This window comes from Brassica napus, chromosome C2 (assembly GCF_020379485.1).
Source record: "Brassica napus cultivar Da-Ae chromosome C2, Da-Ae, whole genome shotgun sequence".
Lineage (NCBI taxonomy): Eukaryota > Viridiplantae > Streptophyta > Magnoliopsida > Brassicales > Brassicaceae > Brassica > Brassica napus.
In genome coordinates this window covers 35,360,589-35,432,677 of record NC_063445.1, presented here as the reverse complement: position 1 = coordinate 35,432,677, position 72,089 = coordinate 35,360,589, and the positions used below count along the sequence as shown (strand labels likewise).

General features: G+C 38.5%; 3 protein-coding genes, 2 non-coding genes and 1 pseudogene across 5 annotated transcripts; 1 reads left to right on the top strand and 5 right to left on the bottom strand.

Annotated features, from left to right (window-relative positions):
* Positions 1-20,765: 20,765 nt before the first annotated feature.
* Positions 20,766-20,872, bottom strand: LOC125582743. Its single transcript, XR_007320197.1, has one exon. It is a non-coding gene; the product is annotated as a small nucleolar RNA R71 (small nucleolar RNA).
* Positions 20,873-22,467: 1,595 nt separating this feature from the next.
* Positions 22,468-29,624, bottom strand: LOC106395329 (probable respiratory burst oxidase homolog protein I). The gene is made up of 14 exons (XM_013835823.3): positions 27,751-29,624; positions 27,513-27,678; positions 27,377-27,425; positions 26,789-26,908; positions 25,832-26,239; positions 25,372-25,758; positions 25,203-25,298; positions 24,996-25,111; positions 24,657-24,824; positions 24,426-24,585; positions 24,134-24,343; positions 23,452-23,580; positions 23,256-23,334; positions 22,468-23,174 (listed from the first exon to the last, which is right to left on the bottom strand). The coding sequence occupies exons 1-14, from the start codon at positions 28,313-28,315 to the stop codon at positions 23,065-23,067; spliced, it is 2,763 nt and encodes a 920-aa protein (XP_013691277.2). The 5' UTR covers positions 28,316-29,624; the 3' UTR covers positions 22,468-23,064.
* Positions 29,625-32,373: 2,749 nt separating this feature from the next.
* On the bottom strand, positions 32,374-33,558 carry LOC125582362. The gene has a single exon (XM_048749028.1). It carries the CDS (start codon positions 33,556-33,558, stop codon positions 32,374-32,376), a length of 1,185 nt encoding a protein of 394 aa, XP_048604985.1.
* Positions 33,559-39,608: 6,050 nt separating this feature from the next.
* LOC106393393 lies at positions 39,609-41,311 on the bottom strand (annotated as a pseudogene).
* Positions 41,312-46,104: 4,793 nt separating this feature from the next.
* On the bottom strand, positions 46,105-46,211 carry LOC125582640. The gene has a single exon (XR_007320097.1). It is a non-coding gene; the product is annotated as a small nucleolar RNA R71 (small nucleolar RNA).
* Positions 46,212-58,471: 12,260 nt separating this feature from the next.
* Positions 58,472-60,509, top strand: LOC106391187 (H/ACA ribonucleoprotein complex subunit 4-like). Its single transcript, XM_013831784.3, has one exon. It carries the CDS (start codon positions 58,583-58,585, stop codon positions 60,284-60,286), a length of 1,704 nt encoding a protein of 567 aa, XP_013687238.1. The 5' UTR covers positions 58,472-58,582; the 3' UTR covers positions 60,287-60,509.
* The last annotated feature ends 11,580 nt before the right edge of the window (positions 60,510-72,089 follow it).

Genomic DNA, 72,089 nt, shown 5'->3' with positions numbered 1-72,089 from the left:
GTTGAGGCCCAAGCTTTAGGTGGTTCTCTAGGTCGAACCGCATCCCACGTCTTCGAAGAGGAGAATCCATTGCAGACAGTTCCATTAATCTTCCATGAGTAGGAGTCTTCCACATCAGTGATTCTCGGTGGAGATACAGAAGTGAGGGCAATGTGTAGTTGCAAAGCGTTATCTGATCTCGGGGATGAGAGGGTCCAAGCGGTGCCGTTGGAGACATCAGAAAGCGTTGCAGTCAAGGGAATCCCGAGTTCTCTAGGTCCATGTTCACCAAAAAGATCAATAAGGCAACCACCTTGCAGCCAGGAGTCAAACCAGAAGCTGAGCAGAAGGCCATTACCGACGTTTCCATGAATGAATTGTGAAGCGAGCGGGCGCAGGCTGAGAAGCGTTTTCCAAGTCCATGAGTCCGCATTGGATTGACTTACAGACCAAAAGCTCTTATCATTAAGATGTTGTCGCTTATGCCAAGCTGCCCATAATGATTCAGAATCAGAGAATAATAACCATATAAATCGAAGACATAGCACTTTGTTCCAAAGAGTATACTTTCGCAGTCCAAGCCCACCCTCCTCTTTAGGTAAGCAGACTGTGTGCCAATTAACCTTAGCCCCTCTGACTACTTCAATTTGCCCAGACCAGAGGAAACGCGAGCACAAGCTTTCAATCTTCTTCACACAGCCCTTAGGGAGCATAAACGTGGAGCACCAAAAGTTTACTGAGCCAGAGATTACGGTTGAAATGAGAAGAAGTCTCCCAGCGTAAGATAGAGTTTTGACTGCCCATCCCCTGAATTTCCTGATGATACTATCCAGCAATGGCTCGTATTCAGAAATTCTCAACTTACGGTGCATCAGCGGCAGGCCGAGGTATCTAATGGGAAGTGCACCTAACGTGAATCCATAGCTAGCTATCGCAGTGGCTTCAGTATGGTTTAGACCGGCGTGAAATAGCTCTGTTTTGTGTCTATTCATGTGTAGACCTGACCAGCTCGCGAAGTCATCCAAGGTTTCGTTGATACCATGAAGGGATGAGCTAGTTCCGTCAAAAAAAATCATCACATCGTCAGCAAACATAAGATGGGAAATATTTAGTTCAGCAGTACCAGGGTGATAGTTAATATATCCACTTTCGAATCTGGAGGTGAGCAAGCGGGTGAAAACCTCCATAGCTAGGACAAACAAATAAGGCGAGAGCGGATCACCCTGGCGCAGGCCTTTTGTGCTTTTGAAGAAACCCGAGCTATTGCCATTGATCGCTATAGTGAATGACGCTGTGGATAGGCACTGACTAATCCAGTTGTTAAAGCGTTGCGGAGCACCTAGAGCTCCCAGAGCAGCCAATAGAAAGTCCCATCGCACCGAATCAAAGGCTTTCCTTAAGTCAATTTTTAACATTGCTCTAGGGCTGATATTTGCTCTATTGTAGCCCTGAATTATTTCTGTTGCAAGGAGGACATTCTCAGATAACAAACGACCAGGCATGAAAGCTGATTGCGAGGGCGAGATGACCTGAGTAAGCATGTCACATAATCTCTTAGTTAGTAGCTTTGCGATGACTTTGTAGACTGTATTGAGGCAAGATATTGGCCTAAACTCTGTTGTTCTACAAGCAGTCGGGATCTTTGGGATTAGGACCAATGTAGTTGAATTCCATTGCTTAAGCATTTGACCGGAAGAGAAGAACTCGGCAACTGCTTCGCATACCTCAGCCCCCACAGTATCCCAACAGCCGGTGAAGAACTCGGCAGAGTATCCATCTGGTCCACAAGTCTTGTTTCTCGGGAGTGAGAAAAAAGCTTCTTTGATTTCTGCGTTGGAGAAGGGCTTCTCAAGAGCTGAACATTGTGCCGAGGAGCATCTGAAAGGGAGTAGTAACTCGATGTCGCTTTGCACAAACATTTGTGGTGAAATCTCGCCGCCAAGAAGATCAGAGAAATAGTCCAAGCATAACTTATGGATATCCTCTTGAGATTCCCATCTGATGTCTTGGTCGTCCAGCAAGAAGTGAATGTGATTAGCTGATTTCCTGAGAGACATGAGACGGTGGTAGAATGGGGTATTGCTGTCGCCCACTTGTAGCCATGTAACTCTTGATCTCTGATAAAGAAAAGACTCTTCTGCTGTTGCCAAAATCTGCCATTTTCTCTGGGCCTCAGCCTCTTGTTCAGCAAGTGAAGGAGTAGGATTTAGGAGCAGCTTGGTTTGGCAGTCCAGGACTAATTCGTGGGCTTCATGAACTCGTTTCTCAAGGTCTGAGAAATTTTCTTTGCTGAAGGTACGGATCACATTCTTTAGGGTCTTTAGCTTTGTTGAGACTCTAAGCATGGCTGATCCCCTGATATTGTAGGAGTACCAATGCAGAGCAATAAGGTTTTGGAAATCCTTATGAGCAAGTAAGAAGTTATAAAGCTTAAAAGGTCTCCTTGATTTCTTTGAATCAGCCTTGAGAATCACCGATAATGAAGAGTGATCAGAGAAGTCTGGTGGGCCGAAACTTGCATAAGCACCAGGGAACAGCGCAGACCACGCGTCATTAATGAGAATTCTATCAAGTTTCTTTGCCACCGGCCTAGTCTTGCTATTGTTCCACCAGGTGAATGCAGCACCACGGAAAGATAAATCAGTGAGCTCGGAATCCAGCAAGCAAGATCTTAAGTCCCTCATTTTTGTGTCTACATTCAGAGAAGTAGGTGATGAGTGTTCCTCCGGGCTAATGATTTGATTTAGGTCGCCAAGTAGAATCCACGGCTTGGTGGAGTTTACCAATGTTGTTGCAACATCTCTCATCTCAGACCATAACAACTTCCTTGACTCCACACAATTTGAAGCATAGACAATGGAAACTACCATACATTGTGGGGAGCTTGGTAGAATGACTTCACAAGTGACCATTTGAAGAGACTTGGAGAGAATTATCACTCTGACACTCGGGTGCCAAAGAATCCAGATTTTCCCCAATTCCGAAAAACTGTAATTATTATCAAAGAGCCAGCCGGGAAGTAACTCGTTGATGAATTTGGACTGCTTCGGCTGCTTAACATGGGTTTCGATCAACCCTCCGAAAAAAGGCTTTGATGCCTTAAACCATTTTTTAAAACCTCTGCGATGGCTATGTACATTGAAACCACGCACGTTCCAACAAAAAATTTCTGTATACATGGATTAAACTTGTTTGGAGCCCTTGCTCCTAGCAGCCTTCTTCTGCCTTTTGGACAGATACTTTATAAAGCCTTTACTGTCTATCAGCTTAGTGTCCGAGTCTTCTGAAGATACATCAGATGAGTCCTCTGCAACTTCAGAAGCTTGGGAGGAGTCTTGATCATCCTGAGAGGTCTGAGAGGTGTTATCCTTGTTAACCTTGTCAGAAACCGATAGGCCACTACCTTCACCCACCAGGGGCGTTGAAGACTTCTCGTTAGGCAATGGGGGTATGGGGCGGGGATTACTTGGCTTCTGAGCTATTTCAGGTTCATCTGAGAGCTTCTCCTTCTGTTTCCAGATTTCAGTAACTAACCTGGCTTTGTTTCTTCTGGAGCCAATTTTCTGTTGAGTGATCGGCTTAGCTCGCTGGCAATTCTCTGATAAATGGGATGTGGAGTTGCAGGTTTTGCAGGTAATGGGGGCCTTTTTGCAACGCTTAAGGCAGTGACCAATTTCCTTGCAAAATTCGCAAATAGGAGGCATCCAAGGGCTCGAGACCAACACTCGGGTTATTTCCCCTGAGTCAAATTGCACATTTACGGCTTCGGGGAGAGGCTCTCTAGGGCCTATAATGGTGAAAACTTTTGCGACTTCAAGGTTGGTCTTTGCCGCAGTTGCTGGGTGAAGAAATTTCGGTTCTCCAACCAAACCAGCTATTCTTTCCAGTCCATCCTCGTTAAAGAATTGGAATGGTACGTTTCTAAGCTCTAACCAGATAGGCGCAGATGAGAGTTCTGGTTTAGTTGGGGTCAGGCCAGGTTCCCAGTTTGCCACAAACATGGTCTGACCTTCAATTTGCCACAACCTTTGATGCAAGACTCTTTTCCTAACCGTTGCATTTGGTATCCGGAAGAGGAAGGCGAATCCATCCATTTTCGATACAGTGATGTCTCGATAGTATTTACTCCAAATTCCATTGACGATATTGTGCAAAGTACCTTGGGAAGGAGGATCCGAGTAGAATTGTCCTATGACAAAGCATTCCCAAGACTTTTGATTCTTCTCAATCACTGAGTTTGGTATTTTGATGCAGGCTTCTCCTGATGGAAGAGTAAAACCCGTTCCTTTCTTTTGGAGTTGCTTCCCAGAGCCTTTAACTATGTCTTTCCACGAGTCCACTTTTGGCTGAGTAGAAATCGGGGTATTGTTTGTAGTTTTCTCTTTAGTTTCGCTTTGCGGAGTTGTTCCTGCAGGGGAATTCTTTAAAACCGGTTCTGGCACGGTTGCAGGGGCATCCTTCACAGAAGCGGTATGAGTTGCAGTAGCAGGAGATGACCTTGCAGAGCTAGTGTCTGTCAAATCAATCTCAAGAGCAGAGCACGAGCGAACTACCAGATCCGAAGTAGCCCACGGAGCTTGGGGGCTAGAGGGACCCATCAGCGGTGGAGGTGGACTAGCAGCGGCGGGCGGCGAGGCGATTGGCTGAGAACCGGGAACGAGAGCTGGGGATTTTGGAGGTGGAACCCTAGATTTCTTGGAAGAGGGCTTTTTAGGTGGGGATTTTTTAGGGGTTTTTTTCTTCCCCATGAGGAGGGGAGGGCCTGAGGAAAGGACCGGAGGAGATTGGCGGCGCCGCGCCTGGCTCCGGCGAAGGAGGTGAAAGAAGCCCACTGTCGCTTTTTCTGTCGCCTAAAGTTTCGTGTCTCCGTCCGCGTTCGGTTGATATCTTTTTACTCAAAATTTTATGGGTTGAACTTTTTATAGTGACTGGGCTCACCCCGAAGGGCCACCTCGCCAGAAATCCCCGTAGGGATTTTTTAGCTAACCCAGTTCCACCCCGCTGTCCCTGAGTATCGAACTGACGACCTCGGGTAGTCGTGTGTGAGAAATGTTCAGTCCTGCCACTAGGCCACCTGACGTTCTCGGTTTTTTTCTTCTTCTAAACAATAGGTTTCAACATAAAACTTTCATGGGTTTTAGATGACAAAAAAAAAAAACAATAAGGTTTGAAATGATTAGGATTTGTATGTCCGCAGTTAGGTTTCTTCAACATGTTGTCAAAGAAAGTGTGTTCAAGTGATATCGAGTATGACGGATCAGCTGGCTCTCCTCGGTATGCCTCTTGTTTCTTTTGTGGAAAGATTTACATTGATTAATGGGTTCTGTTGGAAAGTTTAGGGTACTATGATTTACTTTGATCGCTATAGTAAATTTAAACTATTGCTTTATCCTGAACATTATAGCGATCAATCAAATAATCATAAATGATTGCAATTTTAAAGTGGATACTCTCTGACGGATCTGATTCAATTTACGAGATTTTCCTTACCTCAATGTCGTTTTTTTTTGTCGCTAACCCAAATAAAGGCAACACTGAATTAGTTGCTTTTACTGCAAAGCAACAGACAGAAACCTTTTCTAGAAAGCTCGTTTCATCCACCAAAATTATTAGGGGTTAAAAGTTAAAATTATTAAGATATATACTTTTTTATGTATTATGTATAACATGTTACATGCAGATTAAAGACACCAGTAATTACCTTATCAGCGGGATCCTTAGAATCATCCTCAACAACAACCAAGTTAGCCTCAATGTTAACATTCACTGAATCATCATTTCTTATCTCACCAGGCTCCAAATCATCCGCCTCTGTCAGCATTAGGTTAACATAAAGAAGCGAAGATGAAGATGGTAGCAATAGCATGACACTGTCAGTAGCATGTGATTCTTTGGCATCAGTACCGTCAGAGAACATATTACTATCATTTTAATCTATTTGTTTCTTTTTCTTCAAATGGCTATATTCTATTACTCAAAACACGAGGTGGTCTAGGGAACTAAACCAAAACAGAACAACCAATATAGTACAAGTTCTTGTAAAAGGATCTTGCTATCTTAACTAATGAATCAGACGATACATTTTCAGATCGAGGGAATTAAATAATCGAGAACTCAGTGAATGTACTCTTCAGCTTCAGCAGCCCTTTTAGGTAAGTGGAAAAGTTAGGTCATACTCCATGGTCTTGAACCATAGAGACTAGATCCTTATAATCGGTGCTAAAAACTTGACACGTCGAATGTTCTAGCATGCATTCCATTGCCCATTAAAGGGCCTCAAGCTCCGAGTGAAGTGGTGAAATTCTTCGCAGTTGGTTTCTTGCTCCCACTAGCTGAGTTACTCCTTTGGAATTTGTCCATGTCAATCTGTAATCACTGAAGGGTGTGTCATGTGTCCATGATACATCTATCATACATCGTTCAGAGATTATTTCTTGTTGTGGGCGTTGTGGTTCTGTCGGGTCCTCCTATTTACAATTCGCATCAAATCAAATATGGCATTCTTACTTAGTATGACAGACAGTTTCTAATGGGTCCATGTCTGTTCCTCTAAACAATTTATCATTTATCGTTTTCCAAATGTACTATATGATCCAAGGGTATGTATCATTATCTAGCTCAGGATCTTCAATATCGTTCTTCCACCAGAATAGATAATCCATATTCGTGAAGTGGCTTGCACTAGGGAACGGTACGGGCGGTGTTGGTGTCATGTCCCCGATTCTGGATAGGATCGTCCGGACGGACTGCGGTGCGTGGAAATGCACCAGTATGGTCATATGGCCCAAAGAGAAGCGTGTCATAGCCTGGAAGTAAGGTTAAGGGCATCAGGAAGCTAAGGCATAGCTAATCCAAGAAGGAGACAAGCTCAAAGGAGCTGGACAAGCGAGCTGGTAGCTGGACAAGATCCAGGTGAAGCTCGATGAAGTGAGTGATCAGAATGGATCATGGAAAAACTAAGTCTAGGTCTGGAAATTGACCAAGGGACTTAGAAGGATTGAAGAAGATAAAGGAAACAAGCTGGACACAGTGTATAACAGCTGGGCGATGCAGTAAGCAAGCTCGACCAGCTAGGTGAAGTGTAGTGCAGCTCAGTGTAGCTCACTGAAGAGTGTGTCAGCTCCCTGAGCTAGATGGACTAGCTCACTCAGCTGGGACAGCGGGGGATCAGCTCAACTCAGCTGGACTGAGTGTTCAAGTCATGGGCAGTTGGGCCGGGTCTGGACAGTGACCGGGCCATGTGGGTGACCCGTGTGTGCCGATGGGCTGGTGGGCTCTTGGGATTGAGCCAGGGGCGTGGGCAATCAGTCTGGGCCTTGTTTGGCCTTGTCCAGGAGTGGATTGGCAGTTCCAGGGCGTGTGGTAACTGCCAGAGGCGAAAGGGTGTGATCTGGACCATTGATTTAAATCAATGGCCAGGATTGAAACCGAAAAAGTAATGGTTAAAAAGTAACCACCAAAAAGTAACCACCCCTTCTTCTATAAAAGGCAGGCAAGTCCGTGCCTTTGCAGACACACCAGGGGCTTCCTTCTACACCCTGAAACACAAAGAAAACCAGAGAAAAAGAGAGAGAGAGAGTCGGATTGGTCCATCCAAGATCAAGAGTGGTGTGAAGGCAGCAAAGAGGCAGTTTTGTGGGCAATCACAAGGGGAGTTGAGAACGACCCTTTGATGGTGATTGATCATGGATGATCATGTCCTAGGCTTCCACTGTGTCCTGGGAACACACTCAAATGGTCAGGAGGGAAGGGAGAAGGCCGGACTCCACTCTCAATGGTATGAACAGCCTTAAGGGCAGATGTGTGTAGAAAGGCAGTTTCATGGGCACTGAAGGGGGAAGTGATGGTCGACCCTGTGATGATGTTTGATCATGGATGATCACATCCTGGGCTTCCTCTGTGTCTTGGGAACACACGCAGATAACCAGGAGAGAAGGGAGAAGGCCAGACTCCACTCTTACAGGCCAAGACAGCCTTGAAGGCGGATGCAGTGTAGAAACTGGTTTCATGGAAGTTCCATGGATGGGAAGTTGGTGCGACCCTTGAATAGATCTTATCAATAATGGAGGTATGTGATAGGACAATGATGGAGGCGTGCCCTGGAGGAGCATGGCCGTCCATGATAAGGGAAGGCACATGATCTAATCAGATCATGTATAAGGTAACCGGTTTTATGATTACCTTTTGAATTACAATTCTGTTGACTGTGGAATTGATCATGGCCAAGTATGGGACGTCCTTGAGGAATAAATATATTATGAATGATTATGGTGTAGTCTGTTGGATCAGACTTGATGACACTGAACCATGGCTTGGCCGGTTCAGAAGAACCCTCCATGGCTTGGCCGGTTCAGAAGAACCCTCCATGGCCTTGGTTTGGCAGCTAAGTCCGGATCTCCTACTTCCTGATGGATTTATGGCGATCTGACTTTGGAATCCTCTTAGTGGTGAATTATCATGAATTATCATGGTATTTGGGGATTTTTATCTAATTGATTTCGAGATGGTCAAGGTGGCCGGTGGGGCTGTTCTAGGTCAAGATCTATAGGATCGAGATCGGTTCTTGGAATTCTGACTTGACCATTCTCTTAGTTAAGATTTATCATGAATTATCATGAATCCTAATGAGTTTTTAGGGATTGATTTAGAGATGGTCCCTCGGGCCGGTTTGGTTGATCTTGGCCGAGATCTAGGGGCTGGAGGCCGGTTCTGGGAAATCCGATTGGACCATTCTCTTAGTTATGATTTATCATGAATTGTCATGAATTTTAATTGATTTTTGGATCACATTTGAAATCGGCCAGATTTGGGTTTAATGAGAAAATGATCGGTTAGTTATGGAACCAGCCATGCAATGATAGATCCTTGTGTTAGGTTATCGGATCATATGCTTGTGTATTGTGAAATGTTTGTCACTTATGATTATTGATCATAAGGAATGTTAGTTATCAACCTTGGGTTGGTAAGCTATGTGCAAAGCATTGGCTATGTTTTTGGAGCAGGTTTGCTTGCGGTCGAAATTGCACCTGAGGGCATATTGGGGTCAGATCCTTGTGTTAGGATATCTGATCATATGTTTGTGTGCTGGAACATATTGTCACTTATGATATTGATCATAAGGAATTGCTGGTTATCAACCTTGGTGTTGGTAAGGCAGGCCGTGTGTGATCTGATCATGGGTAAGGATGGACGACCTGATCCTTGGATGATGGATCAAGGTGTCTGATCTGATTGATCAAAGGATGCACCGGTGGTAAGAGCAACACTAATCAGGTTCAGTGGGACATGGTTCCATGACTGATTAGGAAGTGTGAAGACTCATCAGTTCTGAGTCATGTGGGGTGGTTGGTTGATTGACTCAGGATCTGATGGGCATTGTTAGTCCATGAGCTGGACTTGGTATCATAAGTTGATAAGGCAAAAAGGATGTGGGACAGTGCATGAGCCGGTAAGGGCCAGATGCATGTCCTTAGCTGTTTGAAGACTTCTCAAGGGTTACTTATGTCTGTGGGGATGGTTGGCTGAATGACTAAGTACCCAAGAGAAGAGTTTATGAAGGTATAAGGGAGTTGGACGAGTGGACGGGGAGCTGGGCAAGGCTACCTCGCAGCTCGATCAGCTGGTTTATGAGTTCATTCAGCTAGTGTAGCTGGGCCGATGAGCTAACAAGCTCCGTGGATGTGGCAAAGGTATGATCTAGCAATGTTGCATAGATCTAGATAGAATGGTTAAGTAGATATTATTCCGCTGCGTATGTGTTGTATTGATCTAGCTAGGGAATGACTAAGGTAGTCTTGAGCTAGGATCTGAGTTAGCCCTCGCCAATGGGCGATATTTTAAATAAAGGGCAAAATTTTTAGAGGTTCGGTCTGGGTATGGACTGAGCGACGTGAGGCATCGACCGCGGCCTAGTCGGCCGGGATCGGGTCTTACAAGTTGGTATCAGAGCATGCTTGATCCTGTTACGGACAGTGCTCAAAGATGTTGAGTTCCAAACCGAAATTATTTCTGAAAACTGAGATGACTTGGAACCTTAGTTGTGGTGAGCCAAGTGAGAGTTGAGGTAAGTTTGGGTTTCATGCTTGTGAACGGGGAAGTTCCAAGATGAGCCGGCTTAGCCAAGATACACTCTTCCACGGCAAGACCCTGAAAACATAAAGGTTAGTTTATCTAGTTATTTGGGAATAATGGACGGATTGGATGATGGAGCAATGCAAGATCTTTGTATGGACGACCTGGACAAGGGAAGTAACATGGACCAGAGAGTGGCTTAGGTTGAAAGAAACGTGCAGCACTCTCTTGGAGGTAAATGTTATCCCTTGTGGCCGTTCAAAACAAGTGAGCATATGCAATGTTCATGTTAGTCTAAGGGAGACGCTACATGGCTAGTACATGAGTGGGCTTGTGATCAGATGGATCAGCTTGGACTCAGTGTAAGTCAAGGTAGGATTCCTTAAGATTGAATGAATGGAATGGATCAATTCCAAGAGGAATTGGAAACACGATGTTAAGTATCTTAGTATGATGAGGATTGAGGTATACTATAAACACTTTTGTGAATGGTATGGGACGTTCACAAATGTGTGATGCTTTGGAGAATGGTATGGGACATTTTCCAAATGTGTGATCAAACCGAGATCCTACTCATCTAAGTACTTAATGATTGTGGTGATCTTGGATAGGCCGATGCCTATAGATCTGATTGTGGTGATCTTGGATAGGCCGATGCCTATAGATCTGATTGTGGTGATCTTGGATAGGCCGATGCCTATAGATCTGATTGTGGTGATCTTGGATAGGCCGATGCCTATAGATCTGATTGTGGTGATCTTGGATAGGCCGATGCCTATAGATCTGATTGTGGTGATCTTGGATAGGCCGATGCCTATAGATCTGATTGTGGTCCCCCTCAAGCATCATGAAGTGATCTTAGGCATGGACTGGTTGGGAAAGTATCGGGCAACTCTAGATTGTCACCTGGGAAGGGTGCAACTTGAGAACGAGTTTGGACCCCGATTAAGTACCAAGGAATCAAGCCAACCTCTTGTAGTTTGGTGGTTTCAGCAGTCCAATAGAACGGATGCTTGGAAATGGTTGTGAGGCCTTTTGGCTACCATTTACACTGATGAGGTTGTAGGGGCCTGTGACCCAGAGGGTATACCGTTGGTTCGGGAATTTCAGAATGTGTTTGGGGCACTACAGGGCATTCCCCCTGATAGGGCTGACCCATTCATCATTGAATTGGAACCTGGAACGGCCCCATTATCTAAAAGTCCATATAGAATGGCACCAGCTCAGATGGCAGAGCTGAAGAAGCAACTTGAGGAGTTGCTTGAGAAGGGGTTCATATGCCCTAGTGTATTGCCTTGGGGAGCACCAGTTCTTTTTGTGAAACAGAAAGATGGTAGCTTCAGGCTGTGTATTGATTGAGACGGTTGAGTCCCTGAGTGGACCAGAACCGTAATATGATCAAGTCCGGTAAGGGACGAGGATCAGGACACGACCTACTCGGAGATGGACCTATGGTCGGAATGCACGGTCGAGTCCTTGAGTGGACCAGGACCGGAATATGATCACGTCCTAAATGGACCAGGATCGAAATATGACAAAGTCCAGTGATGGACAGAAGTAAAGATAAGGCGGTTAGTCTAGTAGGGACTAAGATCGCAATATGGCCAAGCTGGAAAAGGCTGTGGTCGGTTAAGGGATGATCCAGTACGATTAGGCTGTGATCATGAACCCTTGGTGTCTGTAAGGACATAAGGAAACAAAACAATCTGTTAGGACTTGTGGTACAACAAGCGGCCTAAAGATTGGAACGAGTTCATTAAGACTTGACTGATACATTGAGTGGCTTGGAGATTGGGTAAATCTACTAAGACTCGGGTATGCAGTAAGTTCTTAGGGACTGAAGATGATCTAGTCATGGACTAGGGTCAGAGAGTAAGAGACTTGGTGTCTACTAGGACCCCAACCTGGAGAGTTGGGTCAGTGACACAAGTCATGTCTTTGTATGGGTGCTTGATGGACCACTTGATAAGATTTTGGGTTAAATATCTATCAAGTGGGGGAGACTTGTTGTGTATATGATGACCAGGACGTGGTCAGTGAGAAGGAACAAGGTGGGAGATGCAACAAATTGGTTAGAAAGAACCAATCGAGCATGCTCCATGTTCCGGGTACAAAGGAGTTCGGATGGAACCTTTGTCATGAGACAAGAGGTTAACACCACTGGATTCGAGGACGAATCCTTCGTAAGTGGGGGAGACTTGTCATGTCCCCGATTCTGGATAGGATCGTCCGGACGGACTGCGGTGCGTGGAAATGCACCAGTATGGTCATATGGCCCAAAGACAAGCGTGTCATAGCCTGGAAGTAAGGTTAAGGGCATCAGGAAGCTAAGGCATAGCTAATCCAAGAAGGAGACAAGCTCAAAGGAGCTGGACAAGCGAGCTGGTAGCTGGACAAGATCCAGGTGAAGCTCGATGAAGTGAGTGATCAGAATGGATCATGGGAAAACTAAGTCTAGGTCTGGAAATTGACCAAGGGACTTAGAAGGATTGAAGAAGATAAAGGAAACAAGCTGGACACAGTGTATAACAGCTGGGCGATGCAGTAAGCAAGCTCGACCAGCTAGGTGAAGTGTAGTGCAGCTCAGTGTAGCTCACTGAAGAGTGTGTCAGCTCCCTGAGCTAGATGGACTAGCTCACTCAGCTGGGACAGCGGGGGATAAGCTCAACTCAGCTGGACTGAGTGTTCAAGTCATGGGCAGTTGGGCCGGGTCTGGACAGTGGCCGGGCCATGTGGGTGACCCGTGTGTGCCGATGGGCTGGTGGGCTCTTGGGATTGAGCCAGGGGCGTGGGCAATCAGTCTGGGGCTTGTTTGGCCTTGTCCAGGAGTGGATTGGCAGTTCCAGGGCGTGTGGTAACTGCCAGAGGCGAAAGGGTGTGATCTGGACCATTGATTTAAATCAATGGCCAGGATTGAAACCGAAAAAGTAACCACCAAAAAAGTAACCACCAAAAAGTAACCACCCCTTCTTCTATAAAAGGCAGGCAAGTCCGTGCCTTTGCAGACACACCAGGGGCTTCCTTCTACACCCTGAAACACAAAGAAAACCAGAGAAAAAGAGAGAGAGAGTCGGATTGCTCCATCCAAGATCAAGAGTGGTGTGAAGGCAGCAAAGAGGCAGTTTTGTGGGCAATCACAAGGGGAGTTGAGAACGACCCTTTGATGGTGATTGATCATGGATGATCATGTCCTAGGCTTCCTCTGTGTCCTGGGAACACACTCAAATGGTCAGGAGGGAAGGGAGAAGGCCGGACTCCACTCTCAATGGTATGAACAGCCTTAAGGGCAGATGTGTGTAGAAAGGCAGTTTCATGGGCACTGAAGGGGGAAGTGATGGTCGACCCTGTGATGATGTTTGATCATGGATGATCACATCCTGGGCTTCCTCTGTGTCTTGGGAACACACGCAGATAACCAGGAGAGAAGGGAGAAGGCCAGACTCCACTCTTACAGGCCAAGACAGCCTTGAAGGCGGATGCAGTGTAGAAACTGGTTTCATGGAAGTTCCATGGATGGGAAGTTGGTGCGACCCTTGAATAGATCTTATCAATACTGGAGGTATGTGATAGGACAATGATGGAGGCGTGCCCTGGAGGAGCATGGCCGTCCATGATAAGGGAAGGCACATGATCTAATCAGATCATGTATAAGGTAACCGGTTTTATGATTACCTTTTGAATTACAATTCTGTTGACTGTGGAATTGATCATGGCCAAGTATGGTACGTCCTTGAGGAATATATATATTATGAATGATTATGGTGTAGTCTGTTGGATCAGACTTGATGACACTGAACCATGGCTTGGCCGGTTCAGAAGAACCCTCCATGACCTTGGTTTGGCAGCTAAGTCTGGATCTCCTACTTCCTGATGGATTTATGGCGATCTGACTTTGGAATCCTTTTAGTGGTGAATTATCATGAATTATCATGGTATTTGGGGATTTTTATCTAATTGATTTCGAGATGGTCAAAGTGGCCGGTGGGGCTGTTCTAGGTCAAGATCTATAGGATCGAGATCGGTTCTTGGAATTCTGACTTGACCATTCTCTTAGTTAAGATTTATCATGAATTATCATGAATCCTAATGAGTTTTTAGGGATTGATTTAGAGATGGTCCCTCGGGCCGGTTTGGTTGATCTTGGCCGAGATCTAGGGGATGGAGGCCGGTTCTGGGAAATCCGATTGGACCATTCTCTTAGTTATGATTTATCATGAATTGTCATGAATTTTAATTGATTTTTGGATCACATTTGAAATCGGCCAGATTTGGGTTTAATGAGAAAATGATCGGTTAGTTATGGAACCAGCCATGCAATGATAGATCCTTGTGTTAGGTTATCGGATCATATGCTTGTGTATTGTGAAATGTTTGTCACTTATGATTATTGATCATAAGGAATGTTAGTTATCAACCTTGGGTTGGTAAGCTATGTGCAAAGCATTGGCTATGTTTTTGGAGCAGGTTTGCTTGCGGTCGAAATTGCACCTGAGGGCATATTGGGGTCAGATCCTTGTGTTAGGATATCTGATCATATGTTTGTGTGCTGGAACATATTGTCACTTATGATATTGATCATAAGGAATTGCTGGTTATCAACCTTGGTGTTGGTAAGGCAGGCCGTGTGTGATCTGATCATGGGTAAGGATGGACGACCTGATCCTTGGATGATGGATCAAGGTGTCTGATCTGATTGATCAAAGGATGCACCGGTGGTAAGAGCAACACTAATCAGGTTCAGTGGGACATGGTTCCATGACTGATTAGGAAGTGTGAAGACTCATCAGTTCTGAGTCATGTGGGGTGGTTGGTTGATTGACTCAGGATCTGATGGGCATTGTTAGTCCATGAGCTGGACTTGGTATCATAAGTTGATAAGGCAAAAAGGATGTGGGACAGTGCATGAGCCGGTAAGGGCCAGATGCATGTCCTTAGCTGTTTGAAGACTTCTCAAGGGTTACTTATGTCTGTGGGGATGGTTGGCTGAATGACTAAGTACCCAAGAGAAGAGTTTATGAAGGTATAAGGGAGTTGGACGAGTGGACGGGGAGCTGGGCAAGGCTACCTCGCAGCTCGATCAGCTGGTTTATGAGTTCATTCAGCTAGTGTAGCTGGGTCGATGAGCTAACAAGCTCCGTGGATGTGGCAAAGGTATGATCTAGCAATGTTGCATAGATCTAGATAGAATGGTTAAGTAGATATTATTCCGCTGCGTATGTGTTGTATTGATCTAGCTAGGGAATGACTAAGGTAGTCTTGAGCTAGGATCTGAGTTAGCCCTCGCCAATGGGCGATATTTTAAATAAAGGGCAAAATTTTTAGAGGTTCGGTCTGGGTATGGACTGAGCGACGTGAGGCATCGACCGCGGCTTAGTCGGCCGGGATCGGGTCTTACAGTTGGGGTTGCTGCATGTGCCCATGTGTGTAGAGCTTGGGGACATTCAAAATAGCATGGTTTATAATTTCATCCTCTGCTCCACATCGAGGGCAGTGATTGTCACATCGCATATGACGATGTATCAAATTGCTTGTCATTGCTAGTTGTATATATATATATTGCTTGCCAAATATGATGTTTTTTTTTGGTGGAGCTTGTATCTTCCAATCAAAGGCTTGGAGTTTTGTGATGCTAGGTTCTGCATGTGTCTCCATCGTATCCCTATTGAGCAGGTTCATGGCTACCCAGTATTCTGACTTAACAATATACATCACATTCTTTGTATAGCTCCAACAATATACATCCCGATGGTATCCTTGGATTATGGCCAAAGATTGGATCAATGGAATGTCCTCCGGATTGATATATTTTTCTAGCAACTCGGTGTTCCATCTTCTTGGACTTCCTATTATTAGTTCACTTACATGAAACATTGGGTGTACCACCGGTGCAATAGGCCTTGATGGCCTAGTTGGGATCGTTGGTAGCCAAAGGTCTTCCCAAGTTCTAATCTCATTTTCAGAGTGTACCTTTTGCCTGATTCCTAACGATATTAATGGCTTTGCTGCCATTATGCTCGTCCACCCATATGAGGGGTTAGCAGCCTTGTTTAATCTCAAAGGCGAACTGCATCTGAAATATTTTCCCCTTAACACTATTGCTAGCAAGGAATCCGGGAACTGCACCAATCACCATAGTTGTTTACCTAGTATGGTAAGATTGAATTCATAAATCATCATGAATCCTATCCCACCCTCTTCTCCTGATCGACATAATTCTCCCATTTTACCTAGTGTATACTTATTTTAGGAGGGCTTGAGCTTCACTAAAACTTTACAATGGCACTAGATAGGTTTTCACATGTCTCCAATGATAGAAGCATAGTTGACATTACATAGATAGGTAAAGCCAGTAGGATAGACTTTTATCAATACTTTCTTCCCTCCCTTTGTTAGCCATCGACTTGTCTAGTTGTTAACCCGATTATGCAAGCGTTCTTTTTGGAAAGCAAACAGCTTATTTTTTGAACCGCTGATGTCCTCAGGAATACCAAGATAATTTCTCATTCCCCCATCATTTGTGATACCCGTTGAGTTTTTGAACGCCTCGTTTACCTGTCTAGGTATCATCTTACCAAAGAGTAATGAATATTTCTCAAAGTTGATACACTGGCCAAAAGTTTTTCCATAAGTCCTAAGTTCTTTCATGAATTTATCGCATTCACGGGGTTCCGCCTTATAGAAGAACATGCTATCATCAGCAAAGAGAAGGTGTAATACCGGAGGGCTAGCACGTGAGACGCACATCCCTGTTATCTTACCTTGATTCTCAGCGTGATTAAAATGGATAACGAGTGCTTCTGTACATAAGATAAAGATTAAAGAAGACAAAGGATCTCCTTGACGCAAACTTCTTTTTGGGGTTCTATTTTCCTTAGGTTGGCCATTGAATAGGACGTGGTACTTCACCGATGTTACAAATCACATGATCCATTCAATCCATAAGGCTGAAAACCCATTTTCTTCATGACCGCACTGATAAATTCCCATTCTAGACAATCATAATCTTTTACTCATGTATGTCTTTATTGTCGTACGCCTATTTCTTCCACCGGGATCTATACAAAGAGCATGAAACATCTCATGTGCTATCAATACATTATCAGATATATCTGTCTTCCAGTAACAAAGGCTGATTGGATTTCAGAAATTCGATCCGGTTATACTTTCTTTAATATTTGACAAAAGACTTTCAATATTATCTTGTACCTGACATTGCAAAGACTAATTGGTCGAAACTGAGACATCCCATTTGTTTTTTTTTCTTAGGGATGAGACAAATATTGGCATCGCTGAGTCCATTGGCCATTATTCCATCGAATTTTTGATAAAATAGTGATGTGAGTCCATCAGGTCCATGTACTTTTTCTGGGTTCATTGAAAATAGAACCAACTTAACTTCCCATTCTGAAACAAGGAACATAAGATCCGCATTCAGTCAGTCAGATATAGTTGTCGTGACATTAGCCAGGGCCTCGTCAATCAGTTTTGGATTGGAAGTCGCAAATAAGTCTCTAAAGTAAAAGTAGTAATGGCTACTCATTTTCCTCGTCCTCCGCAAGATTGGATGCAGAATCTAAAAGACATGAAAGAACTTGGTGGTCAAGTCCTCCTCTCTGGGCCAGAAGACTCTTCTCTTCTGTTTCCAAAATCGTTCCTCTGCCATAAGATCCTTTGTTAGTTCTTTCAAAGCTGCTCCTATCTCTTCTGTTGTGGCATCATCATCCGAATAGAGGTTATTCACCTTTGATTTTAGATCTTCGACTAATTTTTCAGCATTTAAGTCTTTCTCTGTTTTCCATTGTCCTAAAGCTTTCCTGCAGCTGGATATATGATCCATTATATTTGCATCAAGAGAGATGTGACATGAGTTCCAGGCATCTAAAATGACTTGTCTTATTTCTTCACTATCCAGCCACCGTTTATCAAATTTGAAAGTTTTTCTTTTCCTTGTTGGTTTGGATAGGATATCTGCAAGTACTGAATGATGGTTCGAGCACCACATACATAAATATTGAACTTTATAGTGTGTATAGGTTATGCTCGTTTTAATATCCTTAATTAGTGGGGGACGTAAAGAACAATGTATGGTTGCATGTCTATTTTTTCCTTCACAATTAGTATGAAGTATCCCCTATATATTAATCATGAAGCATTACAACATGTTTTCGTAGCCACGTGTAATCATTTGGATGATTTTTAGAATCTTTAAAAAAATAAGTTGGTCTATATATAAATATATTTTATACTTTTTATTAAACTAACTATCAAATTGATTAGTAGTGTACCAAAGAATATTCTCAATTTTTTCCTTAAATAAAAGCTACAAAATTACCTAATATGATTAACATATATTGTATTCTCTCTCTTTTTGTTTAATTTTATATTATTAAAAGAAATTAGACAATCACATTAACCATATAATAAAAAAAATTAGATTTTTTCTTATATGTTATATTTTGAAAATTTTAAAACGACTATAAATTACTAAAAATGGTAAATGTCCCACCTGAAAATTTTGTGATGAATGGTTTAACTTTTTTTTTGTTTAAGAAAGATACAAATGGTCATAAATCGTATGAAAATAAAGTCTCATTAATAAATATTCATGTTATATATATATATATATATATATTAATATCATTTAAATTAAATAATACACTATATAAAATATACTAATTTCAAACTTTGCACTGAAAAATTATTGAGATTTTAATATTTTTATTTTGAAATTTGTATTGAAAAATTTTCACATTAAAAGTTTTGTGATTAATGGTTTAAATTTTTGTTAGTGCAAATATACAAATGTTAATAAAATCATATGAGTAGAAAGTGTCAATAATAAATATTTATATTAAAATACACTGTATATCTTTGTCTATCTCACTAAATTTTAATTATATATCATATAAAGTAAATAAATTGATTTTTTCTTATTCATTTACCAAAAACATGATTGTAAATTAAAAAAAAAAGTATTGGTTTGATTTATGTGGTGACTCTTAATGTATATACTTTTATGTATATGACATATGGTGTTTTTGGCACCATTGTGCATATGCTTTCTAACTGGTTTTCAATTTTTTATCGAGTTAATCCAGTTTTTTTAGAGTCATTTCAGGTCTGGAGTAGACCAAAGAGCTGAAGGAAGAAGCGTGAAGAAAGGAGCAAGAATTGGAGGCTTTTCCCGCAGAACAATCATGCGGAGCAGTCTAACGGTTGATCTCACCAGGAACAGCCAGGCGATTGTTCCCGATATTTATGGGAGTTTCCATATCTTTCAAAGATTTGCCCTAATCACTTATTCAGTTATCATGTCTGTTTCATCTTGTTTAATGACTGCGTAGTCGGCTAGCTTGTCTAGGGTTCTAGGGTGTTAATCGCAAAGGCTAAACATAAATAAGTGACCTTATTGTGTCTTCATTCATCTCGGTTCTTAACGCTAGCTTTAACCTGATCACTTTCTGCTAGATCTTAGGTTGAATCTGCTCATTAACCATGTAGTCGATTGCTTGATATTGAATGAATGAGCCGCGCATCCCTAGTCAGCGAAAGTAGATACTCGGGTGCTCGGTGAACCTATCAGACTTGATCTCTATTGCTTGTAGTCAATCCTTGATCCAAACGACAGTTTAGGCATCAAGGTCGAACCGCAAAGGGAGCAGCACCACGACAGTGGGCTGTTCTACTTGAGTAATCCGTGTTCTAGACTGTGTTTCAAAGCGCTTGAATAAATGTTTGGTTTAGCATTAACACCCGATGAGAAACCCTAGATCGGCTTATCTTTAATATTGCATTTTACTCTTCGAAATCATTTACTTTACTTGCATGTCACCAATTAATTCAAACCCCACTTAGTTTTAGCTAAGTTGAAGACTTATAAGAATAAAGTGTAGACTCCTCTTCTGGATTGAATCTTAAATACTACAATTACCACTGTTAACTTGACAATAGGAAATGTTCAGATTTAGTGTATCAAGTTTTGGCGCCGTTGTTAGGGACCAGATATTTTACCTTTATTTTTCAGTTTTATATTTAGTCTAAGACATCTAACTTGCTTTCCTCTTTTTTTCAGCCTATGATCCAGGTGCATGACCAGTAGACATACTCGGAGTAACGCACAAGGACCATTATTCACGCTAAGTATCGAAGAGCTCGCAAGATTAGAAAGACAGAACCATCAACAAATGCGGCCTACTAACACCACAATATCACGGAGGCCAGGATAATCTCACAGCTGCAATGGCGCTCATGCAACAACAAATGCAGCAGATGCAACAGACCATCAACATATAGGAAGCTGCTCGCCAAGCAGCGGCTGAACTTGCTGCACAGCAAGCTGAGAAACAAGGCGCTCCCATCGAAGAGCGGAACCTTCCGCTGAACTTCCCTACCACTCGCTCCGCCATCAATCCTCCTCCATGCACTCGACATGATTATGAGATCAAGCCTGCTTTGGTTGGCCTGGTGCAGAAAAAGATGTTCAATGGCCTCGCAGCTGAAATTCCGTTGGATCACATCGAAAAATTTGAGAGAGTTTGCAACTTCTCTCTCGCAAATGGAGTGCCACCAGAATACGACAAAGAACCTTGTTCCCATTCTCTCTTGATGGGAAAGCAGCTCGCTGGCTTGCCTCTCTCCCAACCGGCACACTCACTACATGGGAACAAGTCAGAGCAGCGTTCCTAAGTCACTTCTACACGAAGTCCAAAACCGCAGCTCTGAGGCATAAGATCTCGAATTTCAAGCAAAAGTCTGACGGGCCTTTCTATGATGCTTGGGAGCGCTATAAGGAGTACCGAAGGGAATGTCCTCACCACGGGTTTGAGGACGATTACATACTGGACGTGTTCTATGATCGAGTGAGCTATGAGTTTCGTAATGCTCTAGACTCCTAGAGTAATGCATATTTCATGACTCAAACAACACCAGGCGCATTCGCACTGATTCAGAATATGGCGTCTAGTTCACTCAATTAGAACAAAGAGAATGATCGCTCCAAGAGTGTAAACAGAATTGACGATCTAGCGGCAAAGGTTGACCAGCTGATTAAGGGCAATCAGAGCCAAGTGTTCATCATGGAAGAAACTGCTTCAGAGAACAGTGCTTTAGATGTTGCATCCGACTCAGAGAACACTGTGGACGATCAACAAGTAGTGAGCTATGTAACTGGTCAAGGCTGGCAGTACAAGAACATTCATCCAAAACCTAACGTGAGGAACAATCCTCATCTTTTCAACTACCCTAAGCCAGACAACCCAGTTGACCATGCGCATAATAGTCAAGGACAGAACAACGGGTATTAGAAGGGTTACCAACGGAGAACTTATGTTCTGAGCCAGGCGCAACACAACCAGTTCAAGAACCAAAAGTAGCAGACTGCTCAACAAGTTGCTCCCGCACCTATGGCTGCTCCGACAGACGAGATAAAGGGTCTAGCGATGATGATGCAGCAGTTGTTCCAAGGTCAGCAAATTCAAGGAAAAGCGTTTAACCAGGTCACCACAGATATCAACTCCAAAATGAACCACATGTTCAATGACCTGAGCACCAAATATGACAATGTCGCTAGCCACATGCGGCAGATGGATATTCAGATCGCGCAGACAGCCGAAAGCGTCAAGAGGCAGCACGAAACTCTCCCTGGAAAAACTGATAAGAACCCTAAAGAATGCAATGCGGTTGCACTAAGGAGTGGGAGGACATTACCAGATGCGGTCCCCAAGAAGCTATCGGCGGCAGAGAAAGGAAAACAAAAGGAGGGAGAGAACCCACAATCTGAAACTGCTCCTCTGCCTGACGAGGACACGGACCAGCTTGCTGAGACTGATCCGACGCCTGCCACTACACCTGTCGAGCCTGTTCCTCTGCAAGAATACACCCCTAAGGTTCCATACCCTGTTCCCTCAAAGAAGTCTAGGAAGGATCGCGAGGAGATGAAGTGTAAGAAGATGCTAGAGGATCTAACCCTCAAGCTACCCCTGATCGATGCGATCCAGATGATACCTTCTATGCGCAGTTTTAAGAAGGGGTTGATCTCGGGGAAGATTGTGGGAACCGAAATTCGCACTGTCGATTTCCGTTTAAATAAGGAAAGTAGGAAAACCCTAATTTTTATTATTTTAATTACAAGAATCCTTACGAGAAACTATGTGCTCTAAGAACATTTTTAACGGTGGGTATATTACCCACTGGTATCTGAGATCTATATTTATTACAATTTAATTTATAAATAAAATTTAAATCACCAAAAAAGCTACGCCAATCATAGAATAACAGTTATGCAGAGAGGATGTAAGGTTTTTTTGTTGAGGTCCTAGGCAGAGGACCATTTTTTCCCTTCTCTCCACCTTTTTCTGACACCATTCATTTATTTTACCGTTTAAAAAGTTTAGATATCTATCTATTTGAGAAACCTACGTTGAGGTTGGCCTACGCTTCTAGACCTTAACTTTATGTACTCTTTTCACCCTTTGTTTTAGATTCTTATGCAACGCTCCGACCGTCCACGGCTAATAAGACACCCATGCCTGCTTTCTCGGCCTGTGGGTCCAATCCTGTACGACAGGCGGTGCGTTAATTTTTTTAAGGTCCGAAAGTTTTGTTTACTGACCCTGCAATCACCATCCGACTTTTCTCCGTACTTTGGTCTCATTCACACAGTATCGTGAATCACTTCTTCATAGGTCACTCATTCTTTCACTACTCCAGCCCAAACACGCTTAACCCTGGAGTTCTAAACGGATGTGTGACTGAAAAACTAAGTCAACTTTGTTGATATAGATAGTCAAATCAATTTTTTAAAGATTTTCACGTATACAAGAAATCGGGATGTTACATCTTATTCTTGATGAATTGGCTAAAAGTTAAATGTACCCAAAAAAAAGAAGAACAAGAATGTTGTATGAATGAAGCGAAGAAATAATCATGAACTTTAATTTTACATGTACCAATATACTTGATTCGATTGATTCAAAAGCCACATTCGTAGAGGAGCCGTGCATATCATTTTTACCCTTAAAACTGTTCTTTGTGGAACTCGAACCTGGAACGTCCCGTTTGATTAAATTCATGGCACAATGTGGAGAGTTCCTTCCCTAAACTCGGTCCTCCACAATAGAACACTCCTGTTTAACCAAATCAAATAACTTCCTTCAGACAAAGAAAATACAGACCATGATCGACTATAACTCTGCTGTTATTTTTACCGATTCTTGCATTCTTATGTTTGGTGCTAATCTTTGACAAAACCTTCTTCCATTTCGGCCTCCCAAAGTGTGTTCGTACCTACAATAATCAAAGTCACAGACAAGAAACCAAAGCATTGTCTTATGTATATATATATATAAGGATAAAAGTACTCGATAGTTTGACTACAAAAAAGTAATCGATAAAGATAATTGCCTTGGTTCCAGAAAACATGTCAACGCCATTTTTGGCGTGGTGTAACGTTTGGATCATGGTGAGAAGAGTAGTTCGAGCATCTCCAACGTCGTACATACTCGTCAAGTAGTTGTGCATCTCAATAACACCCTTTTGTATTTGTTAAGACAAACATGTTAGTAGTTAAACTTAGATATAAAACATTCTAGTGTTTTTCATTAATTTTTTTTCCAAAACTACAAATGCAAACGCCAGACACAAACATAAAATTCTCCTTCTGTTTGACTTTGGCGTTTTACATTTACAAGTGAAAAATAATTGACAGCTACACCAAAGTTATTCATCACGTAGCCATACATCTAGACAAGACTAACTTATGACTAACTATACAAACTATATAACTAACATGAGAAACATGTATCAACTAATACATATTACGTAACTAGTACGTGTTGCCAATCATGCATTAGAATCCGACAACCCAAATTGTAAATCGATCTCTTCTAAATAGAAAGCCGACCAGAACCAATTTAACCGATCCGATAAAATTTAACCAATAGGTTTATCAAACACAAAAGCAAATTTGCGTTTAAGATGCTAAAGCTATTGGTTTAATTTGAAAAAAAAAAATCTAAATAGAACGTAAACAGAAACTTCAACACAAGCACCCAATGGAGATCTCAAATGAATAAATATATTTTACCTTTATATCAGAGTCAGCAATTTCGCTCATGATTTGTCTAAACCAATCGAACGAGCCCTGTTCACGTGTTACCCAGTAAAAGTAAGCGTTCTTGGTATTCAACATTCCCGTTCGATTTGTTGAAATCCTATTCCCAGGTTCTGAGTTTAAGCAACTGAAACTTTGATCCGACGACACATTGCTGTTACTACAGCTACCCGAGGGGCCTTCCTGAAAACATAACATAACTCGAACTAACTTAGTTAATATTCTATTAATTCTCAAAATAAGTTGTCTTAAGTTTTATACTCACAGCTTGTTCATGTTGCTGAATGATCTTGTTGAGTAAATCTCTCAAAATGCTAATGAAAGGGGTTGCCCCTATCCCAAGGCCAACGAGTAATAACACATCATACTTCCAATGGTCTTGCGCTGGAGAGCCATAAGGTCCATCTATCAACAGCTCTGGCAAACTTTATTACAAGAGACTTTACGTGAGGATGAAGCTAACAATATTATGGAAACTCAAAACTTTTTATTGCACCTTGTTTTGTTTGGTCCGTCTGCTCTGAGTAGTCCACTTTTTCCAGCATCAGGGGCTTGACATATTACCGAGAACGCCTTCTTAATCCCTTCTGTCCAATCACCGAGCTGACGGATGTGAATGCTGAGGTAATCATCTCCAGGGGAAGATGTAATAGAAAATGGATGCCTGGAGATAGATTTAGGGCCAAAAAGCTTAAATTAATCCTTGTGTTATCAAAGAATACATATTAAAAAATGAAGAAATAAAAAACATATATTAAATATTACAGGCTCTTAGATTGCAAGAAAAGCTATTAAGGGCTTGTGTAACCTCACACACACATAAAAAAAGACTCACCACTCAAATTTTGATACAGCAGGACACTGAACAAATATATATTGTCCACTCTTGTACTCAAATGATGTAGGCTTAGACATGTGTAGCACAATAACGTTTCCGGGGTAAATTACAACCTGAAACCAAATCATTTAAGTTGGTATAAACATATTATAAGATCACCAAAGATGATTTAAATGAAAATGTAACCGTGAACAAGATTTTTACCTTGCAGGTCTCAACGCGGTAAAGCCTGGAACGGAAGAATCTCAGCATCCTTTCACCACCATAGAGTAAAACTGGACAAGCAAGATACATCCATATCTGCTGGAGGCAGCATCTGTTATTATTATACATCACTCCCTATTACTTAAGAAAAGAGAGTTATGGAATGTACCGTCTGGTGGTACCATGTCTGCTCGAGAAAGAGGGAAACACCGTGAATGATCAACAAGACGTAAACAGCTAGAAGCAAGTGATGTGAATACCAGAAAGCATTAAATCCAGTTAGCTTATCAAATGGTTTTGGCAACTTAGTTAGGTTCCGTCTGAGTCTTCGACTAGCTAATGTGTATGCAATTAACATAAATATAACCATTATAAATCCAGTGATTCCCACTGGACCTTTAACCAAGTCAAAGTATGTTGGTCTGGTCACACCAAAGTAATGAACCAAGTATCTTTTGTAATCAACATCTGTAGCTGTTATAATCCTCGGGAAGTCACATGCCAGGTGACTACATGCATGGATAAGCATTCCAATTATGATTGCTATAGAGATAGTCTGCCAATAACCAAAAAAGAAGTAGGAATCAATTAAAGCATATATAGTCTATTGAGACAAAATGTAATGATACCTTGTGAAAGTTGAGACTGTCATCGAAAGGCATTGAGTGGGACAAAGCGGTAGATCTAAGATAGGTGATGGTGATTCTGCAAACGGGTAGAAGGATAAGAGCCATGTTGAATTTCAATGTCTCAGCAGCGCCTTTCGCCACGACAAGACAGTAACCCATTACATGGAATGCGTCTTTGCGTTTGTACTGAACGCATTTCCACATAAACAACACGACCATGATCATTAACCATAGTGTCAAAACCCAAATCCTCTTCAGATTGTCTTGGAAAGAGTATAGCAAGCTCCTACTTATTCCCCATCTCATATCCTTTAGGTTTTGGCTTAAGGCTCGGCTTGTTTGGCTGAACGGTTGGCTGTAACTTTGAGGTGTGTCCTTGTGTAGTAGTAGCATCTCTAGATCCTTTAACTGCATCATTTCAAATGCATAACCAAAGATATCATATTTTGAACAGAATTACTTGGTTTGATATTTTGAACAGAGTTCCTCTAAAATGATCTAAACCCCTAATCACACAACGCCACTATAATAGTAGATATTAGTTTTAATTATGTTGAAGCTCTAATTTTTTACCTACCAGAGAGCTACGTCAACTTTTAATCATGTCATTTAAAGCTCTAATTTTTTATCGACCAGAGAGCTACGTCAACTTCTAATTATGTTATTTCCATACAAACACACAAACTTGCATAGCACTTATCTTTAAGCTCATTGGTCTCTTGACTCAGTCAAATGTCCCTATCAGAGAGCTTGAAAGGTAAGATCTCAGCGTCATCAATTACTAAGGTCAAACTAACTAAGAACCCTTCTACTCTCCCTCATTGGCAGGGATTGCTCTGTCCACTTTTTTTTTTCTTTCTGAAAATGCTCTGCATACTAACATAGCTTTGTCGTCTTTGAGCATGTTTTGTGTTATATGACCTTTTACAAAATGGGAGATAAAAGTGATGAAATCACCTCTATGTACTGAGAGGGGAGCCCATCAGGGGACAGTTCTTCCATGATCAATGCTGCATATTCTTCTGCTCGTTCTCTCAACCTTGATAGATTATTTGCCGATGCACTTAATATAATTATCTATAAAGTTGTCAAAATCAAGGAAAATCATACAAAAATGTTAATGCCTATTAGAATCTTCTATTTGAAAGATTCAACATAAAATTAGTGGTTATAGAAAATTTATAATTGAGTTAGTAGTTACAAACACTTCCTTTAAATTAAGAAAGCTGTTACAAGGTCAATCAAACATAGTGTATAAAAAAAAGAATTGCAACTTACATTTTCTAGACTTGCATTGGTTAGAAGAGATACATGGAACAGAATAACATTCAGCTATAAAATATCAACAACATGATCCTTTACTAATAAAAACAATCAACTGAAGGAGGGATAATGGCACACACGTAAGATTCATTAAATCATAAATCTAAGACTATAAAGCTTTGCTTACGCTTGGATGGTTAACATAGTCAACGGCTCAATGTTGATTAGAATATGAAACATAAGTCACCTCCTAAAACCGAAAGAAAGAAAAACATAAGTCACCTCTTTTACTTCGTTCTCTGTGATTCTACCGTCTCCATTTTTGTTGACCCTGAAAGTATCAAGAATGTGACAAATAAATCAAGAAACTCATGTTTAAACATATTCTATAATTAATTGATGATAGATTGATTAGTACATGTTGAAGAAGATTTGGAGGCGAGAATCAAAGCTTTCGTCTGCAATTTGGTACCAAAACTCGTATAGTTCTTGAAGGGTGATCTTATCGACCATTATACTTCTTCTTCTGCACAGTGCGTCGAACAACTCCTCTGCAAACTCTTTCGAATTTTCATTTTCCATCCCTAACACACGAAAATCAAATGTCAACGACAATCTCCATCGAAATCAGACAAAACAAGAAACCAAACTCAAACCTATGCAACGAGCGAAATCGCTCCGACAAAGATAACCGTCTTTCGACAGGTTAGCGAACTTGTCACGAACTTCACTCCAGGCAGCGATCTCGTTTTCTTTGCTGCTGATGAATCTCAAACCGTGAATAGCTCTCTGCGTGCATGAACCATTCCGGTTAAGTCTCTTTGTTACGGAACGACATAACATAAGCGGATCGGGGGTTTCGCTTCCGTGTGGAACCACCGGCTCCGGCGCGGACCGGCACGAATAACCGCCGCCATCACGCTGTGAGATGCCCTGAAGCTTCCGTTTCAAATCCCTTGAGAACTGTTTTGCGTTCGCCACCACCTGCCGCTCCGACGATCCTGAACCGGAAGCGGAGCAAGATGTGATTTCTGGATCGGTGGTTGAAACAGAGTCGATGTTCACTAGCACGCCGCTTGGAAATTCAATGGTCACCTCGAGGAGCTCTTCACCACAGGAAGGTGAGTAAGTCGCCCCCAGCGATGGAAAGCTTTGGGTGAATTCTCCGGCAGAAGCCAAATCGGAGCCCCACCGGTCGTCATGGGAAAATGACATTGACATTTCAAAAGTGTTTGGAGGGGAAGACTAGGGAGGAGAGGGAGAGAAGCGACTAAATAAGATTTTTTGAAAATTTAAAATGATTTTTCGTCTTCTGCGCTAATTGGCTAACCAAAAATGATTTTCATAGAAGATTTTTTCTAGAACTCCGGTAATTTCTTTTGGAACAAAAAAAAAATTGAGTAAATTTTTCTAGAAATATTTTCTATTGGATATTAGTTTTACATTAGACCAAAATTTTGCACAAATTTGACTTTGTCATTTTCCTATAAGTTTACTCCGAAAAAACTTCTTGAAAAATCAATTGCACGAAGTGTCCGAAGACTTCTCTAGAAATCCACATAAATTAGTTTTGCAATTAACTAGAAGATGAGAATATTCAGGAGGACATTACAACCAAGATTTTGTTACAAATTTGAGTAGCTATTACATGAGATCAGAGGAAAAACAATCCTGGGGAAAAAAGATTAATGAACACAGAGGGTTCGGGAAGAGGTCCAAGATAATGATAGCATGATCCATGAGGGGTTATGGATGTGTCAAGTAAGTTCTAGGAGGGATACAAAGACGAAGAGAATTACCAGCAACAGAAAAGCACAAGCATGTACGATACATCAAGAGACTCAAATACAAAAGTCTACTATGTTTTAACTAAACATCGGAGTTCAAAATTACATGATGAAAAAAAAAGAAAATGGGTAATTGACAAAATGGAGGTCAAAAAAATTGATGTGGGTTATTTTGAAAAGTTAAATCAACTTTCCCTAGATATGTCAATTGAGGTTGAAGCCCGCAGCCCGAACCTGTCCGGCCCTATTAATTACTAGGCTTGAGTTTTATTATTAAATCCAAAAAATTGGATTTTTTGGGTTTAACCCATTTGGACTTTGAGTATTTGGGCTTAAGTCCGTTTGTGCTAGGACCAGTTCAAAAGTCCGCAACTTATATTTTAATTTATTTAGTTTTGTAAAATAGTTACATTTCTAATATATTAATTTATAATATTATCTTAAATTGTAGGTAAAATATATGGGTTTTTGAAAGCGTGTTCCTCTCCATCTCAATTGTTTAAAGACGTAAAGTGAATTTGGTAATAAAGTAATTGTAATTATTCGATGAAGTGTGAATTATTGAGTTGTATTCTAAGAAGGTACGTCTTTCGGTTATTCGATTAGTTGTGAATTAGGGAGTTGTATATGCCGGCAAAACATATCAATATCTCTGTTTCACATTAGAAAATTCTAACAAAATTTGATTTGTATCACGTGATATACATAGTACGATGACAAGAAAATCCATTTAAAATTGAACTAGATCTCGATCCGCGCAACCACACGGATTTTTGTTTTCATTTATTTTTATATAAATATTTTATTTTAATTCTAAATTGATATATATTATAACATATATGTGTCTATCAATTTTTAAAACATAATAAGTTTACTGTATATTTTTTTCTTTGAATAGATTATTTCAAACTTTCAAATGTATTTGTATCTTCTTCTATATATATATTTTCGGATTATTATTTTATTATTAAAATCATAACTATATATATAAAGATTAGTAAAATATTGTTTTATTGTCATATTCAAAGATATTGCAACATTTCACAAATTTATAAAGTTTTTAAAAAATTAAACTTTTCGCTTCATAAATTTATATTATCAAGTAAATAATTAAACATTTAGTTTTTGTTTAATTTTTAAAATAAACTATATAGATTAAAATTTGTTTTCATTGGTTTAAGGTAGTAAAGATTAATCATTGTTAGATAATTTGATTTTTGTTATTTAAAAAAAATCTTTATAATTTTAAAAGTTAACATCGATAAATATTTAAATATTTAGCATATAAAGGTATAGTATTACAACATTAAATTATATCTACTTAATTTATACTATCTATAAATCTAATGGATCTTCTATTTTTAAATTCAATAATTGATAGCTCAGTAAAAATTTCTGATATGCCCAAAATTTAAATGATAAGATTAATTATTAAATGTAACATGACTTTCTAAGAATATGTCCATTAAATCTATTTTTTTAAAAATCACACATGAATCAAGATTGTGACTTCTGTTTTAATATATAAGATAGACATATTTAACCCAAAAGAAGAGTTAAAGTAGACACAACCAAAACGAGATCGAGTTGGAATAACTTTTCTAGTGATTTTTTTATTGACACAATTCACAATTCATTAATATCATTAGTTAAACCATAACAAAAATCAGAAAAATCCAAAAAAAAAACTATAGCCCCTTCAGGGCTGGGCCATACTTTGAAATATAGGCTCAATTTTTTTGCGGTCCAGGCAGGCTGGGCTTAAATAGTATTGGGATTTGCGGTTTTTAGGCCAACTCGATTGACATACTTGTCTTTCGGATTTTGAAAATATCTTACAAGATATTCCATTGAGTAAAACATATGAATTGTTGACTAACAGTGGCAGCTATAAAAGAAAAAGTTTGACGAGCACTATTTATGATGCACCCGGAGAAAACCTCATGAACGGATAGAATGATAAATCTTTTCTTTCAAACACGTTTTGCATATAATAAAAATGGATATTTTAAAGGGAAATTAGTTAGAATAACATACATTTTAAGAGAAATTACTAGAGTAACACACACAAAAAAAGAAAAACGTGATATGTTACAAAAGTTCAGAAATACCCCATTATCTCATTAAACACATGTGTAATTAAAAAATGAAAGAAAATAAAACCCTTAGCCAAAAATGTATCACTCCACGCTTTCCCCTTTCACTCCACGATTTTCCCTTTCTCAGTAGACATGAACCCTAAATTCCAAATTGTCAATTCTTCAACAATCAAGGCTCATTTGTTTCTGAATTGATTTCTCTTTGATTCCGACTTCAGGCACCGTTTTCTATCATTAAAAACTGCGGATTCACAAAGGGCAAGTGAATTAGAGAGGCAAATCCGACGATCCAAAATTACGTTTCCGAAATCGAGAGTTCCATCTTATGTAAGTTGCTTTCTACTCTTATTCTCGTTGATTACTTCAGTAGTACAAACTCGCAACCCCCTCAATCTGTTTAGTTGACACATAAATCGTGCCATCAAGGGTAAGTCGCAACAAAAATTTGATTTTGGTGGTTCTGGGTATCATTGAATTTTATTTTACGGGTTGGATTGTATCTTTTTTTCATATGTTATTAATTGATAGTTGGTAATTAAACATATGTTTTTCTAACTACATTGTACATTTTTTATACTTTTTACAGAGAGATGACTCTATCAAACAGTGCAAAAACATATCCACCAAGGTTGTATGAAGAGGGGAAATGTCCATTGCAACATCGAAGCATGAATCACAACTCTCACTTGGTTGCTTTGCAGATGGTCGAGGAAGCAGTTATTGTGAAGTTGAAAGAGATGGAATCCATTAAAACATCATCTGTTGGAGTTATTGTGAAGTTGAAAGAGATGGATTATACATGGTCAGCCAAGGCAGTTCACCATTTATTGACAAACCAATTGGTGGTTAATAATATCCATGAGATATGGTCTGTCATAGAAGGTCAACCAATTAGGCTATCTCTATATGAGTTTGGTCAGATTACAGGTTTTAATTGTGAGCCTTTCGACATAAATGATAAGGTGGAGGTTGATCATAAGCCGTTTTGGGAAGAGATTGGTGTGTCTCCTTCACATGGTCCTATGTTTTCTGAGCTGCGCTTATTGTTAACTCATATTAGGAATTGGTCGTTTGAGAAGAGAAGAATGATTGGCTTACTTAGTGTCTTATCTATTGGAGTACTTGGCATCTCTCCTGGCAGTAGAATCTGCGGCATGAACATCTCCGCTGAGTCAGATTCACTATGTTTGTAGATGAGACACTTGACACCTGATATTGGTGATTATCTATCTGTTGTACGTTTAAAAGCTTAGCGAATTGTACACGACCCTACACAAGTATGTCTGCAATGTTAGTTTTGTGTTCCATAAATAATAGTTCATTTTAGAAACTCATGTTTACCTCTAAAAGCTTCTCTACTCCACGAGTTAAAGTTGTTTTCATCAAATATGCATCATTCTTCCGAGTCGAAAACCAGCGCGTCATCATTTGTCTTATTGCTTCTAAAAGTCTTACAACGGGTAAACTCCTTGCGAGTGAATGTCCCAGGATTTGCCTCCCTAATCATGTGTAGATAAGCAGGTAAATCATGATATCCACTCTCAGCAGATTCCCTAACCAATTCTCTTGCATATTGCAGCGTCCGATGAGCTTTCCAGTAGTCAATCTTTATTCCAAAGCACATGTTAAGCGACTGCATCACATGACTGGGCAAAATGCTTGGCTCCACTCCACCAATGAATTCAGTGTATAAAGCTCCAAGAATCTCTGGTGTTGCTTGTCTGCAACGAGCTGATCTTTCTGTAACTGAACAAGTATGTTCTGAAACATAGCCGCGTACAGTAAAGTGAGGACTATCACTTGTTGGTGATGCTCTTAATTTCCAACTACAACCTCTAACCCAACACTTTACTACTAACAGATCAGGTGTTGAGTAGTCGACATCGTAATCAAATTGTTGCACTACCGTCAGCATCTGAAGTCTTGTTTTCAATGCAAACTTGGACTCAAAACTTTGGCCAACAACTATATTTAGTGAACTCAATTGTTGTCTGACATGCGTAGTTACAGCCTTTGTTTTTTTCAATGTAGTTGCTAGCCCCACCTTTGGTGTGTGCCATTTCCTCGTATTTATATCTACTCCTGGAGGTACTCCGTAGGCTATAAAGTCCTCATCATCTGATGTCGCACCATCTGAATCATCACAATAGTCAAACCGCTCTCCGTCGGTGTCTGAGTCTTCAGCAGGACTATGATCAGATTGATTCACGACACCTCCATGAGTGCTCTTTTCCATCGTCTTCCTATTGACTCTGCAAGTGACCTCCACGCATAGCCGAACGTGGTCAGACTTCAGGTGACGAAAGAAACCTTGTAATTGACGGAAATTCCCAATTCTCACTGGTGGTGTGTCAAGAGTTAGCTTCAACAAACTCTTCCTACTGAGCATGTAACTCAACTCGATACAAATACGTCTCTTATCTAACCTGTAGTCCTCATAAACCATGTTTATCATATCTTCGAAGGTTGTATTGTCAGTTACAGGAATAACTTTGCTTCCTCTTCTCTTATCAACGTGAAACATCCACCTTTCCTTCTCTAGTAACCACTGGCCACAAACTGCTATAACTTCCTCCATAAATTTTCCTTGGGAACTTGAGCGTAATCCACTTGTCAAAAAACAGAAATCGTGACTTGTGGGAGAAGAAGATGTTACGGCTAAACATAAATCGTGACCTAGGTTAGTTATTGTTTTTTTGTTCATTAGTTAACCTTTTTTGGAATTAGATAAGTTAACCGGATTTTTTAATTCAAATTGGTTAATTTACTAAACTGGAATCCACCAAATTAAAAGGTCTGCTGATACCTCGTAAAATTAAATATGCTACACAGTACATAAAAGCTTGCTATCAAATAGAGTTATTTTTGTAATTAATTTATAAGCCTGCCACGAAGGATACTTATTCGAAATGTTTGCTGTAAGTAAATAAAACAAATATAAGTCTGCTACCTCGAAAATGAAATAATATGCCAAACTACAAAAAAGTCTACGACAACATTTTGGTTTACTTTGTAAAGTCTACGACATATTAAAAATTTGCTATCATACGCAAGAAAACTGCTATGAAAAGGCTGCTAACTTAAAAAAAAACTGCCAACTTAAATAAATCTATGGTAATGAATAGTAGACTTATAGTGAAAGTCTTTGACGAAATTAAGTCTTTTTTGATAAGTTTGTGGTTTGTTATAAATCTGCGATAGCCTAGATAAACTTCCATAACGTGTTACAGATTTAAATCGGCAGACTTATTTGTTCGTAGTGGCAATTTCGTAAATATTTTTTTTTTTAAGTGACGTGGCAAAAAAAATAAAATGGCATTTTTGGTAATTATGTTTTTTGTTACTTAAAGAAAGAAGGGCATTATGGGTATGAAAAATATTTCTGTAATTAAAAAAAGTTATAAGCTAATATAGTAATAAAAACAATATTTAGTGTTATTTGAGTAATCTTCCCTATTTTAAAATTTGTGAATACTTTTTTAGGATAAAGAAGATGGATGCTATGATGAATATGACAAATATTTGTTTGATACCCAAAACAGAAAAATTCACAAGGACGATGGAGCTTCGGCCAATAAGCCTCAATGTGAGAAACAAAATCATCTAAATGTGCCAAAGACTCAGAATTTTCCTTTTGATGTTAATCTTTGAAACTCAATCAGTTTTTGTGGGGAAGATTATAATTTCGAATAACATTTTGATAGCACAAGAAATGTTTCATGGGTTAAGGACAATCAAGTCGTGTTAGAATAAATTTATGCTGGTCAAAACTGATATGAACAGGGTCTATGATATAGTTGAATGGATATTTGTTCATGCATTACAGACAAAAATGAAATTCACCCCTTAATGGATTCAGTAGACAATGGAATGTATCACTTCAATGCAATACAAAGTTGGGCTTTTTGCAGAATTGACCTATAACTTAAAGTCAAACACAAAACTAACCTCCTTTTTTTTTGAAAATTGGTTTTGCCCTATTCACCCCACAAGTTCATATAATTTACGAAAATGCCATCAATTTTTTTTTTCTTTTATTTTTCGAAAATGACATTTTTACTCTCTCACCCTCATCATCTTCAAGCAATTACAAGATTGTCATTGTCATCAATACCACAACCACCATGAACAACCAATTTGAAGCTCTTAATGCTCCCAAAATCGATTTACCCTTCTTCTTTTTCCATTCTTGTGAACTAAACACAACATATCTCTCACTTTCTCTCCACAATGAGCTAAAAAAACCCAAGATTTTGATTCTAAATTTTTTATGGTTCATAGAGTCACAGAAGCTAACGATTCTGGGTGGGTTACTTTCGTTTGTGATTCCGTGTGCTTGGAGAAGCCTTATGTATGCTAAGGAACTTATCTCACCAATTTAAGGTATGACATCGAGTTTTTTTCCAGATCTGTTCGTCAGACGACTTACTTGGGAAGTCGTCTGGCTGTAGACAATTTACCTGGAAGTCGTCTGGTCAACGCAGAGGTTATTTTTTCAATTGACTTTGAAATCTGTAACCTGAGACGACTGAAAGTTAAGTCGTCTGTTTTTGTTTGGTTTCAAAAAAATTTCCAAAGAACCTAGACGACTTACATTTCAGTCGTCATAGGTTAGTTTTGCATTTGACTGGATAATTTCAGAAGTTTGACTTCCCCAGACGACTTACATTTCAGTCGTCTGGCGAAAATTAAAATAATAATATTTTTTTTAAAGTAGACGACTTACAGTTAAGTCGTCATAGGTTAGTTTTGCAATTGAAAAAAAAACTTCAAAATTTAATTATACACAGACGACTTGTACTTCAGTCGTCCACGAGACTACTTACTTGTAAGTCGTCCAGGATTTTTTTCTGAGATTCTGGTCAAACCTCGTAAATCCTGGACGACTTACATTTCAGTCGTCTCGTGGACGACTGAATTATAAGTCGTCTGTATATAATTAAATCTTGAAGTTTTTTTTTCAATTGCAAAACTAACCTATGACGACTTAACTGTAAGTCGTCTACTTTTAAAAAAATATTATTATTTTAATTTTCACTAGACGACTGAAATGTAAGTCGTCCAGAAAAGTCAAACTTCTGAAATTATCCAGTCAAATGCAAAACTAACGTATGACGACTGAAATGTAAGTCGTCTAGCTTTTTTAGAGTTTTTTTTAGCCAAACAATAGTAGACGACTTATTTTTCAGTCGTCCGAAATAACAGATTTCAAAGTCAATTGCAAAAATAACCTCTGTGTTGACCAGATGACGTATAGTTTAGTCGTCTGGACAACTTAGATTAAAGTCGTCCGCGTCTTCTCCGCTAGTTTTTAAGTCTTCTACGTTAGTTTTTGAATAACTTGTATTTTTAAGAATGATAAGTAACTTCAAGATATGTAAAACTCATATTTACAAAATATGTTCTCTCCCTTAGTTTTACTAAATTTGACTAAGTTTTTCAACGCAAATTTATAATAAAATATGATATGCTTTGACTAGTTACTATTGTTTGTTTCCATCTCTTAAGTATTATTGTTATAGACAATAATGATGACTATTGTTATGAGTTGGAAGAAGGGTTAAAATACTTCTTAAAATGTTGTATCAATATAAAGCTACCAACATTCTTGTTTATTAAGATGAGAAAAAGGCCATTGGAGTTTATTATTGCATATGAGAGATCCAAAGATAAGAAAAAGGCTACTGAACTCTATTATTTCATTGATTTGTAAATGTGTAAACACATTGTTAGCACATTTAATACATCTTGGAAAACATTATTACTGATTTTACAAAAAATTCACAACTAAAAGAGTAGACATGCAATTCACAAAACAGACCACAAACAAAACTATTATAGATCATTCCTCTACAAAGACAAGCTTGGATTCCACTTGAGTAGACAAGACCACACGAATTTTAAGAAGTCCAGACGACTTCTAAGAAGTCCAGACGACTTCCAAGAAGTTCAGACGACTTTGTCAGAAGACTTTTAGGAAGTTCAGACGACTTCCAGACGACTTTACAGGAAGTCTAAACGACTTTACAGGAAGTCCAGACGACTTTACAGGAAGTCCAGACGACTTTACAGGAAGTCCAGATGACTTTGTCAGAAGACTTCCAAGAAGTCCAGACGACTTCCAGACGACTTCCAGACGACTACCAGGTAAGTCGTCCCAGAAGTCTTCCAGATCTGAAAAACCTGCATATTAAATCCAGATCTGAAAAACCTGCATATCCAAAAACGTTCAAATGGCTTAAAAACAGAAAAAATGTGTGAAAGATTAGATAAATCTACCTTTACTAAACACACAAAAATACATATCTAAAAATAATAGGTCTACCTTTAAATTAGTGGAAGATGAGTACCATCTAATTAAAAACCTGCAAAAAAGATAGACTAGTAAGAAAGACATGAGACAAAACTGGAAAATTCATATAAAGTTTGGTGTTTTCAAGTTAAAGAGATTAGAGTGGGTTTGAAGAGTTTTAGTTTGGGAAAAAAGTAAGAACTTTAGACAACAAGAAGTTCCCAAATGAAGAAAAATCAGACATAAGAACTTACCAAAACGCTCAGATCTATTATGAAAGGGAGACTTCATCAGAAGACTTCCATGAAGTTCAGACGACTTCCTGGAAGTCCAGACGACTTTGTCAGAAGACTTCCAAGAAGTCCAGACGACTTCCAGACGACTTCCAGACGACTAACAGGTAAGTCGTCCAAGAAGTCTTCCAGATCTGAAAAACCTGCATATCAAATCCAGATCTGAAAAACCTGCATATCCAAAAACGTTCAAATGACTTAAAAATAGAGAAAATGAGTGGAAGATTAGATAAATCTACATTTATAGAACACACAAAAATACATATCTAAAATTAATAGATTTACCTTTAAATTAATGGAAGATGAGTACCATTTGATTAAAAACCTGTAAAAGAGATAGATTAGTAAGAAATACATGAGACAAAACTGAAAAATTCATATAAAGTTTGGTGTTTTCAAGTCAAAGAGATTATAGAGAGGTTGGAGAGTTTTAGAATGATGAACATTACATTTTTGTTGCAGCCATTTGAGAGGAGGAGAGAGAATGTGTAAATTTTTCTTTATATAGGGAGACAAAAAATCCAATTAGATTAAATATTTTTTACTCAGACGACTTCCTGGACGACTTACATTTCAGTCGTCTGGTGAAGAAATTAAAACAGACGACTTACATGTAAGTCGTCCAGAAGAGTTTAATATTTTTAGCGGGAAATTAAATATTTTTAGCGGGAAACTAAAATAGAAGACTTTCCAGACGACTTACAAGTAAGTCGTCTGGTTTAAATTATTTAAGCGGGAAAATAATTTTTTAAAAAAATTTTAGGCGGGAATATTTGGACGACTTACATGTAAGTCATCTGTTTTAATTTCTTCACCAGACGACTGAAATGTAAGTCGTCCGAGTAAATTATTCAACAGACGACTAAAATATACGTCGTCCGAGTAAATTATTCAACAGACGACTGAAATATAAGTCGTCCACACCCTAAACATAACCCCTAAACTTAATTATCTAATTAAAGACTTCATAAAATCAAATCAAACTTGAAAAGTGTTTACTATACACATAAATAAACACATATAGGTGAAAACTAATTTTTGAAAAAAACATTTTAGTTTTCCAAAATCTAACCCTAACAATACATACAATACTACAACATATGTTTGCCAAACTCCTAAACCAAAGTATTTCATGATTCACTACTTCCACTCATCTATCTTCAAAACAAATCAATTTTATCATATCTTAATTTATATCACTTAAAACTGTTTATAATTACTTGATTTTTATTTTTCACGCATCAAAATATTTTTTTACAAGATTTATAAATTATTTTTAAAATAAACTGGTACCAGACGACTTAAACTTCAGTCGTCCAGACGACTTCCAACATCTCAGACGACTCAGACGATTTACTGAGGCTATATTCGTAAAATTGGCTTCTATTTTTTTGTTTGGTCACAAGGGGTTGGGCTGTAATTTCACTAGGCTTTTAGGTTAGTTTTGCATTTGATTCAAGTTTGGGTATAAGTTTGAGATTAAAATCAAGTTGTGGGTTAGTTTTGGCAAAAATCCCTACAAAGTTTTACTAAATGAACAACCAAAACGTCACATAATCCCTCGAAGGGGACTGAAACAGTGAGATCTACTATCTCCATGCTTATTTATTATGTGCACCCAAGCATTGTTAGCAAATATTTCAAAACAAGTAAAAGAGAAAAATTAACAAGTTTAAAGATTGTATGGACGTGTTCGGCTATTTCCCACCGCTTTTTTGCAAATGATAATTTTTTCTTTTGCAAAGTGTAAAACCAAGAATATTAAACAATTTTGTAAATATTGAAAGACTATAAAATAGTGTCCGACCAACAAATAAATTTTGCTAAATCTTCAATACAGTTTGGTCATAGGAAGAAGATGCGGGAACTCTCAAGGATTCATAATTAAGGTCAATGTAGGTGATTGAGGCAACGAAGTTTGTTTTTTCTAGGTGGTTTTGTTCTGTTATATTTGTTTTGTAATGGTGACAACATTTTTCAACTGAAAGTTAGTCCAATTTAAGATAATAATGCAAGAATGTCATGAAAATCTGAAAAAGTAAATAACACAAACTTGCGAGGTTTTCTAATACAATAATCAGAACGTTTTTTTCAGACCGCACCGCAAGAATGAAGAGAAAATTCAAGCAAAAACCAAAACAAATTGAAGTTTAAATATTTGTCACTATTTTTGACAAGACACAGAAAAGAATATTTAAATAGATACTCCCATTTCTTAAGCTCTATGCCATCTGGAGGAGTGCTCTCCACTTTCTTAGTCCCAACCTCTTTCCAATTTGTAGACAGCACTGTCCCGTTGGACTCTGCCTGTCAAACCAAAAACAACCCGAGAAGGTATATCGTCAGTTAAAGAACAAATGATAAGTAGTTAGAAAAAGAAACACTAGAAGAGAGATTGATCAGCTCACAAATGATTTTTTCATAGCTCGCCTCATGTCCTCATCAGCACTCTGGTATATATCGCTGAAAAACTTGTTCATAGCTGCATCTCCATCTAGCTTCTCATCCTTCAAAAGCGATAGCAGAAAGAGGAACCTGTTTCTTTACTTCAGCTTCCAGCTTGTCCCAGTCTTTTCGAGGCTTAGAAGATGGGTACACTGGCCTGTGCGAAACCACTGCATATCAACATAAAATTACATGAGAAGAGACAGCTTTTGCTTAAGTTGTTTAAGTACAATTGTTGTTTGGAATAGATGATATAAACCTTTTTGAGACAAAAAAAACACGCTGTGGTAACATAAAGGTAACCTGATGCGACATTGGATTTAGGCAAAAGAGCTTGGCCTTTGCCATATTCAAGAGAGGCCCAAGTGAGATTATCTTTGCTTTTGCAGACGAACCTGAACATTGGTTGACAATACTTCATATCTGCACTTCTCTGGTATCATCTTATATAACACACACATGAAGAATGATTTAGTAAAAAACCACACAATTTTAATTTGCAGTATAAATATACTTTCCCGAACAATCTTGGCTGGAAACGATAAGCATCCTCTTCAGCAACATTAATCACAACACGACAAAAAAACAGACACACAATGTCAGATTACAGAGCGAGATAGGTTTACAAGTTCAGTAAAAAATCTGATTGCAGGATACTCACAATCTGGTCACCAAACTCAACATTTACGTTCTGCTTTGGTATTCCTTTAGCGAAAATCGTCACCACCACTTCTTCTGGCTTCTGATAGAACTCGTGTCTGTTGAAAAACCATAAAGTCTGAGAGATAAAGTGATACAAAAAAAAAAAAAAAAAAAAAAGAAACACTTCTGGTTACTAGACTACCTGAACATAGGTTTAGCAGGACTTGGAAGAGGAGGATCATCAGCTGCGGTTGCTAGTGGTGTTGTAGAGTTTGAAGGAAAAGTCGGTGGCATCTGTTGAACCAAATCTTTCTCCTCCTCTAAACAGAGAGAAAAAAAAGATTATATTATAAATCTAAGCCTTAAAAAAAGATTATATTAGTGCAGGAAAATACTGAGAAACGCATAGTACTTTTTTTCTTAAAAGCTTGTGTAATACCTGCAATGAGAAGATTGCATTCATCTAACATCTTCTTAAACTTTGATTCATTAGGTGCAACAGAAGCGCCTTTTTCTAGGGCTGATTTAGCAGTACTATATTTTTCCAGGTAACAAGCAGTACTTCAAAATACAGAAAAATACATCACCAAATTCAAAGATATCATCATCATCATCATCAAAGTGTCATTAAACTGAGAGATGATGACAATATCATTCATAGCCCTTTCGGAGGTAAGCTTTGGCCAAAGTAGGCTCCAACTCGATGGCTTTGTTCGCATCTGCAACAGCTTCTGCTCATTGAGAAGCACAACAGGTCATATGTCAGATCCAAGAATCAAACAGCATAGAAAGGAACACAACAATTCAAACGTGATAAACCTGTGAAAATCAAACTGATGAAGACCCTAAACGTCAATGAACCCTAACGCTAAACTAAACCGATAAAGAATCAAACTTGGTTCCTCTACGAACAATCGAATTACATAAGGAGACATCAAAAGACAAAAACCCGGAACCCTCAAAACTTGCAACGTTTTTAATCCTAATCCATTATGTCATTTATAAATAAATAAATAAGGTAAAAAGATATATTACTTTTAAATTGAATTTTTGTTATAAAATAACTTATAATTTTACAGTATTGAAAAATTTAAATAAGGGCAAAATTTTATACCCGCAGGAAGAAGATAACACTGATAATAAGAGGGAATGTGTTATAAGAAGAAGGAGAGATGGTGTATCTTTCGTCGAACACAAACGTTCGTTTATATAGAAGTGAAAAAGTAAAGTTACTGTGCATGCATAGTGACAGTGGGCTCCACATATTTTTTGTTTGCCGATAATGTCAATATTTTCGGTGCAGCAAACATTGACATTTAATCTTCTTATTTCTATCACGTTCATAACACTCCCTCTTGGAGATCAGTGTCACTATCGTTTCCTGCTTAACATCTATGTTGCCTCGTTAAAAAACATTTCCAGGAAAACCCAATGGGAAAAACCATAGTAAGGTAAAAAGAGTACAACTACGTAAGCTCCCCCTAGAATGAGCAGTTATAGATCCTTTTGATGACGCATTCCAATGTTATGGATATGTTTTCTGAATACCGAAGTCGGAAGTGATTTTGTGAAGAGGTCAACTGCATTGTCGCATGATCGGACATATCTTACTTCAATCTCTTTCTTCTTCACGAGCTCTTGAGTGTATGAGAAGAAATTAGGATGAATATGCTTCGTTCTATCGCTTTTGATATATCCGTCCTTTGTTTGAGCAACACATGCTGCATTATCTTCATATAGAATAGTTGGCTCCGTATTTTCGTCAATCCCGCTGCTTGAACAGATGTGTCGGCTTATTGATCTTAGCCATACACATTCTCTACTTGCTTCATGGAGTGCAATGATCTCAGCATGATTTGAAGAAGTAGCCACGAGCGTTTGTTTCTGAGAATGCCAAGATATAGCAGTGCCTCCGATCGTGAAAACGTATCTTGTTTGTGATCGGGCTTTGTGAGGATCTGAAAAATATCCTGCATCTGCAAAACCAACCATTTGACCTTTTGAACTTTTAGGATAAAACAAGACTAAATCAATGGTCCCTTGGAGGTAACGAAAAACATGTTTAATCCCATTCCAATGTCTTCGAGTTGGAGATGAGCTGAATCTTGCCAAAAAATTCACAGCAAATGATATATCAGGCCGTGTACAATTTGCAAGGTACATCAGCGCTCCAATTGCACTTAGACATGGTACTTCCGGACCAAGTATCTCTTCTTTCTCCTCAGGTGGTCGAAATGGATCACTTTCAATATTAAGTGACCTAACGACCATCGGGGTGCTAAGAGGAGTTGATTTATCCATGTTAAATCGTTTCAACACTCTTTTAGTGTATGTGGATTGATGCACAAATATACCAATTTGTGAATGTTCTATTTGTAGGCCAAGACAATATTGTGTCTGTCCAAGATCTTTCATCTCAAATTCTCCTTTGAGATAGTCTGATACCTTTTGTATTTCCTTTTGAGTTCCGATAATCTTAAGATCATCAACATATACCGCGGTTATTACAAATCTGGATATTTTTTTCTTGATGAAAACACATACATGGGCATATAGGATCATTCACATATCCTTCTTTTGTTAAATGATCATTGAGACGATTATACCACATACGTCCAGATTGCTTTAACCCATATAGTGATCTTTGCAATTTTATTGCACATAACTCTTTAGGTTTGGAACTTAATGCTTCTGACATTTTAAATCCATCAGGAACTTTCATGTAGATATCTGTATCTAATGATCCATATAGATAAGCTGTAACAACATCCTTGAGGCGCATCTCCAGATTTTTATCAGCTGTTAGACTCATTAGGAATCTAAACGTGATTGCATCCATAACTGGAGAATACGTTTCTTCATAATCGATTCGAGGTCTTTGAGAAAAACCTTGAGCCACTAGACGAGCTTTGTATCTCGTAACCTCATTTTTCTCATTTCGCTTTAGAACGAAAACCCATTTGTACCTAACTGGTCTCACATCTGTAGGTGTGAGTACAATAGATCCAAATACTTCTCGTTTATTAAGCGAATCAAGTTTGGTTGGTAATGCATCTTTCCATTGTTCCCAATCATGTCTCTTTTGACATTCATAGACAGATTTTGGTTCTGGATCATCGATTTCTTCATTTATTTCACTCGACACAATATATGAGAAAGCATCATCAAGATCATCTTGTTCATTTCTATTCCATATCTTCTTATTATAGATGTAGTTGATAGAAATTTCATGATTACTTTCCGACACATGATGCTCAACTTTCTCAGCATCCTCATTATTTGTTTCTTCCAAAATACTTTATGCTATTTTGGATGTGTCATTGATATCTTGCATATTTCTAATGTTTTATCCATTCACTCATGTGCATTTTGATCATATAGATTAGGATTTAGCCATGTTTAGGTTGCATTTTGCATACATGAGTCCTTATCAGGTATTGGAGTACCACATGGAGTTCTTGGAGACATTTGGGTGCAATTGGAGTCCAAAAGAAGTGTTTAAAGTGATCATTGGGCGAGCACCTTACCGGAGCGACCAGTACGGAGCGACACCGTCAAGTCGCTCTGATCTCCCTATCAGAGCGACCTTACCAGAGCAACAGGGAAGAGTCGCTCGCGTTTTGATCACCCGGAGATGCGAGAACGAGTCCGGAGCGACCTCTCGCAGCGACACAGCGAGGTAGCTCCCGAAGCATGGAGCGACTACTCGGAGCGACGAGCGGAGGTCGCTCGCGTTTTCATCACTCGGAAACGCGAGAACAAGTCCGGAGCGACCTCTCGCAGCGACACAGTGAGGTCGCTCCCGAAGCATGGAGCGACTACTCGGAGCGACGAGCGGAGGTCGCTCCGCGTCTTATTTCTGCTCGAACTTATGATTTCTCAAGGGCCTTTTGGTCATTTCATGATGCACGTTTTTATTTTCTAAACCTATGTTTTAATACTCTGTAAGCCACCAGGAGGAGATTATCTTTGGATCTACTGAGAAATACACAAAAACTCTCTTGAGAAGTTCAATCTCTTGGATCTTGATTGTTATGTTCTTGTGTTATTGTTGATTTCTTATCTATTTCTCTACATGATTAATCTGAAATCCAATATGGGTTTAAGAGGAATCATGGAGATTAGTGAGTAATCACCTTTTGAATTCATGGGTTAGGGAGATTAAGGGTGATTAGGTTAGTTCTAGGATGTTTTAGTGTAGATCATTCTTATTCCTTGCTAGTAGAGTATTCCTAATGCATCTTCTGAGTTGGCCACTCAAAAGTTGATCAATAGGCATTTCCCACCCGAAAGGTGTTTGATGAAATGCCTGAGACAACTCTCCTAGGCTTTTAGTATACTTTGCCAAATACATTTGTTGTTAAAGGTGCCAAGATAGCTAATAGACTTGTTAGTAATGATTGCTTTCATAATATTGAACCAAAGACATTTGATGTTTGAGATATGTTAGCAAATGAGCATTTATCTAGACATAGAGCTTGCTTAGAATTGTGTCTAGGCTTAAGGTTGATAGTTTGATTGATCATTTGCCATCCTTAGTTCGATACTTGATCACCCAAGGTCTAATCCCTATGCCCATGAGTTCTCTTTTCCCTTAGTCAAGAAAGTATCATTTTGTTATTGTTTTCTTGTATTAGTAGTAGTTTAAAACCCATCTAAATCATTGGTTGCACTTAGATTAAGTGAGTACTTGCATTCTCAGTGCTTTGATATCCCTCAGAACTGGTTCGACATTCACTATACTACAACATTTGTCTTAGGAGCCCTCAAAACTCCTAACATCAAATTGGCGCCGTTGCCAAATTCTGAGTAGATTGAACATTGAGATTTAGTCACTTACTTGAGACTAAGTCATTTTTATTTTCTTTTGTTACTGATTCTTCTTCTTCACCTACCTTTAACTTTCAGGTGTATGAACTTGAGGAGCAGGGGTCCATCAAACCTAGTTCCAATAGTAGCAGACATCAGAGCTTTCGAGAGGGAGTGTGCTAGAGCTAGAAGAGACGAAGAACAACAAGCCCACTTGCAGAGATTAGATATTGATATGGCAGATCCACCGCAAGGGGCAGAACACCAACCGCGGGCAGCTCGACCCATTGGTACTTATGACCGGCCCAACATTCTTGGTCATAGACTAGGAATCCGAGCACCGGCTGTGGCAGCCAACAACTTTGAGGTCAAGTCAGGACTCCTCAACGTGATCGAGAACAACAAATATCATGGCTTGGCTTTGGAGGACCCATTTGATCACTTGGATATGTTCGACAGCTACTGTGGATTGTCAAAAACTAATGGTGTGTCTGAGGACGCCTTGAAGCTGAAGTTATTCCCTTTCTCTTTGGGGGATAAGGCACGTCAGTGGGAGAAGTCTCTACCCAGCGACTCTATCACTATTTGGGATGAGTGCAAGAGAGCATTCTTGGAGAAATTCTTCTCATCCTCAAGAACTACTAAGCTGAGAAATGAGATCTTCAGTTTCCAACAAAAGAACTTGGAAGGCTTCAGTGAAGCCTGGGAGAGATTCAAGGGCTACCAAGCTCAATGCCCACACCATGGTTTCTCTAAGGAGAGCTTGCTGAGCACATTCTACCGTGGTGCTCTTCCTAAGTACAGGGCCAGACTGGATACAGCTAGCAATGGGTTCTTCTTGGGGAGAACTGAGGAAGATGCAGAGGAGCTGGTTGACAACATGGTAAAGAGTGATGCAGTCTACAGTGGAGACCACGACAGAAGTAGTCGAACAGATGATAAGCAGACAAGGAAGGAGTTGAAAGCTCTACAGGATAAGATAGACATCCTCCTTGCTGATAAAACCACACAAGAGCAGCTGCACTTTGTAGGTAACCCAAGCCAAGATACACCACCTGTTGTCCATGAGGTTGAGGGTTTGGAAGGTCAGGAAGAGCTGTGTTTCATCAACAACAATGGTAGCTGGTACAAAAAAGAGCCCAACTTTCAGTACAACAACTACCAACAGAAATCCTATCCCAACAACCAACAGAGTGGTTATCCGCCTCGAAACAACCAGCAAGGCAGCTATCAACCTCAGCAAAACCCCTCATCTGGTTCCTCTGCTCCTCAAGAGAGCAGCACTGACACCCTGCTGAAACAAATCTTGGAGTCTCAGACTAGAAGTGAGAAGCATGTTGGTTATGAGTTGAAAAACCTTCATTCCAAGATTGATGGGAGCTACAATGAGCTCAACAACAAGTTCTCACATCTTGCTTCTACAGTCAAGAATTTAGAGAATCAGTTTGCTTCCATGAACACTCACCAGACTCGCCAGCAAGGATCTCTACCTGGAAAATCTGACCAAAACCCCAAGGAGGCCAAAGCTATCACCCTTAGGAGTGGTAAGCAGTTACCTCCTACAACCCTCACCAGGGATGCTGAGAAACTAGGTGAGGAGGTGGCCATCAACTTAGATGATGAAGTGGTGATTGTTGATGAGAAAATCAATGATGAAATCTTGGAGAAGATTGTGGAAGCCAAGGGTAAAGGAAAGGTTGGGGAAGAGAAGAAAACAGTGAAGGATGGTGAAGTTCTTGCTCCAGCAAGTGAGAATTCTTTTGTTCCTCCTCCCTATGAACCCAAACTACCATTCCCTGGTAGATTCAAGAGACAGCTGCTAGAGAAGTACAAGGCTTTGTTTGAGAAGCAAATGAGTGAAGCTCAGGTTGCAATGCCCATCATCGATGCTTTCATGTTGATTCCTCAATACAACAAGTTCCTGAAAGATGTTGTAGCTGCAAAGAAGAAGGAAATGGAAAGCATGATGATTCTTACCCATGAGTGCAGTGCCATCATCCAAAGGCTTGATGTTCCAGAGAAGTTAGAGGATCCAGGATGCTTTACATTACCTTGTGCTGTTGGATCTATGATATTTGAGAAATGTCTCTGCGATTTGGGAGCTAGTGTCAGTGCGATGCCTTTGTCTGTTGCAAAGAAGCTTGGATTCACTTAATACAAGAAGTGTAAACTCTCTCTGGTGTTAGCTGATCGTTCAGTGAAGTACCCTGTGGGCATCTTAGAGGACCTACCTGTGAAGATTGGAAAATATGAGATACCTACAGATTTTGTGGTGCTTGAGATGGGTGAGGAGGCTCAAGACCCATTGATTCTTGGAAGGCCATTCTTAGCTACATCAGGAGCAATTGTTAAGGTGAAAGCGGGCACGATTGATCTCCATTTGGGTAAAGGGCATGTTCTCCACTCTGACATCAAGGAGAAAATGAAGAAACCAACTGTGTTCGGGCAAGCCTCCTACATTGAAGAGATGGGCACTTTTGCTGATGAGCACCTTGAAGAGTTACCACCTGAGGACGACGAGGAGGGAGCATCTCCCTCTACTCATTCTCCATAGAAGGTAACCCACTACTTTCCCTTGTATATACCATTTCGTTTTTGCATATTAGTTTTCTCTTTTTGGGTATCTCTCTCTCCTTGACAACACAGAGACTGTGTCATTTAAGTTTGGGGGAGGTACCAAGTATTTGATCACGTTTGCTTTGATGATTTGAGTCTCATGCATTGCATTATACATATATATTTGCATATAAAAAAAATTTCATTTAGTTTGCATCATTGGCATTTCTAGGAGAGTCTAGAGCATATAGGTTGCATTTACTTGCATTGGGAGCAATGATTTTTAAATGTCTTGTAAAGAACACTATGTTGCACCTGAGTAGCTTTTGCACCTCTCAAAAAGACTTGTATGTTTCGAGCCTTGAAAACTCTTCCTGAAACTTGTTGATTGCTGAAACTCAGTCTTTGAAGCCAACTACAACCTTATTTGAACTAAACGAACTTAATGCTTCTTGCTCATGGTCCCTTGTGTACTGAGTCATGGCTATACACACCTGAGTTGTCACATCCTTTATGCCAATCTTATTCTGACAAACTCTAGTGGTAGACCACTCCCAAAACCTTTCCCTCCTTTTAAGCTTTCATTGTTTGATGAGTGAGGCCTTCTTCGGAAAGTCTTACATGTGTATAATGTTGAGAGTATCGGGAACGACAATGCTTGATCTTCATTCTTGCTAGATTGGACACTCTATTGTCTAGCTATAGGTGGGGGAGGGGGGTGAAAGTTGTGATTATGATTTGGGAGCAATGAAAAAGGAAAAGAAATAACTCTTTGTGTTTAAGTGAATTGTCTTACTGGGATAAGTAGAAAAACCTCTAGCTCAAGTTATGAAAAGTCTTGGCCCCCATTTAAAAAAAAAAAAAAATGAAAAGAAAAGAGAAAGAAATAAAAAGGGGGCTAGCAAAGTTGTTAGGAGCTAAGTAATGTTTTGAGGTTGTGAAAAATCCCTTGTAGATTTCAAAGAGAAGGAGTTAATGTTCTTAGGATCTTTTGGTGAGAGATGTGAGTTGGGTTTGACATTTGAGAATGATTGTGTAATTGTATGTTTGGGAAAAGGGTAGAACAATGGAGATTGAGCATTGTATGCATGAGTTGATCCCTTTCTTAGATATATTATGTGCAATGTCAAGGCTACTTGTTTCGAGAGTAAACCACCTTAAAGATTTTATGTTTCGAACCTTTTGAATCACTTGAATAAAAGCCTTCCCTTACCCAAATGACTTGGACCGACTGACCATTTGCAAGAATTCACTAGATGTTTTGTGCTTAATGAATGTGAGAGTTGGTTGATTTGAATGTGTGGATGCTTGATGATGAGTGTAGGGACAAAAGGAGTTGAGATAGGCCTAGAGAAGCTAGAGTGTAATAAGAGAGTGTGCTAATCGTGTTTGCTAGTTGTGTTTCTTTTGGCTATGAGCTCCCACCTTCAAACCTCTCTCCCTATGAGTTCTAGAAAGTTCACTTGTGGACAAGTAAAGAACAAGTTTGGGGGAGTTGATATCTTGCATATTTCTAATGTTTTATCCATTCACCCATGTGTATTTTGATCATATAGATTAGGATTTAGCCATGTTTAGGTTGCATTTTGCATACATGAGTCCTTATCAGGTATTGGAGTACCACATGGAGTTCTTGGAGACATTTGGTTGAAATTGGAGTCCAAAAGAAGTGTTTAAAGTGATCATTGGGCGAGCACCTTACCGGAGCGACCAGTCCGGAGCGACACCGTCAAGTCGCTCTGATCTCCCTATCAGAGCGACCTTACCAGAGTGACAGGGAAGAGTCGCTTGCGTTTTGATCACCCGGAGATGCGAGAACGAGTCCGGAGCGACCTCTCGCAGCGACACAGCGAGGTCGCTCCCGAAGCATGGAGCGACTACTCGGAGCGACGAGCGGAGGTCGCTCGCGTTTTCATCACTCGGAAACGCGAGAACGAGTCCAGAGCGACCTCTCGCAGCGACACAGCGGGGTCGCTCCCGAAGCATGGAGCGACTACTCGGAGCGACGAGCGGAGGTCGCTCCGCGTCTTATTTCTGCTCGAACTTATTATTTCTCAAGGGCCTTTTGATCATTTCATGATGCACGTTTTTATTTTCTAAACCTATGTTTTAGTACTCTGTAAGCCACCAGGAGGAGATTATCTTTGGATCTATTGAGAAATACACAAAAACTCTCTTGAGAAGTTCAATCTCTTGGATCTTGATTGTTATGTTCTTGTGTTATTGTTGATTTCTTATCTATTTCTCTACATGATTAATCTGAAATCCAATATTGGTTTAAGAGGAATCATGGAGATTAGTGAGTAATCACCTTTTGAATTCATGGGTTAGGGAGATTAAGGGTGATTAGGTTAGTTCTAGGATGTTTTAGTGTAGATCATTCTTGTTCCTTGCTAGTAGAGTATTCCTAATGCATCTTCTGAGTTGGCCACTCAAAAGTTGATCAAATAGGCATTTTCCACCCGAAAGGTGTTTGATGAAATGCCTCAGACAACTCTCCTAGGCTTTTAGTATACTTTGCCAAAGACATTTGTTGTTAAAGGTGCTAAGATAGCTAATAGACTTGTTAGTAATGATTGCTTTCATAATATTCAACCAAAGACATTTGATGTTTGAGATATGTTAGCAAATGAGCATTTATCTAGACATAGAGCTTGCTTAGAATTGTGTCTAGGCTTAAGGTTGATAGTTTGATTGATCATTTGCCATCTTTAGTTCGATACTTGATCACCAAAGGTCTAATCCCTATGCCCATGAGTTCTTTTTTCCCTTAGTCAAGAAAGTATCATTTTGTTATTGTTTTCTAGTATTAGTAGTAGTTTAAAACCCATCTAAATCATTGGTTGCACTTAGATTAAGTGAGTACTTGCATTCTCAGTGCTTTGATATCCCTCAGAACTGGTTCGACAATCACTATACTACAACATTTGTCTTAGGAACCCTCAAAACTCCTAACATCAGTCATTAATCTTGACATCCTTCTGTTTTCTAGGATATTTATTCTTAGAACCAGCAGGTCTGCCACGCTGCAAGCGTGTTTTAGATTCTCGTGTATCATCTGCTTTTCCTTGCTCATTTGATATTTTAATATAAGCAGGAGCATTCACGGCTAGTATATGAGATTTTAGTTACGGTCTTGGTATCCGCAAATGCATCAGGTAGCTGATTAGCTATACTCTGTAAATGCATGATTCGTCGAACTTCTAGTTCAGACTCTTTAGTAGGAGGATCAATATATAATAACGAAGGTACACTCCATTTGATATCATTTTCTACATTTTTGTTTTCTCCCCCTAGAACTGGGAATACTTTCTCATCAAAATGACAATCGGCGAAACGTGCTGTGAAGACGTCACCAGTCTGTGGTTCTAGATATCGTATAATTGGTGGAGAATCACAACCAACATATATTCCCAATCTTCTTTGTGGTCCCATCTTTGTACGTTGTGGTGGTGCTACAGGCACATATACCGCACAACCAAAGATTCTAAAGTGGGAAATGTTTGGTTCTCGACCAAACGCTAACTGTAGTGGGGTATACTTATGGTATGCACTCGGTCTGATCCGAATGAGTGCTTCTGCATGCAAAATGGCATGTCCCCATAAAGAGGTTGGAAGTTTTGATCTCATGATCAATGGTCTTGCAATCAATTGAAGACGCTTAATTAAAGATTCGGCCAAACCGTTTTGCGTATGAACATGAGCAACCGAATGTTCAACTTCAATTCCCATTACCATACAATAGTCATTGAATGCTTGGGATGTGAATTCACCAGCGTTGTCTAGTCTAACTCTTTTAATAGTATAATCAGGAAACTGTGCTCGCAGTTTGATTATCTTAGTTAGAAATCTCGCAAATGCCACATTTCGAGATGATAATAGACAAACGTGTGACCATCTACTGGATGCGTCAATTAATACCATAAAATAGTGGAATGGTCCACAAGGTGAGTGTATAGGTCCACATATATCGCCATGAATTCTTTCAAGGAACTTTGGTGATTCTTTATCTATTTTGGTTGGCGATGGCCTTACGATCAATTTTCCTAGTGAACATGCAACACATGTCATTTTATTCCCTTGAGAAAAATCTCCTGGATTTTCAGTGAATGACCATGTGAACTTTCTATGATTTTACGCATCATTGTAGTGCCTGGATGGCCGAGGCGATCATGCCATAATGTGAACTCTTCTGGGTTCCGTTTTACTACAAGATTTGATTCGATTTTATCGATATAAGTATGGTGTAGCCACGAAAGAAGTTCTGGAAACTTTTCCAATATGTGTTTTCTGCCACATTTCTCAGAAGTTACATACATGTATTTCTTTCCATCATCAGTTGCAGAATGAGTATCATATCCGTGAAGATATATATGTCTTTAAAACTCAACAAATTCCTTTTAGAACTCGGAGAATAAAGAGCATTATTTATGGAAAATTTTGTTCCATTTGGCAACGTAAAGTTTGCTTTACCAGTTCCTTCAATCACGTCTGCAGGACCTGATATTGTATTGGCGACAATTCTTGTCGGTTTTATATCGGAGAAATATCTCTTTTGTCTCAGAATAGTGAACGTTGTTCCACTATCTGATATGCATATTTCACGAATCTGTTTCTTGGATTTTGCTCCATTAACATTTTGATCCATTTCGAATCGCAGAGTGATCGTGCTGATAACATGTTATAATATAACTTATAATTTTAGAGTATTGAGAAATTTAAATAAGGGCAAAAATTTTATACCCGCAGGAAGAAGATAACACTGATAATAAGAGAGAATGTGTTATAAGAAGAAGGAGAGATGGTGTATCTTTTGTCGAACACAAACGTTCGTTTATATAGAAGTGAAAAAGTAAAGTTACTGTGCATGTATAGTGACAGTTGGCTCCACATTTTTTTTGTTTGCACATAATGTCAATATTTTCGGTGCAGCAAACATTGACATTTAATCTTCTTCGTTCTATCACGTTCATAACAATTTTGACATATCCGATTCCCAGACTTCACAATATTTTCCAATAATTGTTACTTTAACATAATTACTAGATCTCGACTCGCGCAACCGGGTTTTTGTTTTTATTTATTTTTATATTAATATTTTGTTTTCAATTCTAAATTGGTATATATTATAATATATATGTGTATATCAATTTTTAAAACATAATAAGTTTATTGTGTCTGTTTTTCATTGAATATATTGTTTCAAACTTTCACATGTATTTGTATCTTCTTCTATATATATAATTTTAGATTATTATTTCATTATTAAAATTGTAACTATATATATATAAAAATTAGTAAAATATTGTTCTATTGTCATATTCAAAGATATTGTAACATTTCACAAATTTAGAAAGTTTTTTAAAAATTAAACTTTTCGCTTCATAGATTTATATTATCGAGTAAATAATTAACCAATTAGTTTTTGTTTAATTTTTAAAATAAACTATATAGTTTAAAATTTGTTTTCATTGGTTTAAGGTAGTAAAGATTAATCATTGTTAGATAATATGATTTTTGTTATTTAAAAAAAAGTCTTTATAATTTTAAAAGCTAACATCGACAAATATTTAAATATTTAACATATGGAGGTATAATATTACAACATTAAATTATATCTATTTAATTTATACTATCTGTAAATCCAAAGGATAATCTATTGTTTAAATCCAATTATTGATAGTCCAATAAAAATTTCTGGTAAGCCTAAAATTTAAATGATAAGATTAGAGATTAAATGTAACATGACTTTCTAGGAATACGTCCTTGTGACTTCTATTTTAATATATAATATAAAATTATTTTATCATATAAAATCTCGCATGTGGTTGAAAAAAAAAATATCGCATGTGATAATTTTATTATTATTGAGATACGTTGATAAATTTTACAAGACTATATATGAAATATATGCTAATAAATTATGCATATATTTTAATTGTAAAATTAAACCCATATGTATTATTTTTCTTATCTCTTACACTAAAAAAAATCAAAAACTAGTATGATAGTTATACTAGATTTGAAGATAATGATTAAATATGAAAATATTGATTTATAAATTGGTAGTTTGTTTGTGTCTTATAATTATATTTTCTTAATCAAATTAGAACAAAAATAAAAATCAACTCGATTAATCTTAACCAAACTCAAACAAAATTAAACTGAAGCGAACAGAAACCAAATAAACTTTGGTTTATTTCAATTATATTTTAGAAGCAAACAAATCAAACCGATCAAACCAAAATTTAAACATAAATACCCACCCCTAAATCCTTACTAATAAAAGAGACCTTTTAAGGCTGCATAAAGCGTCCACATCAGCAAAAAAAATTTCTCCCGAAAGATGACACGTGGCATAAACTATAGTTTTACATTTTAATATTACTAATTTTCAAAAATTATAAATAATATGTAAACATACAGCATAAAAAACGGCTTATCTCCATAAAACATATATAAAATTACCATTTTTCACTTAAAAAAACGGCTTATCTCCATAATGTAACATTACCGTTTTATAAAAAAAACAAAAAACATTATATATAATTTCGAAAATAATAAATATATGTGAACATACAACATAAAAAATAGAAATACTACATTAAACATATGTAAGATTACCATTTTACATTTTTATTTTAAAAAAATAATATGTAAACATACAACATAAAAAATAGAAATACTACATTAAACATATGTAAAATTACCATTTTTCACTAAAAAAAGACGGCTTATCTCCATAATGTACATTACTATTTTGTAAAAAAAACATTATATATAATTTCGAAAATAATAAATAATATGTAAACATACAACATAAAAAATGGAAATACTACATTAAACATATGTAAGATTATCATTTTATAAAAGAGACCTTTTGAGGCTCCATAGAACGTCCACATCAGCAAAAAAACTTCTCCCGAAAGATGACACGTGGCACAAAATATAGTTTTACATTTTAATATTACTAATTTTTGAAAATTATAAATAATATTTAAACATACAGCATAAAAAATAGAGAAACTACATTAAACATATGTAAAATTACTATTTTTCACTTAAAAAAAAAGACGGCTTATCTCCATAATGTAACATTACCGTTTTATAAAAAAAACAAAAAACGTTATATATAATTTCGAAAATAATAAATATATGTAAACATACAACATAAAAAATGGAAATACTACATTAAACATATGTAAGATTACCATTTTATATTTTTTATTTTTAAAAAATAATATGTAAACATACAACATAAAAAATAGAAAAACTACGTAAGATTACCATTTTTCACTAAAAAAAGACGGCTTATCTCCATAATATACATTACTATTTTGTAAAAAAAATATTATATATAATTTCGAAAATAATAAATAATATGTAAACATACAACATAAAAAATGGAAATACTACATTAAACATATGTAAGATTACCATTTTACATTTGAAAATAACAAAAATATGTAAACATACAACATAAAAAAATGGAAAAACTACATTAAACATATGTAAGATTACCGTTTTTCACTAAAAAAAATGGCTTATTTCCATAATGTAACATTACCATTTTTTAAAAAAAAGAAAAAAAAACATAAATATAACTATTTGACTATTTGTCCAAGTTCTTCTATTAAACATTGCTGTTTTACTTTAAAAATGGAAAACAATATTAAGATTTAAACATCTATCTTAAAGTATAAAATATAGATATTAACTAAATATAAAGTATAAGAAAGATAAATACTCAATATATAGAAAAATAAATAATAAGTAAATATTATAAATATATAAATATATGAATTATATATAAAATAATAAGTAAATGCACAAATTTTAAAATATGGAAAGAGTAAATTAAATATTAAACATCTATCTTAAAATGTAAAATATAGATATTAAGTAAATAGAAAGTATAAGAAAAAGAAATACACAACTTAAAAACAATGGAAAAAGTATATTAATATTTAAACATCTATCTTAAAATATAAAATATAGATATTACGCAAATTGAAAGTATAAGAAAAGGAAATACACAATTTAAAAAAATGGAAAAAGTACATTAGTATTTAAAATATAAAATTATTAGTAAATAGAAAGTATAAGAAATAGAAATACACAATATAAAGAAAAATAAATAATAAGTAAATATATAATATAAGTAAATACGCAATTTAAAAATGGAAAATTACATTAAGATTTAAAAATATATCTTAAAATTTAAAATATAGATATTACGTAAATAGAAAGTATAACAAATGGAAATATACAATTTAAAGAAAATGGAAAATGTACATTAAGATTTAAACATCTATCTTAAAATGTAAAATGGAGATATTACGTAAATAAAAAGTACAAGAAATGGAAATACATATACAGGAAAATAAATAATAAGTAAATAATGTAAATATATAATATATGAATTCTATATATAATAATTAGTAAATAATGTAAATATATAATATATGAATTATATATATAATAATAAGTAAATACACAATTTTTTGTAAAAAATGGAAAAGTTCATTAAGAATTAAACATCTATCTTAAAATGTAAAATATATAATATAAGTAAATACACAATTTAAAAAAATGGAAAAATTACATTAAGATTTAAATATCTATTTAAAAATATAAAATATAAATATAGATATTACGTAAATAAAAAATATAAGAAATGGAAATAAACATTTTAAAAAATTGAAAAAGTACATTAAGTTTTAAACATCTATCTTAAAATGTACATCTATCTTAAAATGGTAGTAAATTATATAAAAATGAAAATACCACAATAAACTAAAAAAAATAAAAATGTATAGTTTTACATCAAGAAAGTCCCTATAAAATTCATTATTCCATCAAAATCAACCTCACACTATCAAGGAAAACTTCAAAGCACTCCAGCAAAAAAAAATGGTTCCACCATCAACTCTTGCCGTCCCAAAAACCTTTAATGACCTTGTAGGAGATTTTTTATAACAACAAACTTTTTGTTAGGTGGATTCATTGTTGGGAAACCCGCGACTTCCAAAAGCCAAACTTATTCATGGGAATTGAATTGCTTTTCATAGACTCAAAGGTATTCTTACAAATTTAAATTAATCCAATCCATAATTTTATTGTTAATATTCATATTACTCTTTCATGATCAAACCATTACAATTAATAACCATTCAAGCGTTTATCCCAAAACACTTCTTTCCTCGCCGAATCAGGTATTGGTTCATGTTGGTTTAGTATTGTTTTTGGTTTATTAATCGGTTTAGGATGGTAATATTGTAAATATAATTTAAGTTGGTTTAGCATATATTATGATTAAAATAACTTAAATTAAATAATAGTAATATTATGCTTAAAATATAATTTTAGAGAATTTTCAAATATAGTTTACAGAACATTATAGGTGATGAATTTAATTTATTAAATTCGTTTATTACTTAAAACTAAGTTTTTTTAAAAAACATACTGAGTTATAAATATCAATGGTGGATTGGTGAGTATAACATGAAGGCAAAAATATAAATATTTCATTTTCAAGATAAGAAATTCAGTTTTTTTTTCAGTTACTCAATATATAATATATTAAATTATTTTTTAAAAAAATATACATAATTTATATATATAGATTAATCTTCCAAACTTAAACTATTATATTATATATGAATAATGTTTTTAAATAAAAATAATTTCTGATTTAAAAAAAAATAAAAACAACAAATGGTTATTTTCAAATAATGGATGTAATTTACATTATACTATTATTTAAAAAGTATTATATACGTTTTGATATATCATTATTTTCTATTTCCAGAAAAAAAAAATTGTTAAACATCAATATCATCTAGGTTAAGTATACTAACATCACAAAAAATATTTACATAAACATTATAATACAATAATTTAATCAAAAAATACAATTCAAAAAGAAATATTCAAAAGAATAGTTATATACTTAATATTTGAAAATCAAAGATATTTTTGCTAAAATTGTACTTACCTGGCCAAGGAGATCAACCATCTTTTTACGGATCGATCGATTGTTGAGCATGTGGTTGATCCGAGAATACATTGCAGTTTAATTAAATATCTAAAACATTTATTTCAACACTCAACATATAGTTTTGCTAAATATGATAACTAGATAGCCAACAAAATTACAAAAAAAATATTTAAATAGTAAAAAATATGTTATGTTAACGTGTTAAAATTTAAAAATAAATTTTAATTATGACATGCATCTTAACATTTATATAAATATATATCGTAACCTAAATATAAATAATTTAACAACTTAAATTAGAAAAAAATAAAAATCCTGGACATAGCCCGGGTTAATCCCTAGTAGCACATAAAATTTCTCGTTCAGTTGCTTTAGAAGCAATGCAATAGTATATTTTAAGTTGGCTCTTTCTAATGGACCTTAAACAATTTGAACGTATATCAAAGGCCAATACAAACTAAAGAAGCCCTAATTCAAAAACATATTTTAAACCCCCTCACTCACTCTCTCGTGTCTCTGTCTTCTTCCTCCCTCCATTTCTGAAAACCCTAATCCAGCCGGCGCCATGACGGAGGTCGAAGAAGTTGCTGCCGAAACCGGAGACTACATGATCAAGCCTCAGAGCTTCACTCCCGCTATCGACACATCTCAGTGGCCCCTCCTCCTCAAGAACTATGACCGCCTCAACGTCCGTACCGGTCACTACACTCCCATCTCCTCCGGTCACTCTCCCCTCAAGCGTCCTCTCCTAGACTACATCAGGTACGGTGTCATCAATCTCGACAAACCCTCCAACCCTTCCTCTCACGAGGTCGTCGCTTGGATCAAGCGAATCCTCCGTGTCGAGAAGACAGGACACAGTGGAACTCTCGACCCTAAGGTCACGGGTAATCTCATTGTCTGCATCGACCGAGCTACACGGCTCGTGAAGTCTCAGCAAGGTGCCGGTAAAGAGTACGTCTGTGTAGCTCGCCTTCACTCTGCTGTTCCCGATGTGGCTAAGGTGGCGAGAGCTCTGGAGTCGCTTACTGGAGCTGTCTTTCAGAGGCCGCCTTTGATCTCTGCCGTGAAGAGGCAGCTGAGGATTAGGACAATCTACCAAAGCAAGCTGCTTGAGTATGATGCGGACAGGCATTTGGTTGTGTTCTGGGTTTCCTGTGAGGCAGGTACGTACATTAGGACCATGTGTGTTCACTTGGGTTTACTTCTTGGTGTTGGTGGGCATATGCAAGAGCTTAGGAGGGTTAGGTCTGGGATTTTGGGTGAGAATGATAACATGGTTACGATGCATGATGTCATGGATGCTCAATGGATGTATGATAACCACAAGGATGAGAGTTATCTTAGGAGGGTGATTATGCCTCTTGAGGTGATTTTGACGAGCTACAAGAGGCTCGTTGTGAAGGACTCTGCTGTCAATGCAATCTGCTATGGTGCGAAGCTGATGATTCCTGGGTTGTTGAGGTTCGAGAATGACATTGACGTTGGCACTGAGGTTGTTCTGATGACGACTAAAGGTGAGGCGATTGCTGTTGGTATCGCTGAGATGACCACGTCTGTGATGGCTACGTGTGACCATGGTGTGGTGGCTAAGATCAAGCGGGTGGTGATGGATAGAGACACTTACCCCAGGAAATGGGGATTGGGGCCTAGAGCTTCCATGAAGAAGAAGCTTATTGCTGACGGTAAATTGGATAAGCATGGGAAGCCGAATGAGAAAACGCCTCTAGAGTGGAGCAGGAACGTGGTGGTCTTGCCAACTGGTGGTGATGCTATGATTGCTGGTGCTGCTGCCGCTCCTGAGGGAAAGGTTGAGGCTGAGAGTGGACAAGTGCGCAAGCGTAAGCATGATGATAGCACTGACACCCCTGCTCCTGTGTCAACGAAGAAAGCTAAAACAAAAGATCTCGAAGGAGGAGAGGTTGAAGAGAAGGTGAAGTCAAAGAAGAAGAAGGACAAGGCAGAGGGGAAAGAAGAAGAAGCTGGGTCTGAGAAAAAGGAGAAGAAGAAAAAGAAGGACAAGGAGGAGGATAAAGAAGAGTTGGCTACACCAAAGTCAGAGAAGAAGAAGAAAAAGAAGAGCAAGGAGGCAGACGAAGCTGCTGCGGCTAATGGTGAAGATGAATCAGCAGCAGAGAAGAGTGAGAAGAAGAAGAAAAAGAAGAGCAAAGAGACAGATGAAGCTGCTGCTTGTCAATCAGCAGAGAAGAGTGAGAAGAAGAAAAAGAAGGATAAGAAGAAGAAAACCAAAGACAGCGATGACGAATAATGAGATGGGTTTGTGTCACACTGCTCTTTAAGTTTTGAATCTTTTGTTTTATGGTATCTGTTCTGGAAAAAGTGAGACAAAAGGCTTTTATGCTTGTATCCAAAGTCTCACTTCAGATTAGTTTTGTTTTTAGTTTCTTATGTTATATTTGTCCTTTTATTTGTGAGATTCGTTTAATTTAGCTATGGACTTTATGAATATGATGATTATGGTTTATGAGTTCCTTTTCTTTTGTCTGATGATGATTTTTATGTTTCCATAATTCTACTGTGTGAAAGTTTGTGGCTTTCTAGCCAATTTTCAGTGGTGCCTTGTCTTAGGAGCTTAAGAGTTGTTAATATATTGTTAGTGTTGAGAGTAGAGGAACAACAGGTTTCAACTAGAGACTTGTTACCTTTTATCACTGATCATAATTTTTCATTAGATGGGTGCTGCCTAATGTTGTTGTGATTGTTCTGTTTTCACTTGCACTGCGTACCGAAGCTGCATATCAGGGTCTTTAAGAATCAGAACTGCTTTCATCTTAAGTTTTGTTTGTTTCCCCCGCTGATAAGTGATAAGATATAATATTAGAGGCTAGTAAGCGATGCTTTATACATCTCTGGTATACTTAATTTTGTTTGCTTTTATGAGTCTTACCTTGTGTACACCGCTCTTCCTACACTAGTGACCAGTTCCTTGGACTTTTGTTATACTTACCGAGTGTTAATCACTTTTGTTATACTTACTGAGTGTTAATCTGATGGACCATTAAAGGTCTACTTTCGTAAGTAGAAGAAAACGGTTGATGAGAAGTTAGGTGATCAAGGCTTGAAAGAGATGAGCTAGTTTAGAAGGATGATATGGACAGGTTGAGTGAACTGTACATGATACTATTAACAAGAGTTGTACTTTTGCAGGTCATTCTATGCAAATTGTATTAGTGATATTTGGTAGACGATATGAGTCATCCATTGACCGTTACTAGTTTAAAATATTGTTAGAACCATCTGTATCTCCTTTAACAAAGTAATACAACTCAAGTTGACAACAAATTGGTGCGCTCTGTTGGACGTAAATTACTAAAGCCAATTGGCTAAAATAATAAAAGGTAAGTGTGAAGAGAAATGGGAAACATCCTACATCGGTGGGAACAAGAGAAAATGAAGTGTTTATATATGGTCACTTGATATCATGTGTTAAACAGCTTGGAGAGAGAAGAAGGCTCCCCACGCGCGCGCCGCCGCCGCCGTCCGGCCGGCTCGGTTCGGCTCGGTTCGGGTCGGGTCTCGGGTCTCGGGTCTCGGTGGAGGGCCTCGGGTCTCGATGGAGGGCCTCCGGCCCGATAAGAATATTCTTTTTGGACCAAGTTAAGCTCAACATTTTGCCATTTAAAATCTCAAAAACAACATGCATTTTATTTTGAAACGACAAGCAGTTTGTCTAGAAAATAAAAACGTCATGATGTTTATCCTCTCGAGATATTTAAACGAGATAAGAAAGAGAGAGATAGCGAGTCTTGGGGAATAAGTTCGTAATTTGAACTTCCCGAGATCTTTGCCAAATCCCCACTAACGAGCGCACGTTATGCAACAGTTACGGGAACTCGCTCCTCGTCCATCTCTTTAAATACAACTCGTCTCTCTTCTCATTTCTCTAACGTTTACACATCAAACCAACAGCGAAAATCCCTTAGCGTAAGTCTTAAATACGAGAGTGTTTCGTAGAGTTTATAGTTCGATAGGGCGATCACGAGTGAGGCGTGATTCGTCTGCCATGGTTGTATCCTGGGACTCTATATTCGTACAGTCTCGTCTCACTAACGGAGCGAATATTTTGAGTTAAGATTGTAGAAGCCGGAAAACCGGACTGACATAAACGTTTACACATCAAACCAACAGCGAAAATCCCTTAGCGTAAGTCTTAAATACGAGAGTGTTTCGTAGAGTTTATAGTTTGATAGGGCGATCACAAGTGAGGCGTGATTCGTCTGCCATGGTTGTATCCTGGGACTCTATATTCGTACAGTCCCGTCTCACTAACGGAGCGAATATTTTGAGTTACGGAAAGAGATCATATCTCGACTCCATGTCTCTTCGCGAATACGATTTCTTATCATTCTTGTATTCGTTTTTACATTCGTTTATTTCCTTAACATCGCTTTTATTTTATCATTTATGTCAGTCCGGTTTTCCGGCTTCTACAATCTTAACTCAAAATCGCTTTACGTTTAAAGCTCTAATCGGGTTGAAAAATGATTAATAAAAACGGGTTTTGGAACCGTGTTTGCGATTTGCTTTCTAGCACTTCCGCGAAACGTTTGTTCTTATCTAATAACGGTGTTTGCGATTTGCTTCCTAGCACTTCCGCGAAATGTTTCTTATTTATTTCATAACGATTTGCGGATTGCTTTGTAGCATTATCGCAAAACGTTTTTTGATATACGATTCCTAAAACTAAAGTATACGAATCATTTTCATAACCGCTTCCTTAAGCGAGTTTATGAAACATTCTAAGTCTACACAAAACGGTTTCTGCGAATGCTTTTCTAAGCGAGCTTGCGAAACATTTTTTCAAACGTATATCGATATGATTTGGTTCAAACACCAAAAATAAACATCGATATTACACTATTATTTTCTTAAAAATAATATGTTATTTGATGAATGGAGTACTAATCCGGTTTTCATGTTTTCTCTACAGAAAAATGACAAACGATAACAACATCCCCATTGACACCACGGATGTCATTCAGACTCCACTCAACGCTGCAGCAACTGATGCAACTGGCGTGACAACCGCTGCAACAACAACGAGCACTATCCTCCCTGCGGGAAATGCTGCTGATGAAACCACTCGCCGTAGCCTATTCGGTGCTGGTCTTTATCAGACGGGTTCAGTATCAGCAACTGCAAGTGGTCCGGTGGCAGTTCAAACTCCTCCGGCTGTACCTAGCTTGTTCACTCAAGGGCTGATGCCAGACAAGTTTGATGGCAAAGGCTTCAAAACATGGCAGAAGAAGATGATGTTCTTCCTGACAACGATGAAACTGGACAAGTTCATCCAGGAGGACAAGCCCCTGATTCCGTACGGAATTGATGATGTTCACAGTCTTGCAACTGTTGACATATGGGTGCATTCCGACTTCATCTGCAAAGGTTACATTTTGGGTCGTCTCATTGACCCATTGTACCGTGTCTACTGTGAGATCCCCACAGCGAAAGAGCTATGGAGATCACTGGACAAGAAGTACAGAGGTGAGGACGCTGGCTGCCAGAAGTATGTGGTCTCAAAGTTCCACGACTTCAAAATGGTGGATTCAAAACCCATCATGGATCAGGTGGAAGCGCTTCAGCTCATTTGCCATGAAATCGCTGCTGAAGGAATGTCCATCTGCGAGACATTCACAACTCTCAGCTTCATTGAAAAGCTTCCTCCAAGCTATGCGGATTTCAAGAACTACTTGAAGCACAAGAAGAAGAATATGGGGCTCGAGGAGCTCATCATGAGGCTTCAGATGGAATCCAGAAACCGAATTGCTGACAAGGTCACTGCTAAGGAGCACAATGTCAACATGGCTGAGCACAAAGGCAAAGGAAAGGCACACGCCCATTCTCCTGCCAAGCCTTCCAAAACTGCTGCAGCCCTGAAGGCTTCTGGAAAAAACTTCAAGAACAAAGGCATTGAAATCAATGCGAATGCGAATGTGGAGAAGTTCAGGGGAAAATGTCACTACTGCCACAAAGTGGGGCACAAGACTGTTGAGTGTCGCAAAAAGATCAAGGATGAGAAGGCTCAGGCAAATCTCACAGAGGAGGATCTCGTTACTGTGGTGACTGAAGCCAACATGGTTGAAAGCAACAACCCCAAGGAATGGTGGTATGACACTGGTGCAACCACCCACATTTGCACCGATAGGGCGATGTTCAGCACCTATCAGAAAAGCATGACTGGGGAGAAGCTCAAGATGGGAAACACTGCAGTCTCCAAGGTTGAAGGACGCGGCAATGTGATTTTGAAGATGACATCTGGACATGAGGTCACTCTGACGAATGTGAAGCATGTGCCTGACATGAGGAAGAACCTGGTCTCGGGAACCTTGCTCAGCAAGAATGGATTCGCCACAAATTTTGAGGCGGACAAGCTCGTGATTAGGAAAAATGGGATGTATTTGGGAAGAGGGTATGTTAAGGGTGGACTTGTCAAGTTGAATGTAATGACAGTCCCTCCAAAAGTTGTAGCTTCAAAAGTTTCAATGAATAAGAAAAAGTCAGTTGCTTATTTGGTTGAGTCTTTTAATATATGACATGAAAGATTAGGCCATGTAAACTACAAATCTATACAAAGATTAATGAATTTAAATCTAATTCCTAAATGCAAAACAAGTAAACAAAAATGTGAAGTATGCGTACAGGCTAAGCTCACGAAAACACCATCACCTCGTGTTGAAAGAACTAATAAACCTCTAAATTTAATTCACACCGATTTATGTGATTTAAAATACTTACAAACTAGAGGTGGTAAAAAGTACTTTGTGACCTTCATAGATGACTGCACAAAATATTGTTATGTATATTTATTACATAGCAAAGACGAAACCTTAGAAAAATTTAAAGAATTTAAACTCGAGGTCGAAAATCAGCTTAAAACAACTATTAAAGTAGTTAGAAGCGACAGAGGAGGCGAGTATGATGGTCCATTCAATGCATTCTGTAAAGAACATGGAATAATCCACCAAACTACAGCTCCTTACTCACCAGAATCTAATGGAGTTGCTGAACGCAAGAATCGAACTCTAAAAGAGATGATGAATGCATTGTTGCAGGAATCTGGGATACCCCATAACATGTGGGGGGAAGCATTGCTTACTACTAATTATATCCTCAACAAAATTTCAGACAAAGTAACTGGCAAAACTCCATATGAATTATGGAAAGGTAATTTACCTTCGTATAAATACCTCAAAGTGTGGGGGTGCCTGGCAAAAGTTGCAGCACCGCCACCAAAGAAGGTCACTATTGGACCTAAAACAGTGGATTGCATCTTCATCGGATATGCACATAACAGTAATGTTTATCGATTTCTGGTACATAAATCTGAAATATCAGACATTCATGAAAATACAGTCATAGAATCAAGAAATGCATCTTTCTTCGAAAATATTTTTCCATATAAGGAAAAACAAGGTTCAAAACGAACTCGAGAAGAAAGAGACAATGACAAAAACTCAGAAACTGAGACAAACGTCGAGATTTCTATAAATGATATTTCAGAAAATGAAGAAAAAGATGAACCTCGAAGGAGCAAAAGAGCTCGGAAAGAAAAATCTTTTGGAGAAGATTTCCTAATGGCATTTTTAGTAGAAAATGTTCCAAAAACTTTGGCAGAAGCCCATGGCTTCACCAGAAGCTCCATTTTGGAATGAAGCTGTCAGGAGTGAATTTGATTCGATCATGCAAAATTATACTTATTACATAACGGATTTACCACCTGGCTGCAAAGCACTAGGGAATAAATGGATAGTGACACGAAAACCTGGTGGAAAATACAAGTCTAGGCTTGTAGTTCAAGGATTCCGACAAAAGGAAGGCCTTGACTATTTTGATACATATTCTCTAGTGACAAGAATAACATCAATAAGACTGATGATAGCTATCGCAGCCTTAAGAGACTTATAAATGGATGTAAAAACTGCTTTCCTAAATGGTGATTTAGAAGAGAAAATTTCCATGAAACAACCTGAAGGTTTTGTCATTCCCGGACAGGAAGACAAAGTATGCCGGCTTGTAAAGTCACTTTATGGGCTTAAACAAGCTCCTAAACAATGGCATGAAAAATTGGACAATACAATGATGTCAAATGGTTTCAAAATAAATGAATGTGACAAATGCATATACTACAAAACTACCAAAAATGCGTATGTTTTGCTATGTCTATATGTAGATGATATGCTCATTATTGGAAGCAATAAAGACATTATCAATCAAACAAAGAACATGCTCAAAGGGACATTTGAGATGAAAGACTTGGGATTAGTAGATGTAATTCTCGGGGTTAAAGTCATAAGAAATTCACACGGAATTATCCTAACCCAATCTCATTATGCTCAAACAATATTAGAGAGATTTAAAAAGTACTCTAATAATACGGCAAAAACTCCGTTCGATCCCCAAATGCACTTGACAAAGAATTCAGGTGAAGCGGTTTCACAAAACGAGTATGCACGTGTGATCGGAAGTCTCATGTACTTGACCAATTGTACTAGACCGGATATGGTGCATGCAGTAAACGTACTTAGTCGATATACAAGTAATCCAGGTCATACACACTGGAAAGCTATAACGAGAGTACACAATTATTTGCGCTACACCAAAGATTTTGGGCTTCACTATGGTAAAGAACCAGCAGTTTTAGAAGGATACAGTGATGCTAACTGGATATCAGATTCTAAAAACTCAAAATCCACGAGTGGATATGTCTTTACACTAGGAGGAGCAGCAATATCATGGAAATCTACCAAACAAACAGTGTTAGCCAGATCTACCATGGAATCTGAGTTCATAGCCTTAGACAAAGCTGCAGAAGAAGCTGAATGGCTTAGAAATTTTTTGGAAGATATTCCTACGTGGGAGAAACCTGTGCCAGCCATACGCATACATTGTGATAGTGTATCAGCAATAGCTCGGGCTCAGAATAATCTCTACAATGGTAAATCTCGTCACATCAGAAGACGACATAAAACCATTAGACAACTTATCTCAACTAGTGTAATCACAATAGACTACATCAAATCGGCTGACAACCTAGCGGATCCATTTACTAAAGGTTTGCCACGAGATGTTGTTGCTAAATCATCAAAAGGAATGGGTTTAAAGCCTATAATGAATGAGGATGCTTGATTGCAACCCTACCTATCATGACTGGAGATCCCAAGAAGTAGGTTCAAAGGGAAAACAAAATCAAGCAGAATCTTACCAAAGCACTTGAGACAAAGTAGTCTGTTCCCAGCTCCTAAGATGAGAAAAGTGCTAACAAATGTGTAAAGGATAAGCATAAGCTTTTAATGATTCCATAGCTTCTAAACGGAGTATTACTCAATACTTTTCATGGTTAATCACCTAATGAGTGTGAAATGAGGCCGTTTCTAGGAGAATGAATGCAAGGCTATATTCTCTAAGTTCACTCATGAAAACAAGGAATAGTTCAGGGCCACAATGAACACAATAGAGAATTAAGTTCTACGAGAAAATGAAGCTGCGTTATGCCTGTTGTCTCGGTATACATAAAACACCGGTTGGTTCAAGACATCATGTTCACCTTCCGGTAAAGTAAACCCGACAGATATTAACTATGAGTGGTTCAAGGCTTAAAAATGCCACCAACTCAAACACAGTGAATTTTTCGTAAACACTCTCGATAAGTCTGTCTAGTCTAGTCATGATTAGAATAAGTATAGTTTTTTTTAGAGTCTGCATTTAGTCTGCATATGTTTAGAGTCATTTCTATTCATGTGGGGGATTGTTGGACCTAAATTACTAAAGCCCAATTGGCTAAAATAATAAAAGGTAAGTGTGAAGAAAAATGGGAAACATCCCACATCGGTGGGAACAAGAGAAAATGAGGTGTTTATATATAGTCACTTGATATCATGTGTTAAACAGCTTGGAGAGAGAGGAAGGCTCCCCACGCGCGCGCCGCCGCCGCCGTCCGGCCAGCTCGGCTCGGCGTGGGCATGGGCATGGGCGTGGGCTTGGGCTTGGGCTTGGGTCTTGGGTCTTGGTGGAGGGCCTCCGGCCCGATAAGAATATTCTTTTTGGACCAAGTTAAGCTTAACATTTTGCCATTTAAAATCTTAAAAACAACATGCATTTTATTTTGAAACGACAAGCAGTTTGTCTAGAAAATAAAAACGTCATGATGTTTCTCCTCTCGAGATATTTAAACGAGTTAAGAAAGAGAGAGATAGCGAGTCTTGGGGAATAAGTTCGTAATTTGAACTTCCCGAGATCTTTGCCAAATCCCCACTAACGAGCGCACGTTATGCAACAGTTACGGGAAGTCGCTCCTCGTCCATCTCTTTAAGTACAACTCGTCTCTCTTCTCATTTCTCTAACGTTTACACATCATACCAACAGCGAAAATCCCTTAGCGTAAGTATTAAATACGAGAGTGTTTCGTAGAGTTTATAGTTCGATAGGGCGATCACGAGTGAGGCGTGATTCGTCTGCCATGGTTGTATCCTGGGACTCTGTATTCGTACAGTCCCGTTTCACTAACGGAGCGAATATTTTGAGTTAAGATTGTAGAAGCCGGAAAACCGGACTGACATAAACATTTACACATCAAACCAACAGCGAAAATCCCTTAGCGTAAGTCTTAAATACGAGAGTGTTTCGTAGAGTTTATAGTTCGATAGGGCGATCACGAGTGAGGCGTGATTCGTCTGCCATGGTTGTATCCTTGGACTCTATATTCGTACAGTCCCGTCTCACTAACGGAGCGAATATTTTGAGTTATGGAAAGAGATCATATCTCGACTCCATGTCTCTTCGCGAATAGGATTTCTTATCGTTCTTGTATTCGTTTTTACATTCGTTTATTTCCTTAACATCACTTTTATTTTATCGTTTATATCAGTCCGGTTTTCCGGCTTCTACACGCTCACGGTACCATAACGATGATTTCACACGCGAAAGCTTAATTACAGTTTATAATGGAGAATCCGACGAGTTCGGAGATACAGATACCTTTGATGTCTAGTTTGCAGAAAGATGTTTGTTAGGGTCAAAATCGGGATATAATCCTCCGAGAATTGTATCACTTGCAAGAATAAGTCGGAAATATCGAGATAACAATACATAGAAAAAGCTCCGCATGTTTCTTCCCAGAAAAGGACGAAGAGATTTCTATAAAAACAAGAACAACTGGGAAAAAGTTATTTCGAAAAGTTTTTACGGCAAAAACACATGTTTTACGAAATAATATTCGGTAATAAACTTTAAAAGTTTTGATACGAAAATACTTCTGTAAAAATACCAAAGAACAATTCTAAAAGTATACAAAACCATCAACGAAGAATGGGGAAGATGACAAGGCAGGAGGATGGCCTCATCGCCATCATCTCCCACTCTCAAGTTCTCATTGCTGTTCTCTCCCTCCTCCCTCGTCACCCCTCTCCTCTCTCCTCATTGCCACTCTCTCTTTTCTTCTCTCTTCACCGCCCACCTCTCATAGCTCCTCATCGCCATGTCTCCTCATCTCCATGGCCTACATTGCCCACTCCCATCGCTGGGACCTCATCGCCACTTCCTCTCTATCTTCCCTCATCGCCGGGACCACCCGCATCGCGCAGGACCTCTCCTATCTCCCTCACCGTCCTGGCCACATCCTCATGCTCCCTCATCGCCCATGCCCTCTTCCTCTCTCCTCATCGCCGTGGCCTCATCACCCAAGTTCCCTAATCTCCCTTCCTCATCGCCTGTCATGCCTCTCAGTTTTACTCATCTCCCATGCCTCATATTCATCACCCATTACTCTGTTCATCCTGTTCTCGTGTGAATAAGAACATCTTGTTTTCTCGTAAATAGCCAAATGTCAAGTCAAAAAGTGTTAACTTGAACACCAAAATGTTTACGACAAAACAAAATTATTTTTTATCATTTTGTAGAATAACGGCACAAAAAGCCGCAACTTTTAGCGAATTGACGATTTTTTTCCGAGAGAAAAAAAATGCGTAAGTCATAAAAACGGTCCGAAATGACTTAAAACACGGCAGAACCCTCTTACAATTTTGGACATGATGCGGCCCAATGTCGATTACGGTTTATCTTACTTGGAGGGGATAATGGAAGGAAAAAAGAAAGCATAATATTTCTGGGAAGGATAAACTTGAATCTCGAAAAATAAACCAAGATAAAATGAAATAGAAGATACGGATTTGCGGGGAAAATGAAACTCGTCCGGCCTTATAGGAGAATATTAAAAAGGCGAGGCAGAGAAGAAAAGGAAGAAACTTAGCTACTGTTGCTCTCTACGATTAGAAACTTAGCTTTTATTTTCGTCTCTTGTTAAACGAGCTGCGTCTCACATAGGTTCTCTTGACATATGTTGTTATTCTAGCAAAACTAGATAAATTTCTACTGCATGTGTTCTTTGATTTTCGTTGTAGTCTTGCTTCTAGACGAACCTGATCCTGTCTTTGGAATGCTAAAGCACAGATTCGTAATAAAGTCTTTCGCTTTATAATTTGTTTTTCAGAAAATCCGGACCCCGTTAAAAGCTTTGTTTTCTTCATTAAAAATTTAACAGTACAAATTTAAGTTTCTACAGTTAGGCGCTAGAAGGAGGGGGATCAGATTATTCTTACCCGCGGCCGCAAACGTTCGATCAGAAAGATGTCTGCAACTACGAAGACGAACATGCAACTCGTGCTGACGACGTCAAAACGACAATAACAACAATGAAATACCACCAACGGCGACCGTTCATGCGGCCAACACAAACGCAAACGCCGCAGCGCTCGGTCATTGCTCTTCTCTAGAAGTCGAACTACCAAGATAAGCTCACGAGTTCTTTGTCTAAACAAGTATAAAACCTAACGGAAAAATATAGAGTGCCCTTCCCGCATGGAACTATGAGAGTCTGAGGCGCGAGAATAATCAACTTTACGACTCCTCTAGACGGACCCGCCAATAGGCACAAAAACATGTCAGCACAAAATTCCGACAAATTAACTCCTGTCGTAATGCAAGGACACACGGAAGAAATTCCGCCTCTCAATCAAGACTCTTAATCAAGAGGGGGAAAACAAAGTCAAACACATCAACTTGGAAATGATCGACCAATTCGATACTTCAGAAGAAAGCGCTGACGTAAATCCAAAAAGTATGACAAGCTAATCGGCTCGGGAAAACTCTTCTATACCTCGACCCATGAAAGAAGAAGAAGAAAACGTTTACTGGGTAGAGCAGAAAACTTTCCGAGGTACAGGAAAAGAGTCTCCGTAGCGCACGCCGGTAATCTCAGAATTGTAACCGCAGTGAGCTCGAGGAGATGTACGACCTTTGGGACTCTATCGCAAAAAACTGAAGCAAAAGTGAAAGCCTTAAAATCTCGGATTCACCATGCGACTAGTGCTGCACCCGAAATAGTTTGACTGTTTGAAGAGGCACATACAACTCCCTTCGCTGCTCGTATCACTGAAACATGGATTTCGGATCACGGAAAAAACAAGATCCCCTCGTACAACAACACAACCGATCCCAAAGCATATCTATTATCCTTTATGATCGCAATGGGACATGAAAAATGTGTGTTACTTCCTCCTTTTCTTCTGAAATCTCCAAGGAACGACACTCAAATGGTTTTCTCGCTTGAGAAGAAACTTCATCGACAACTTCTGACAGCCCTCTCGGGCGTTTTTGAAACACTACTCTATGTTCATGGATAAAGAAACGTCAAATGTTGATCTTTGGGACTTGCCGCAAAATGAAACAGAGTCTCTGCGAGATTTCATGGCAAGATTCAAAGCCGTGATGTCTAGGGTCGAAGAAATCAGCGATAAAGTGGCCTTAGACGAATTGAAGAAAGAACTCTGGTACGCGCCCAGAAGGAGATTGTTGCGCTCAAGAAACTGCGGATGATCCAAGCCACTCTCCATCGTGCCACATATTTCATCAAGATGAGGTGAAAGTCCTGTCGCGGAAACACAAACCTCCGAAAACACCAAGCAAAAACACTTCTTCGGAGCAGAAATTAAAAACAGAAAACTTCTCGTAACAATAAATACATCTATCACGAAGGTCAAGACATCCAAGGAGTGCAT

What these genes read in the sequence shown, in the direction of transcription:
- LOC106391187 (XM_013831784.3), top strand. Translation starts at nt 58,583, where the DNA reads ATGACGGAGGTCGAAGAAGTTGCTGCCGAAACCGGAGACTACATGATC.
- LOC106395329 (XM_013835823.3), bottom strand. Translation starts at nt 28,315, where the DNA reads ATGTCAATGTCATTTTCCCATGACGACCGGTGGGGCTCCGATTTGGCT. An exon ending in ACATGTTTTCTGGAACCAAG is followed by an intron (nt 23,335 to 23,451) that starts GCAATTATCTTT and finishes TGATTATTGTAG; the next exon opens with GTACGAACACACTTTGGGAG. An exon ending in ACATAAGAATGCAAGAATCG is followed by an intron (nt 23,175 to 23,255) that starts GTAAAAATAACA and finishes TTGGTTAAACAG; the next exon opens with GAGTGTTCTATTGTGGAGGA.
- LOC125582362 (XM_048749028.1), bottom strand. Translation starts at nt 33,558, where the DNA reads ATGGAGGAAGTTATAGCAGTTTGTGGCCAGTGGTTACTAGAGAAGGAA.